This window comes from Urtica dioica, chromosome 3, assembly GCF_054948205.1.
Source record: "Urtica dioica subsp. dioica isolate 48M chromosome 3, U.dioica_male_clone48M_v1_H2, whole genome shotgun sequence".
Lineage (NCBI taxonomy): Eukaryota > Viridiplantae > Streptophyta > Magnoliopsida > Rosales > Urticaceae > Urtica > Urtica dioica.
In genome coordinates this window covers 3,664,934-3,720,705 of record NC_142758.1, presented here as the reverse complement: position 1 = coordinate 3,720,705, position 55,772 = coordinate 3,664,934, and the positions used below count along the sequence as shown (strand labels likewise).

General features: G+C 40.1%; 7 protein-coding genes and 1 pseudogene across 7 annotated transcripts; 4 read left to right on the top strand and 4 right to left on the bottom strand.

Moving 5' to 3' along the window:
- Positions 1 to 4,486: 4,486 nt before the first annotated feature.
- Positions 4,487 to 10,004, bottom strand: LOC149402114 (RING/U-box superfamily protein). The gene is made up of 12 exons (XM_089610103.1): positions 9,604 to 10,004; positions 9,249 to 9,365; positions 8,945 to 9,137; positions 8,447 to 8,610; positions 8,114 to 8,288; positions 7,762 to 7,823; positions 7,204 to 7,285; positions 6,839 to 6,896; positions 6,627 to 6,751; positions 6,018 to 6,098; positions 5,537 to 5,607; positions 4,487 to 4,807 (listed from the first exon to the last, which is right to left on the bottom strand). The coding sequence occupies exons 1-12, from the start codon at positions 9,951 to 9,953 to the stop codon at positions 4,678 to 4,680; spliced, it is 1,608 nt and encodes a 535-aa protein (XP_089466229.1). The 5' UTR covers positions 9,954 to 10,004; the 3' UTR covers positions 4,487 to 4,677.
- Positions 10,005 to 24,956: 14,952 nt separating this feature from the next.
- On the top strand, positions 24,957 to 28,879 carry LOC149402113 (vacuolar protein sorting-associated protein 20 homolog 1-like). Its single transcript, XM_089608290.1, has 6 exons — positions 24,957 to 25,174; positions 26,450 to 26,602; positions 27,241 to 27,393; positions 27,605 to 27,688; positions 28,397 to 28,532; positions 28,620 to 28,879. The coding sequence occupies exons 1-6, from the start codon at positions 25,073 to 25,075 to the stop codon at positions 28,643 to 28,645; spliced, it is 654 nt and encodes a 217-aa protein (XP_089464416.1). The 5' UTR covers positions 24,957 to 25,072; the 3' UTR covers positions 28,646 to 28,879.
- Positions 28,880 to 35,178: 6,299 nt separating this feature from the next.
- LOC149402112 (dirigent protein 18 pseudogene) lies at positions 35,179 to 35,850 on the bottom strand (annotated as a pseudogene).
- Positions 35,851 to 37,023: 1,173 nt separating this feature from the next.
- LOC149402111 (UDP-glycosyltransferase 708C1-like) lies at positions 37,024 to 37,848 on the bottom strand. The gene is made up of 2 exons (XM_089608244.1): positions 37,409 to 37,848; positions 37,024 to 37,192 (listed from the first exon to the last, which is right to left on the bottom strand). Exons 1-2 carry the CDS (start codon positions 37,846 to 37,848, stop codon positions 37,024 to 37,026), a joined length of 609 nt encoding a protein of 202 aa, XP_089464370.1.
- Positions 37,849 to 38,573: 725 nt separating this feature from the next.
- On the bottom strand, positions 38,574 to 41,842 carry TLP8 (tubby like protein 8). Its single transcript, XM_089609401.1, has 9 exons — positions 41,343 to 41,842; positions 41,131 to 41,236; positions 40,303 to 40,479; positions 40,164 to 40,207; positions 39,967 to 40,063; positions 39,557 to 39,649; positions 39,388 to 39,480; positions 39,242 to 39,309; positions 38,574 to 39,130 (listed from the first exon to the last, which is right to left on the bottom strand). The coding sequence occupies exons 1-9, from the start codon at positions 41,702 to 41,704 to the stop codon at positions 39,055 to 39,057; spliced, it is 1,116 nt and encodes a 371-aa protein (XP_089465527.1). The 5' UTR covers positions 41,705 to 41,842; the 3' UTR covers positions 38,574 to 39,054.
- Positions 41,843 to 44,112: 2,270 nt separating this feature from the next.
- LOC149402109 (uncharacterized) lies at positions 44,113 to 46,104 on the top strand. The gene is made up of 3 exons (XM_089608243.1): positions 44,113 to 45,069; positions 45,129 to 45,764; positions 45,862 to 46,104. The coding sequence occupies exons 1-3, from the start codon at positions 44,113 to 44,115 to the stop codon at positions 46,102 to 46,104; spliced, it is 1,836 nt and encodes a 611-aa protein (XP_089464369.1).
- A 523-nt stretch (positions 46,105 to 46,627) lies between these two features.
- LOC149402108 (uncharacterized) lies at positions 46,628 to 48,318 on the top strand. Its single transcript, XM_089608241.1, has 3 exons — positions 46,628 to 47,339; positions 47,395 to 47,732; positions 47,794 to 48,318. The coding sequence occupies exons 1-3, from the start codon at positions 46,628 to 46,630 to the stop codon at positions 48,316 to 48,318; spliced, it is 1,575 nt and encodes a 524-aa protein (XP_089464367.1).
- Positions 48,319 to 48,426: 108 nt separating this feature from the next.
- Positions 48,427 to 49,180, top strand: LOC149402107 (uncharacterized). The gene is made up of 2 exons (XM_089608240.1): positions 48,427 to 48,722; positions 48,811 to 49,180. The coding sequence occupies exons 1-2, from the start codon at positions 48,427 to 48,429 to the stop codon at positions 49,178 to 49,180; spliced, it is 666 nt and encodes a 221-aa protein (XP_089464366.1).
- The last annotated feature ends 6,592 nt before the right edge of the window (positions 49,181 to 55,772 follow it).

The following is a 55,772-nucleotide window of genomic DNA, read 5'->3' as shown; positions in this document are numbered from 1 at the left end:
CTTTATTATCTATGTTATATATATATATATATATATATATAAATTTAAATTAGAAATTTTAATAAACGTAAAATAATTGATTCTTACATTAAAGAAAGAGTAAATGGCGGCAAAAGTCCCTAAAGTTTCAAGAAACAGCTAAGTTGGTCCCTATTTTTTTTTTTTTTACGGCACAAGTCCTTCATGTTTAGTTTTAGTCATGCCGTTGATCCCCAACCCCATTTTAGCATCAATTTTTGACGATGTTAGAACAAAAACGTTAGTCTTAACTGACTGTGGGTTTGAAGTCGCAAAAAAAAAAAAATTAAAAAATTGATCTCGGCCTCGGCGATCTCTCCCATCTTCAGCCTCACCACCAGGACCTTCACTCCCTCGATCTCGGCCTCTTCCACGGCGGACTCGCTGTAGCTCAGCTCCTCGGAGACTCTCTTCTTCGCGGCCTCGCTCTCCGCCACGGCCAGAGCCTGCTCCATCGCCAGCGTCCTCTGCTCCGACGGAGAAAATCCTTCATGGCGCGAGCTCTCCCAGCCTTTATCCCCTTTCCGGCGGGGAAAATCCTTCATGGCGCGAGCTAGCTCCATGGCCGCCTTGCCGTCCATTCCTCGGGAGACCATGAACGACGCCGCGGCGGAGCGTTGCTGAGCGTTCAGGAGTCGGATCTCGTAGAGGAGCTCGGCGCCGCCCTGGTCGAAGGCGGCGATCACGGAGGAGTCGGTGCCGGAGGCGATTAGCGAGTCGCGGACCTGAGCGCCGACGACGAGGCGGTTCTGCTCGACGCCGGAGATTCCGGTGACCTCCTCCAGCGCCGGAGGAGCGAAGCCTTCTTGGATTAGTGTGGGAATCAGCGGCGCGTACTCGAACCAGCGGCCGAGCCGGTTAGGGAGGACTTCGAGTCGGCCGTTGACGTCGAGGTCGCGGAATTTCGGCGGGAGAGGCGACGGCGGTGGCCGGAAGGGCTGGTAGAGCTGCGGCGACGGGCCTGGTGACGCTGGTATGAACGAGTCGGTGTTTTTCTTCTTCTGGTCGAACAGCGAGGCGGAGTTGGCGTCAATTTTTTAATTTTTTTTTTTTTTTTTTTTTTTGCGACTTAAAACCCACAATCAGTTAAGACTAACGTTTTTGTTCTAACATCGTCAAAAATTGACGCTAAAATGGGGTTGGGGATCAACGGCATGACTAAAACTAAACATGAAGGACTTGTGCCGTAAAAAAAAAAGAATAGGGACCAACTTAGCTGTTTCTTGAAACTTTAGGGACTTTTACCGCCATTTACTCTTAAAGAAACAAAACAAAAACATAGGATAAATCAAAACCCACTTCTTCCACTGAACGACATGTTCTTGAGATGTTTCATCAATTAGCAAGTTCTATGGACGCGGCCCTCCATCTCAGGAAAAATGTTGAACTCAACACACGGGCTCGGGCTTGATAACCCTTGATGGCATGCGCCCCCTTGACGAAGAGGTCTCCCAACAAACAGGGTTCTGGTGCCATCCCACGATGAACGGGACGCTCGGATGGAACGCCTTGAGACGAGCCTCCTTCAGGTAACAAAAGAGAAGTAGCCCATGGGCCTCGCCGATGCCATGAGATGATCAAGGCTCATAGAGAAGTAGTCGGTCGGAACGGAACCCCTCAACCACATAACTACTTGGCCTCCTCACGAAACTTTAGCTCCCACTCTGAAGAAAGACGGCGCGACCCCGTCCATCCCCTTTCGCTTATCTAAGCCTCAAAGAGAACATGGAAGACAACAGAGATGCGCGAAGATTCTACCAAACAAGGTGCATCAGCGACTCAAGTCCGGTGGTGTCTCACAACAATGGGAACCTAAGGCAACGACTCAATGCACGTTAGGAAATTCCATGAAATCTCCCCCTTCATGAGGCACCAAACCCCCAAGAGGGGATGGGATCAGCCCCCGGCAACCCGACTCCTAGACTTCGACCAAAAGTCCCAACGAATGAGGACACACAACACGACTAGCCTGTAGCACCTCCCGCTCAGAACGCGGATGTGATGACCTTTTTTTAAAAAGTTGAGGAATGAGGTGCAAAGTTTGAGAGACGCTCAAACCTTGACCCCCAAAGTCCGAGGCATGAAACACATAGCTTTGTTTTTCGCCGCGAACATCATCACACAAGACTCCACCAACATTTTTTGTCTTCTACCCATCCCCACCTATTATGGAAAGACTGAACCACTCTTTTACGTCCAACGATACCACGTGGATGAAGGCAATGAGTTGTACTACAAGAATCATGAGTCAATCATTTTACGTCACACTGAATGGCCCCGCCCTCCAATGGTTCCTTAAGCTGAGACCTGGGCCCATCAAATCTTTTGAAGAATTCCAACATAACTTCCTCACTTGCTTCAGTTGGTCCTTGAAGAGGAAGATGGGGAACAGCCACTCCCGATCAATTAAGCAACGAAGGAGCGAGTCCCTTCATGAATACTTGACCCGATTTACGGACTAATCGAATAAATTCGATAAGTTTGAAGATAGCGATGACATCTTGGCTATCCTTAATGGTCTCCAACTTGGAGATTTCCTTAGCTCCATAATCAATAAGGAACCTAAGACGATGGTCGAACTCACAACTAGGACCGGAAAATATATCACCTTGGAAGAATTCGTTCAAATACGAAGGACAAGCGACTAAGGGAATCGTCGAAGGAAAGACGACAAACACGACGACTAGAAAAAGAAGAAGGCCCGAACCAACGCCATCGGCCATCCTCAGACCGACTAGAAGTGTCTGCTAGTGGAGAAGTTCCGAGACCACTCGAACTTCACCCCACTAGTACCCTTGAAGGGAGACCCACAAAGCAGGGCACAACAAAATATTGCAAGTTCCAAATAACTAATAGGCACATGACCTCTGAATGTTATACGACATTAAAGAGCACGCAATGAGAAACAACCATTGTATCACAAGACTCTGTCATAAACAGATAAATTATCTCGAGGACTTGGTCCCTGTAGATCCTGATCTCGTTAACAATAGATCCTTCACAAATTCATTGTGCTGATCATACTAAGAGATTAAGGTCGATAAAATAATCCCCAACTAACTATCTTTAGGATCCATTCCTCGCATATCTAAATCTCCACCACAAAGAGACCATTCAGTAATCCATATTCACATGTCAACATTAGGGAGCAAGGCTGACGAAGTTAATCTCTAGTAAATTATCTTTAGGAACTAGTCAAGTCTAGATCTCTGCAGTGATAGTATCCTTTAGGAACGCTCTATCCCCAGATCTACCTCAGGGACTAAGAGCTGCAAGGTGAGCAACATTTAAAAAAAAAAAAACCCGAGGAGCAAGGCCTGCATGCCTAGTTTTCGAGAATCTTTAGTGTACTCAATGCCAAATGATTCAGTCGTCAAAGAAAACACATATTAAACATTAATATAAAACCCTGAGTTGATGATTGAGGTCTCACCCTAAGGTAAGGGGATGATTGTTGGCCATTTCAAAAGGGAAACTTGATAAATCAAGTTTAATGTTATCTTACATTTGAAAACCAAGCACCATATTGAACATTTTAGGAAAATCAAGGTTTTGGGTAAGTAAAAACCCAAAATACCCTTGTTAAAAAACCTCGAAACGATTAGAAAAATGAACGCAAAAACTTCGGAATCACTAGAAAAATGACTGCATAACCTTCGAAATGATAAAAAAGATGAAGACAAAAAACTATGAAATCACTAGTGAATCTATTTGCCAAGTTTTTGTCTTGATTTCTATATTATCTTCGAAGGTCCTTCGTTCTTATAGTAATTTCAAAATTTTTGCCTTCATCTTTCTAATCGTTTCGAAGTTTTTAATGTATTTTTGACATTTTACCTATTTAAAATTTCCCTCAAGTGTTCAACATTGAACTTGATTTTCAAATGTGGGGTAATAGATTTCTCAAGTTTATTCCCTTTCAAAATATCCCACAAAGGGTCATGAACCCAAGGCCAATTAAGGGTATAAAGCCTCGACCTTCTCTAGTAAGGCTTGCCAAAAGAGGCCAATTCCAAGAAACTGAGGGAAGGGTTACCCCCGCTGTGAGGTAGTTTTCGAAGAAGATCGAGATCCAGTAAAGCATTGAACCCAACATGCACAAAGCCGTCCCTAAGGACACCCTTCACAATTCACAATGATACTTTGATGCGTATTCAAAGAAATCTTTTATTCTGGGGCTTGCATACAAAGAGAGAATAAAAACCAATGGGGCTTTGCACACAAAGAAAAATAAATACGGGTCACCAAATAGCCTGAAGCAAATGCTTAGTGTACTAGAAATTTCCAGTCAATTACTATCGTCAGTTCTTATTCTTTGTTCTTGCCATTTGTTTTCTTCATCATAACTAGCTCGCTGGCGCAACCTGAAAAAGTCCTCTCAGAGTAATAATAAATAAAGTGTACCCTGAACAAAATTTCTGCGAATATTTTCATTCCGTAAAAATCAGCTGGAAAAATAACACATGGCTCAGAATTAACTATCACAACCCCCTTTTCCTCTACTCTTTTTCTTTTCTTTTTACCTCCAATATGTACAACAGGCACTGGTAATAAGAGAACAAGAAAGTATACTATAGCTACTACACAAGCCACATTAGAATATAATCAAAGAAAATATAGTCCAGTAGGAATATTAAGCACCAGGTAATATAGCTGTATTTATGAGCTGTTGTTCTGTATCTGCTGTGATGAACAAAGTTCATTGCCATTGGTTACGTTTAGTAATTTCCTCAGAGATCGATATTGCAACCGCAAGTTCTCTCCGCTTTCAATAATCTTGAGCAAATACCTGAAAGATTAAATAGAGAAAAATCAGGAATACAAAAAAAAATTAAAAATTAAAAAATCTGGCCCAAGTGTAAAAAGAATCAGTTAAGAATGCCCAAATACTGACTTTCTTATAAGTAGTATTATAAATACAAATATAAAAATAAATCCAGCAAACTTCAAAGCAATCGGAGAAGATTGTATAATAATTTTTTATTTAAAAATAAATTAGAAAACAGCAAACTACTAAACAATATAAGATTTTACTAATACAGTAAAATACTCTCGCCATTTCTAGAAATCCTTGTCATAATTTTTTTTAGGAAAAATGGTATGAAATAGCCAATTCAAACTATGATTTTTGCAAAATAGCCATAGTTTCATTAGGTATAGCAAAATAGCCAATTGAGAGTACTACGAATTTTAATCCTGCCTCGATTAATTTTAATCCAGCTTTCATAAAGCTTACATTTCGTTGGGATTAAATTTAATCCAGCCTAGATTAATCTTACTTTGGCTAGTTTGGTTATAGTTGACAAACTATGGCTATTTTGCAAAAGCTTAAGTTCTATTTGGCTATATAGCCGCTTGACCTTTTTTTTTATTCTTTCTAGCTATTAAAAAAAAAGAAAAAAAAAAACGAGCTTTGTACAGCATATTCACAGCATCGAAAACACGAGAAAAAAAAAAAATATATATATATATATATATATATATATATATATATATATAAAAGTCTTGGTATAAATACCAGCCGTTTAGACATTGCGATGTGATGACAGCTTCCTTGCCCACAAATTTTTCTGGTGTCCTCCGGTTACCCTGCAGAACAGAAGCGTTTACTTCATTCCGAATTAAGTTACAGAATTAATCATCAATAATATCCACGTAGAAAGTATAAATGGGATACATTTTCTCTTAATCGATTCGGGAACCAGTCTCCCTGTGTAAGCTCACTGTGGTATTCTTGGATTTCCTATGGTTTACTTTCATTAAAAAAAACTGGAAATATTTACTGATTGTTACAATATTATCTCTTTACAAAATATTGAATAAAGATAAGAGACGGAAAGATATTGGTTTTTTTTTTGTTCCCTTAAAAAAAACGAGACTGGACAAATAATAACAATTTTGTTGCACGTAGCCTACTTTATATACTAGCTACAATTTTCTATTGCTGTAAAAGCAATTCTTTTTTGTGTTTAAAGAAATGACACAAGCAAGAAATAGACCTTAATTACGACTTTTTCGTTGACCGAGAATGGATACTGTCCACCGCGAAGAAACCCTTCATCACCAGTATCTCCATTTTCCTACAAAAAAATTTAATTGCATATTCAAATAAATGTTGGAAAAAAAAATCTGAAAACTGGAATAAAAAATTGCAAATATTTCATTGTCTTAAACACTTGAACAAAAACATGTTTGGAACTTAAGTGTGCCACACTATACAAACAATCATTAGAACTCTCAACATCCAACATTAATCAGCTTTATTCGTAAGCATCTACTTATCATGCGAAGACAACCAGCCACTAAGTCAAGCAGTTTGAGCCAACAATGCGACATTTATGCTCTTTTGAAGTTTTGACTAACTAAAGAGGTTTTTTCTCTTCACTAGAATTACTAAGAAAAAGACACTTATTTATTTATTTTTTTCAATTTTTTCTTCTTCTTTTGTATGTGTATAAAATATTGGTTCATAAAACATAATTAAATTAAATTACAAATAATGTTCACCTCCCAAAACGACAGGTTTTGCACATAATAAACAAATGGAACACGATTCTTTCCTAATATCCAAATGAAGCGGGTCGATGGAAATGGTACCTAGTACTTACTCTTTGTGGTCTCCTAAATGAATCCAATTGTTCGCCTAATTCTTTCCGCCGCTTTCTGAGCGCAGCGTTATGAAAAAGCCTCTTATCATCCTCATTCTTCACAGCAGCAGCTGCAGCTCTAAGAGCTGTAAAGGACATAACATCAATAGATATACAGGCCTATATATATACACATTATATATATACATTGTATAAATAGAGAGAGAACCTACCAAAATTTGGTACCAATGTCCCAGAATCAATTTCTTGACTGCAGAGGGTACACCTGGACTGAGCAACAAATCAACAATGGCAATTATGACTTATTTCTTGAAGCAAAAAAAAAATATCTGACTTATTTCTTTACAGCAAAAAATATTAAAACAATTGATAGAGTATGACTGGGAAACAAGGAAGGTAATAACCAAAGCCTAACTTAAAAATTTGCAAAGGTCTGCAAGCATGTGTCAGGTAAAGTATACATTATCCAATGTGGTATGACAGACCACTACATTCTGATTGTCGCATCAACAAACAATTAATTTATGGATCTTAAAATCCTAAATGTTATCATCTAGGTTGGAGACAAGTTACATACCATTTCAATGACTCTCCTCAACATAAGGCCTCCAAAAGAATGCCCACACGAAACAAACGTTGCATCTTCGAGAAATGATCCCCTGAATTTCAATAGTAAATTATACTAAACACTGAGTGCCCAAAGATCAAAACAAAAATTCGAGATAGATACAATGAATAATCAAGTTGAAAAGGGAATCCTAGAGAGTTGAAATTCAGTTATAACTATTGTATAGTTCACAACATATATCGCGTTTTTTCATCCCTAAATGGATGTAGAGCGTCTTTTTTATTTCCAATAGAAATTATTACGAAAGCTACAACCTTTATCGCATGGGTGAAATACCACTGAGCTAACTTATTTTCTCAGGTTTGATATTGACTCTGATACAATAAAAATGTCAAACCAAAGAGTTTATTTGGTCCACCATCGCAATATCAGAGAGTACGTAAAATTGTTACATCATTTTCTCTTAAAAAATGCAAGCCAGTATCACCAGTCCCGAGAAAAAAATTGAGTATTGGACTTCAACAAATACAGCAAGTACCCCAGTAAAACAGTCATAAGAACACTCACGATAATGAATCTGAGAGTACGCTTCTCAGAGATGGCTCCATAGTTATAGTATTCCGAGCTACCTGAAAATTCATTGCAATGTAGAGAATCAGACCCAAACATAATGTATTTGCATCTCACAAAAGCGGTATAACAAGTGAAGGCAATGTGGATTTTTGAAGAACAGCATTGACCGATAACCAAATTAGAAACTTAAACCAGATATGTTATATGTACACTTCCTTCAAAAATCATTTAGATATACTTTAAGTAATTTAACATGTTCAGTCGCCACCTTGTATGTGTACATTCGAAAGCATAATTAGTTAGATACAAACATTCCCAGCACATATAAATAAAACAAAGTACATACATAATTATTATCTGAACGACTGCATGGAATGTCTTCTTCCGCGGAAAGGTCGTCCATAAACTGGCTAACTGATATAGGCACATAGCTCTGAGGAATCACATGGCCAGCCGCTGCAATAGGAGAACAATCTAACACAGCACTTCCCTGAGGCATCAGCCTGAACACTAGCGATGTCCTACAATTACAAAGCTTCAAGAAATTATACATATATATACATACATACATATATATATATATATACATACATACATATATATATATATATATATATATATATATATATATATATATATATAATTTTCAGGAGTCGTGAGCTCGACCAGAGTAGTATACCTCCCACTGCCATTAACACTGGATAATTCAGAAGCAGATCTATATGATGGAGCCGGGCGAAGACCAGCGGTGGCATGGCTAAGCGCCTTTCCAGTTATAAGTAAGAGATCACCGGGACTTAGTCCATAGTCTGCAAGGTACCACCGACCATTGGGATCGCAGACCTGAAAAATATTATAAGACATCTATTAGAAGAATAAAAATAACTTGTACACTATTTGGAATCTACGGAACCCATAACTTTTTCTTGGCAACTTCCAATTTTGAATGAAACATTTTCACGTATCTCTCGCATATGTGACTGTGTAAGGGTAAATATGCCATTTTATTTAAAATATGGTACCATCAATAAAACACGGGTTTATGAACACCAGAAAAATGAGACACTTTTGTACACCAATTTGTAAGATGGTGTAACAAAATGAAGCCAGAATCTAGCCAAAAAAATGGTGCGGAAAAATTAGCATAGCTCGATAATACAAAGTGATATAAAGATACCTGTAAACCAGGTGTATCCGAGCACACGAGGGTCAACAAACCCTTCTCCACTTCTCCGTTTGATCCCGGCTTCCCTCCTCCGGTGGGGCCTTTCTGATTTTGCGTGGAACCATTCGTATAAGCCGCCACAAGAACTGACGACGACACCTCGTTAGAAGGCAATGGCAAGTCGTCAAGTAAGTGATTAAAGATGCTGCCAAAAAAAAAAAAGAAAAAAAAACCCGATAACATGAACGAATTGTTTGAAAATGAACACGAGATGCAAAATAATTCAATGTTAAAGATCCTATGCCGCCATACTTACTCGCTCCGAAGACGAAGATGCCGTGCTATTGCACAAAGAGCGTCACGAGCAGCCTTGCCCATGTATCTAAACATTTCAGACATGCACGGCGGAGACGAGTCCCAATCTTCCACAACCCTGCAACAATGGAAAATAATAACCCATAATTATATGCACACGAAACTTGTTTGTGGTTAGTCTAGTAGAAAAACACCATACCCAACCCCAACAAAGACTATTTCCATAACAATAACCACAGCGCACATATCAGTACTGATTCCCTAGTTTCTCACCACCACCAACTAGTCCCTGCCTACCAAAAAAAAAAAAAAAAAAACTGAAATGAACTTGGCGACTAGCATGGAATTTTTAGTACCTCCCAGCTCTGAAGGTGTAAACGGAGCGGCCTGTCTGCGGAGAGCGAGTTCGGAAGAAGAGGCGAGTGGATTCGAGGCCGCATCGCATGACGGCGCCGGCGTCGGGGCCGAGCTCAATCACGGCGGCGTTGTGGCGCATCAGAGACGCCGACAGCGCCTCCACGGCCCTCGAGTACTGCGCCGCGGCGGCTCCTTCGGCCGGCGAGATGTCGGAGAGTCGCACCCGCGCCGGCGCCGTGCCGGCGGGCTCCACGTCGGCCGGTGACCTAGGAGGGGGAGGGGGGTTGATCGGGTGCGACGCGGGTGCAGCGGAGGAGAGTTGTTGGTGTGTCGGAATCATGATCACCATCAATCATTCTGAAAGAGTGGGTTTTATTTTGTTTCTTTTTGGAGGTTTAAGGATTTGGTTTAATGGGTTTTTGTTTAAAGACGTCCGGAGTTGGGGATCCGGGTCGGATTTGGATGACCGTTTTCATTGGAAAATTTCATTTTGTAAATCTAATCAATAGCAAAATTTGATTGTGTATTCTATCTAAAATTGAACTTTTGTCACATTTTTTGACAAAAATATTTCGAATAATTTTTTCACTTCTTCATCAACATCGACGGTAAGAGCTTCAGTGCTGGCGTACACGTTGGTCAGTTCCTAGCTTTTTTCCTAAACATATCGTACATGGCCCTTGATGAGTGTGTTTTATACGTACGAATCCATCCCCTTTCGACTTGAATCTAGTTTACTCTTAAGTGTATTAGACGGTTATTTCGAGGTTTTCATGTGTGTTTCAGGGTTTTGGTGCATAATCAAGTACTAGGACGACATTGGGGTTATTTTGGCGTTCCTGAGAGTCATAATAGAGCAAAACATCACATATTGGAGGAAGTAAACGCTGGCATGCAAAAAGTCAACATCCACTGTGGCGTGGTCAACCAAGCCTGCAGCGGTGAAACTACCGAAACTAAGTGCGCTAAGACACGTTGTTCACTGTGGTGGGGTGAAGTCCAGCGCGCCGCGTTGACCTTGTTTTTTGAAGCGTAAATTACTCGATTTTGAGCAAATTCCGAGCCATTGGATCTCGTTTAAAGGCTTAGATGGCTCCAAAATAAACCATAGACCTATATACTTGAAAATTGTAACCCAAAACACATCTATAGCTTTCCTTTAGTTTTTGCATTTTGGCTACTTTTGAGAGCTTTTAGAGAAGAGAAAAATTGTTCTTCGCCATAATTGACGAACCGATGAGTCTTTTGTACTCTAATTTAATTGTTCTCATTCTTTTTCCTTTATTTTAACTGTAGTTCCTTTGAATCCTTGTTGAATATCGTTTTTAATTAAATATGAATTACGTTTTCCTTTCAATGCTTGTTTTATTGGTTTCTATTATTGTTTTGTGTTTGACGATGATCATGTACTCCATTAGAGACTAAATTTTTAGGGGTCGCGATGAACTGGGATCGACAATGGTTAGGGGGGTTCGTTACGGTTAGATAATTATTGTTTGCTTCATTATTATGGATTGCTGATATGAATTGTTCTTAATGCTTTCTAGTGCTTGATCACCATTTAGAAATGTTATCTAGGGTTGTATGCTTCTTGAGATAGAGTAGAGAATCGTGCAAATATTCATGTCTTCATCGTTGACCTAGGTTAGTAGAAAACTCTAGGCAATTGTGTAATCCTTTGAGCTCTTATTTCCATTGTGTGTAATTTTTTTAGTAGGATCAGAGACCGAGAGGATAAAAATCCGTCAATTGCATAGGTTTTCTCTAGTGACTAGTGGATAATTTTGATAGAGTGAGATAAGCATCCATATGAGCAGATTTTGTTGTTCGAACCTGAAACCTCTGACCTAGTTAGTTTCGGTGAAATGATGACCATTGCGATCCTTTTATTGAAAACTTGGGATTATTTACTTTTTAAGTTTATTAACTTTGTTATTCGTTTGAAACCATCTCTTACTTTGGAATCAATTCGCAACAAGTTAGATTGAATCATTATTTTTTTAGTCCTCGTGGGATCGACACTCGTACTTCCATAAACTACATTACTTGGACGACACGTACGCTTGCGTGTGTAAATTAATCGCACCAACCCTTATATAGACCTCACGATTGATCTCAATCACAAGTTAAGGATAAAAAGATTATATTTAAATACTTTGCATGCGAATAAGGTTTGCATGTCGATCGGACATGATTTGTTAAAAATTTACTAACCTAAAAAAAGACGGCAGGCATGCACAGTACTAGGCGGGCTTCTTTTAGAGCCCGAACCATGCTTAGTTGCATGTGCAAATCCCCAATTTGGTGCATCAGGGTAGCAGATCTGTTGAAGTCGTCCATGAGCACGCAATTTCTCGTATTGAAGTTCACCTGATTGGCGTTTTGGTCGGGTTCCAGGGCCAAGATTGCATTACTTTCACATCGAACTTGCGAGGTGGTGCCCCCCTTTGAGAAGTTGACCTTCTTCTTCTTCTTCTTCTTCTTCTTCTTCTTCTTCTTCTTCTTCTTCTTCTTCTCTACCTCTTTTATCTCCGGAATTTGTCCTCTTTGAAGACGGTTGGGCCTCCTCGGATGAGAAAGCCTCTTAAATGACATGAATTTCTTAAAGCCGAATTGTGGTTTGGGTCTCGGACTCAGCCCCACGCTACTCTGGGTTTCACTCTATGTCCGCCACAATATCATCAATTCCTTAAACCCTCACATCGGAACTAGCCATATTTTTGCTATGGGAAACCATTTTAGAGTCGTAGTGGACAATGGTAACCAAGGCTTTGGGCACCGCAGTCACCTCCTCCACAGACAGAGCGACATCCTTCACCACTGGAATGACCTCCTTCTGCACGAGCCAGCACGCGCCGCGCAGTTTCCTCTGCGTTGCGCTCTCGCTGACAGGTGCGTGCCACTACTGTAATAAAGGCCTTTAGAAGAGACAAAATCGCTTCTAAAGGCCAAAAATTCGCTTCTATATAAACTTTAGAAGCGATAAAAGTCGCTTATAAAGATCCGCTTATAAAGGTCAGTTGCTTCTAAAAACTAGAAGTGACACGTCACCACTAGGGTCGCTTCTAAGTCCAAAAATTTGGCGCCGAAAAATGACTCCCGCGAAATGGCGAGAAGAGTTTAGAAGCGACATTTGAAGCGGATTAGTGGTGGTCGCAGAGAGAGAGGGTAAGGTCGATGGTGGTCACAGAGAGAGAGAGGGTGAGGTCGATGGTGGTCACAAAGAGAGAGGGTGGTGTTGGTGGTGGTGGTGATGGTCAGAGATTGTGGTGTGGTGGACTCTTGGAGTGGTGGTGGTCGGAGAGAGAGGGCGGCATAGTGGTGATGATGGTCGGAGATAGAGGAAGGCGTGGTGGTAGTGGTCGCGCGGAGAGGATGACAATGGTGGTAGAGGCTCGGTGGTGTACGTGGTCGGAGAAGAGAGAGAGAGAGAGAGATGATGAAGTATAAGAAAAACAAATAACGATTTATGACGTCTAACCTAGATTAGAAACGACATTAGAAGATACTAGTCGCTTCTAATTTTTAGTTAACACAAAACGGCATCGTTTTGTAAAAAATTAAAAAAGATGTCAGAGAAAACAACGAGCCAAAAATTTCAGTTATTTAGAAGCGGCATTTAGAAGTCGCTTCTAAATTTAACATTTCTAAAAATTTTGGCAGTGGAAACAAAGAAATTAAATTTTTGAGAGATTATAAGCGATATGTCACTTCTAATGTCGCTTCTAATTGGCGGAAAAAAATTAGAAGCGACAAATGTCACTTCTAATCTCAAAAGTATGACTTTTTCAAGACAAAATGTTTGTATTTCTGTGGAATAGCATTGAAGTGACTAGTCGCTTCTAATTTATAAATGTCATTTCTAAAGCTGTTTTTGTAGTAGTGTGCGCTTGTGTTTGCCATGCCCGCGCGCGAGGCATCTCACGTGTGCCTTGGCTCTGCCAAATCTTTCTTTTAAGGCTTTTTTAAGTCCTCCAACAACTTTTAAGGCTGGCCATTTCAGTCACTTGGGAGGCTCCGAGGATGAACGTAACTACGTTCACGCGAACGAGGACAAAAGTAATCACACCAACTCTCGCACAGAAGTGATGACACTATCAATCTCGACACAGGGAGTCTCGACCACGACATCCCCGACCCTGGGGAAGGCGCTGACGGGTGCCCTGTTTGGCACGAATCGCGAAGCCTCACAACTTTATCTTAAACAAATCGCTCCTGCTCAGGGACATAGATGAAATGAGCTCAAACCGCAGCTCGTGGGCGCAATCCGCAATAGCGAAACAACAATCGAGAACTATCCCCTCGTCGCATTGACGACTTGAGGTAGCATTTCAATGGTCGTTGAAGAAGCTTGGGAAAACAGCTTCCCCATGCAAACGAAGTTGCGCAGACAACAGCCAAACTTGGCCGAAATAACGTTACTTCATCCTGTACAACCTCCATTGACCAGGCCTCTAATGAAAGAGGGCAATGTGCCTCACTCATTCAGGTCGGTCCCGCTGAAACACACGCAATCGTGGCTAGCATGCTTCACGCCTTTAAAAACAAGGTCGGTAGCCTCTTCGCTGTTCAAGCCATGACCCAAGAAGTCCGGGGGATGAAGGAACAGATAGCCTCCCCATTCACGGCTAACATCCTCATGGAGGAGTTCCTGACAGACTTCCGTTTGCTGGATCTCGCGCACTACGAGGGAAAGACATGTCCCATTCACCACATCCAACAATATCGCATGTGGATGGCATAGGCCGGTAATCTTATGCCAGGCTTTCACCCTCACATTAGGCGGACCTGCCTTCAAATGTTTCGAAAACCTGATGCCCAGGTCAATTAACTCGTTCGAGGAAATACAACGATTTTTCCTCACTCGCTTTAGCGGCTCTCGTAAAAGAATGCTAGGGAAAGCTCACTTGCAATCCCTCAAGAAAAGAAAAAAGAGAATCTCTCAATGGATACTTGGTTAGATTCACATAAGAGTCTAACAAAGTAGTTCAATTCGAGAATGGAGACACCACTACGGCTATCCTTGAAGGGCTCCAAATATGGGACTTCCTCAGCTCCCTCGTCAAATGAGAGTCACGAACTATGACCGAGCTCTCGACTCGTGCAGAAAAATACATGTCCCTAGATGACTTCATTCAAAACCGAAAGTTTCACGACGACCGTCGTAGGGAGGAAGACAAGTCGAATACGCATGACTCGTGAAGAAAAAGGGCGAAGCCTGATGACGGATCTTGCCCACCTGCGGGACAAAATCCTTAGGTAACATACAAGCTTCGCAACTATGCGAAATTTACGCCATTGAACACACAGCCTGAAACAATCCTCGCCCTGAGGCGCAAATAATTTCACGACCCCGCGCCATCGAGAGTTAGCACACATCGGGATATGAAAAAGTACTGTGCGTTCCACAAGGACCACAATCACTTGACATCTGAATGCAAACATCCAAGGAGGAAAATCGAAGACCTCATCCGAGCAGGAGAGCTAAAGAAATTTGTGCTCGAAATGATTGACAACGTCAATGCTCCCACAGGCTGATCGGCCGCTGCCGCTCGCCAAAAAAATAATGGCGATCACGTACAACCCCTCCACATTGTCACCTAAACATCTCAAGGGCTTTATTTTACTTCCTTGCTTTCAATAAATCCATGAGTTGAGATAAGATCATTGTGATTCCCCCATGGAAGTTAGGTTGAGATATGCATGGACAAATAAGAATCAATCTTCCATTTTACAGACAAAGGTTGACACGATCCCGTCGGGTTGCTTGACACCTTGCGCTGCTCTGCCCCGCGATGTCGTTTCTTGTCTTAAAGTGACTAAGCGATTGCATATCTTGGCCCGAGTGCCTAAGCGATCCCATTCGGTAGCTTATATGCATTGCGCTACTATGCCTCGCCATGATGCTACTTGTCCTAGAAGGACTAAGTGATTGCGCTTCTTGCCCTAAGTGCCTAAGCAATTCTGTTTGGTATTTTGTACGCCTTACGCTACTCTACCCCACGATGACCCGAGGCAGTGACCCTTCTTGTTCCAGGATGACTAAGCGATTGTGCTTCTTGGCCAAAGTGTCTAAGCGATCCTGTTCGGTAGCTTGTACGCCTTGCGCTACTCTACGCCGCGATGACGTAAGACGCTCCAAGTGGCGCACCTAAGGCGCTCCAAGTGATGCACCAAATAAGCCCCAAGTGGTGCACCTAAGATGCCCAAAGTGGCACACCTAAGACGCCCCAAGTGACGCACCTAAATATGCCTCACGAGACGCACTCAAGTCGCGCCACGACGCACTGAAGTCACTCACAAGGCGCACGAAATTCATCTCTCGAGATGCACTAAAGACGCCTATAATGCAATGAAGGTTGTCCCCCGAGACGCAATCAAGGCAACAACTGTTAAACAAGACAAAATATGATTTACTGAAAAACAAAACAGTGCATCAAAGGTATCCAATGTTGTCAATGGTGCCCACAAGAAGAGTTGTAATCTTTATATTGTACATTTGATGTAATAAATTCTCATGAAGACTCTTGCTTGTAATTGCTTATTCATTAATAAAAAGTTGAAACGTTCATTCATTCCTCCTTGTCTGTTTGAAGCTTTATGATAAAACATTAATCTTTAGTACATAAACAAACTAAACAACTTACGAAGAGACAAATGTAGATTTGCATGAACAAACTCTTCGTAGTTTGCTTAAAACGCTATATTCGCAATATAAGGGTCAAAAGACTATTGACCTCAGTATGATTGTTAGAAGAATCTATGATGTCTGGTTATGAGACATTGAGAGTTGGAGACTCTATAGTTCTTCTAGGTATTTTTCGAATGTACTGAATTGACCAATGCACTTCTAGAGACAAGATAAGAACAAACCATTTAACCTCTTATGTCTCGAAGTCACTACGTATGAATTGCATCGTGCTTACCTTAATCCTGAAATGAGACATGCCATTTCACAGCTTACGTATTCTCATTTGAGAAAGTCAGAGTTCAGACTCACTATGTGATTCCGAACAAGGCCTATTGGTAAAGTACTAAGTTGTGAGAATGTCATGAGTAACTTTGTGAAGTTCTCATAGATATGGAATTCATGTACAAGATTGCTGAAATGCAATGTATATCACCTCATGCTTTGTTCCTTGGAGTGTGAATAAATGAACTGGCCAGTGTCCAAATTGAGTCCTGACTCTTTTGGATGAAACAATGTGACTTGTTAGCTCCTCGTCAATACATTGTTTCTAACTTATTCACAAGCGACAAAAGAGTTGAGGAAATAACAGCTAGAAGGGTAAAAAGGTAATTTTGTAAATCCCGACTACTTGATGATATTCATGAAGGGTAAACCCTGATAATATTCTGTTGATCCACTCATTACAATTAGGTTGAATTCTTGAGTAGAAAATAAATTCATTTGAACCGAGAGATTTTCAGTGTCAACTCTTTAGTGGAGTCAGTTGACATTAAGCTAAACTTGGAAAAGGTTTTGTGAACTTTTGAGTCCAAGTGTTTAGCTCAAGCTTTGTTCATTTGGATCCATGAGGTCACTGTCACGAATCACATCGAGTAGGAATAGTTAAACTGGAAGCTAAGTCAAAACAAGAACGAAAATTGTCAAAAGAGTATTTTTGTCTTTTGAGACATAGGATTAAATGAATGTCAATAATTTTTTTTTTGACATGGTCATTTGATGACAGGCATCACTCGGCCAAATTATATTTATTGGGCCTTGTGGATTTATTTCATTTCATAAGAATTTTATTGAAAATTCTTAATGGGCATTTTTCATGTTGTCATGAACAAATGGAAAAGCTTCTAGAAGGCCTTTCTGGATTGAAATAGGCGCCCAACATACCCAAAGAAAGAGATAATATTTTGTGCATGAATGTATGAAGATACTTGCCAAAAGAAAAAGAGGAAACAAATTTCCCCTAAGAGGAAACCAAGGTGGGCGCCCAAATGGGTCAAGGGAGAAGCAAATAAAAGAGAAAACAAATCCAAGGAGAAGAAAAGGAAATTGGCTCATGAATATGTGATATTCTATAGAAGAGGAAACTACCTTATTGAATGTGAGACCTCTCCTATAAATAGGGGCCTTATTCTTCACATTTCATTCATCCAAAGTTTTAGAGATTGAGAGCTTCTCTCTCTAGACTTGGCCGCCCCTCTCCTTTCTCTCTCTCTATTCAATTTCGTTTTTATTGTTTTGGCACCTAGGTCCTCATTTGACCTAGTGTCTAGCTCTGCGACTTCAAGACTCGTTCTTAAGTCGTAGTGTTTAAAAGTGCCCACACACTAATTCTTTTTCTCTCGAGTGATTTAGTGATAGAAACTTTCGTGGTTGCTCGAGTTGCCGAGGAAGGAAGAGAGACGTGCTGCGAGGGGAGACGAACGTTGCAACCTTTTTCCAAAAGCTTCTCAACGTTCAAGCGTCTAAAAAGGTTAGTAAAATTCTATGCTCATAATAGTTTTATTTATATGTACTTGCTCTTTGTCTAGGTTAGTAAAAACTGTTTTACTTGAAAAAGAAAATTTTTAAAATTCCGCCGCTTAACGAAGCGTTAAACTTTGTCTTAAACCCTAGATCAATTCCAACAAATGGTATCAGAGCTATGGTCAAAGATTTGCATGTACATGTATTTAAAAATATGAGCTTGAAAATCGTTTTCGAAAGTTTACTAATTTTGTGACAAGTTAGAATTGTTTTCTTTGATTTTTTTTTAATTTATTGCTCATGCCTTTAAATTAAAAATCATGTTGATTTTCTATGAGTTTGGGATGTTATTAAAATACATTAGAATCAGTTCTAAAAGTTTTTAATTTTTTATATTGAAAAACGTGTTTTTAAGTTTGAGAAAATTTCGAGTAAATTTTGTGACTATTTTTCTCGTCTTACTAGTTTCTTTTATTTACTTGAATCGTTTTATGCATGTTGTTAATTCTTTTATACCATGTTATTAGCTTGCTAATAAAACACAAATAAAAGCTTTAACAACCTCATAAAACGTTCCGTTACACTCGATTCTTTTTCGCACCTAAAAAGACCGAACTTTAAGAAAAATTATATAGACTAAGCCACTTGAAACGTGAAAATTGCAATCTAACCAACGTTTCATCTAAGTTTCAAACATAGCCACAATTGACGACGTGAATTTTATTAGTCATTTAATAATTTACATGTTTATCCTTTGTTTAAAAGTCGGCTGAATATCTCGCCTATTTATTTTGATTTATTTTCGTTTATTTATTACTCGCATAAATAAAAATTAACGAAAATTTATTGACGATTCACAAGTTACTTATTTTAATCAATATTTAATTTGTTTCTTATATTATATTCGTTAATGATTTTCCATTTAAATATTCAAATTTGAATCCAAACGTGTACTAAGCCTGATGATGTTGTTGACTTTCTTATTAGTAGGACTCAAACGTTGGCTACTATTTTATTTTCACTCATTTAAACCACACAAGGGTATATTCGATATTTTATAGCCGTAAATTTCAGTAAATGGCTAGATTACAAAATTTACCAAACGTGGGCTACATCTTAAATACCACGTTTCAAAAGGGCTACGTTGCTAGTTTGCCCGAACTTTAATTATTTCTTTTTCTTTGAGCTGGAGTAAAACCCGCAGTAAAAATGGCATAACTCTCTGCTCAGAAATCGAAATTTAATGATTCTTGAATCAAATTAAAGGTCTTTCTGTCGTCTTTCCAATGCCACTGGTTTTGGGTCAAAAGGAAATCGGAGCCGCAATTTAGGTGATTTTACTCCGAGGTGCGCGGCTGTGCTGAAACTCCAGTTTTTTTAGAATTCCGGATTTTCAGCCCCACTACCATGAGTTATAGAACTCTAATGAGAAAAATTTCTTGAGCGAAAATGTTTTTCATAAGATTATAAACATGATGTGTAAGATTAAAATGTTTTGTTTTTTGAAAGTTTAATTGAAATTGAATTTTTACCTAACTAGTTTGAAATTTGAAAAATCGTTTTCGTTTTCAAACTTGAAAATATTTTTTCATCCAAATCAAATAAGTTTTCAAAATATTTTCAAAACTATATCTATATCGCATATGTTCAAAATCTATATGCTCTTGAAAATTTGAGTGGGAGGTCTCCTTGTAGACAAGCCGAAAAATAAAAAGATGTGTAATCTCAAACTTTCAAGTGTTCGGGTGAGTTGAAGTTCACACTTCCTTCATGCACTTTCCCATAATAGAAAATAGGAAAAGATCTGAGTATGTCCCTTGTGCCTTTATGCACTAACACTACTCTGAACATGAAAATATAGGATTCTTTTCTAGTTGTCCGCTCTATCGCTCTATAACTAGGAAAACTGTTTCCGAACTTATAAGAGTCGATGTACCAACTCTAAAAACTAAGTAGGAGGGTTATACTTGTTGTTTGTAACCCACGATCCCCAACACTAATGAAAGAAGCAATTAACGTGGGACTAAGAGCCGCTCTTGCGACCCTCTCTTAAATGGGAGTACTCCAAGGCGTTTTTGCTTCGATCATTGCTCAATGAGCTACGTCCGAGAGTGAGACGATGATGACAAGGCCTCCCCTTGGGGGATTGTTTTTCAAAGTTGACCTTTTGGACTAAGTGGTTGGTTGCACACTTAGGCTCAATCCCTAGTAATCCTCCCTAGTTAGCCGTTTCCAATCCAACCCTGGACTCGAGCACTGGATTGCTGTTAAGCATGTTCTTAAGTATCTTCGAAGAACTAGGAACTTGATGCTTACATACTCAGGTACTGACCTGACTATGACGGGATATACCGACTCTGATTTTCAAGCAGATAAGGATTCCAGGAAATCCACTTCGTTCATCCTTAATGGTGGAGCTGTTGTGTGGAGGAGTATTAAGCAATCTTGCATTGTTGACTCCACAATGGAAGCATAATATGTGGCTGCTTGTGAAACATCCAAAGAGGCTGTATGGCTTAGAAAATTCCTTTAGTATTTGGAAGTTGTTCCAAACGTCGACGAGCCCATGACCCTTTATTGTGATAATAGTGGGGCTGTCGCTAAGTCAAAGGAACCTCGAAGCCATAAGCGCTCTAAACATATTGAGAGGAAATACCATTTGATTCGAGAGATCGTGTAGCGCGGAGACATGGAAGTGAAGAAGATCTCAATGGTGGACAACCTGGCAGATCCATTCACCAAGGCCCTAGCGAATAAGGTCTTCGACCAACATCGAGATGGATTAGGCATGAAGGACTACACACATCTTCTTTGAGTCAAGTGGGAGTTTGTTGTCAATGGTGCCCACAAGAAGAGTTGTAGTCTTTATTTTGTACATTTGATGTAATAAAGTCTCACGAAGAATCTTTCTTGTAATTGCTTATTCATTAATAAAAAGTTGAAACGTTCATTCATTCTTCCTTGTCTGTTTGAAGCTTTATGATAAAACATTAGTCTTTAGTCCATAAACAAACTTAACAACTTACGAAGAGACAAATGTAGATTTGCATGAACAAACTCTTCGTAGTTTGCTTAAAACGATATATTCGCAATCTAAGGGTCAAAGGACTATTGACCTCAGTACGATTGTTAGGAGAATATATGATGTCTGATTATGGGGCATTGAGAGTTGGAGACTCTATAATTCTTCTAGGTATCTTCCGAAGGTACTGAATTGACCAGTGCACTTCTAGAGACAAAATAAGAACAAACCATTTAACCTCTTATGTCTCGAAGTCACTACGTATGAATTGCATCGTGCTTACCTTAATCTTGAAATGAGACATGCCATTTCACAGCTTACGTATTCTCATTTGAGAAAGTCAGAGTTCGGACTCACTATGTGATTCTGAACATGACCTATTGGTGAAGTACTAAGTTGTGAAGATGACATGAATAACTTTGTGAAGTTCTCATAGATATCGAATTCATGTATAAGATTGCTGGAATGCAATGTATATCACCTCATGCTTTGTTCCTTGGAATGTGAATGAATGAACTAGCCAGTGTCCAAATTGAGTCTTGACTCTTTTGGATGAAACAATGTGACTTGTTAGCTCCTCGTTAATACATTGTTTCTAACTTATTCACAAGCGACAAAAGAGTTGAGGAAATAACAGCTAGAAGGGTAAAATGGTAATTTTGTAAATCCCGACTAGCTGATGATATTCATGAAGGGTAAACATAGATAATATTCAGTGGATCCGCTCATTACAATTAGGTTGAATTCTTGAGTAGAAAATAAATTCATTTGAACCGAGAGATTCTCAGTGTCAACTCTTTAGTGGAGTCAGTTAGCATTAAGCTAAACTTGGAAAAGGTTTGTGAACTTTTGAGTCCAAGTATTTTAGCTCAAGCTTTGTTCATTTGGATCCATGAGGTCACTGTCACAAATCATATCGAGTAGGAATAGTTAAACTAGAAGCTAAGTCAAAACAAGAACGAGACAAGTTTTACGAAAATTGTCTAAAGGGTAATTTTATCCTTTTGGACATAGAATGAAATGAATGTCAATGAATTTTTTGACATGGTCATATGATGACTTAAATCACTCGGCCATGATGTTTTCATTGAGCCTTGTGAATTAATTTCATTTCATAGAATTTTACTTGAAAATTCTTAATGAGCCTTTCTTATGTTGTCATGAACAAGTAAAGAAAAATCTAGAAAGGCTTTCTAGAAGCCTTTTGGCCGTCCAACCCAAGGGAATGGGAGATAAAATTTCGTGCAGCCCTAGTGTGAAAGAGAGTTTATTTTGTGCATTAATGTATGAAGATACTTGCCAAAAGAAAAAGAGGAAACAAATTTCCTCTATGAGGAAAGAGGGAATCGGCCAAGGCAAGGAGAAGGCAAGCAAAAGAGGAAACAATTTTGCTTCTAGAAGACCTCTCTTGGCCGCCCAAATAAGAAAGGGAAATAATGCAATTTTGCTCATGAATATGTGATATTCTATAGAAGAGGAAACTACCTTATTGAAGGTAAAGCCTCTCCTATAAATAGGGGCCTTATTCTTCTCATTTCATTCATTCCAAGTTTTTGAGATTTGAGAGCTTTTCTCTCTAGCTTGGCCGCCCCTCCTCCTTCTCTCTCTAAGTTCTTCTCGTTTTTGTTTTGGTACCTAGGTCCTCATTTGACCTAGCGTTTTTAGCTCTTCGACTTTAAGACTTGTTCTTGAGTCGTCGTGTTTAAAAGTGCCCACTCACTAATTCATTTTCTCTCGAGTGATTCTTGTGATAGAAACTGTCGTGGTTACTCGTATTGCCGAGAAAAGAAGAGAGATGTGCTGCGAGGGGAGACGAATGTTGCAACTTTCCAATAGCTTCTCAACGTTCAAACTTCTAAAAAGGTTAGTAAAATTATAATGCTCATAATAGTTTTTATTTACGTGTACTTGATCTTTGTCTAGGTTAGTAAAATCGTTTTACTTGTCAAAAGAAATTTTTTTAAATTCCACCGCTTACCCGAAGCGTTAAACTTTTTCTTAAACCCTAGATCAATTCCAACAATTACCACTCTACTCTCTACATCTCTCATCTATTTTTTTACTATATATTTATCTACATCTCTCATCTACCATTTTTACTATATGTTTCTCTACATCTCTCATCTACCATTTTTACTACATATTCTCTATCTCACAACCACAAAAAGAGAAGCAGTATCCTTCCTTTCTCTCTAGGAGAATCATTCTTAACCCTTTTTTTGTATATCTACATACGTCTTCATATACATATGTTCAATGTCATATTATATGTCCTCTCATGGTGACTAAAGAGCTTGTAGAAATCAATTCTCTAGCTCTTTGTCTATTTGAGAGGCACATTCCATAATTGTCTAACTCTCTTGACTTAGGAAAGAAGGAGCCAAACCACCCCCTAAAGGAGGCTATTCGGAGGTTCGTCACCAAGAGAACGGTCTTTTCCAAAGCTCCTTGGAAATCACGACCCTTATCGGGCTTGTCCCCATAGTCGTAGTTTTCCTTGCGACCGAGGAACTGACCTCCACCATGTTGACCGTTCCAGAAGAATCTTTGGATTTGATGCTTTTATCTGGTCTCGACCCCATAGCGACATCTCCTTTGAGACCAAAGGAAAGGCAATCACCCCTTTTCACGACGTACATACTTGGACTCCTTGGTGGTACATGAGTCGCAAATGTGATGCAAAAAATGCATCAACATATAGTGTGGGAGAAATGTGACCCTTGAGGTTTCTTATATATAACTAATTTAAGCCCACTTCCCAAGAATGATTTACCTGAAATGGATGGTAAAAAAATCCTCGAACCCCTTGTAAAATCTCAAACTTCGATGCGAGAAAGTCAAACATAATCGTGACGTGGTGTCTTGAGGCACACAACACGTGAGACCCATGCAAAAATAATAAAACAAATAAAATATTATACTCGGTACACCATAACAAACTTGATTTATTATACTCGATCTCACCTTATATGATTTCTATTGGTCCTTAAGCCTATTTCGAGCCCAAAACGATCTAGCCCAACTCGGCCATCCTTATCCAAAACGACGAAGTCATTGCCGTTTGATAATAATAAAATATTAAATAAGCCGACCAAATAATCTTTTTTGGGCCTGGCCCATATCTTTGGACAAACTCCCAATCATCTCATTCGAAGTATCAAGCAGTGTCATGTCATGTGAGATCACGTCGTCTTCATTCTCCGTTCAGTCACCTTGGGAGACGTATCACGATGAGACGAATTGTCGACAAGTGTTTAAGAAAGCGAACTTCAACGGCCTATTAATTCATTTCCTCTTAGAAGAAATGCACACACTTTCATGTACTCTCCCGATTAGAATTCATAGTTCAACTTCTTATTTTTAAAAATTGTTGAGTTCGACTATTGTAATCCAAATCCCCACTTAATAATATCTTTATTATTTTCGAATTATTTGTATATCTCTATTTCATTTCAATTTATTTATTTAATCTCGACTTTATCTTATACTTATACGAATTTTTTTGAAATTCACATATTAAATTATAAACGATATTCAACTCATCAGTTATTTGTGATTTAGTTATTTGCCGATTTTGGCATCAAACATGTACCACATTTGCTAAACTACTTTTGAAATGGGTATATCATAAATTTCTGTAAAAGAATTAAAAATTTTAATTATCAATCTTTTATTAATAATAGTCTAATTATTAATATCTCACCAAGTTAATGACATTTATTTTATAAATAAAATCAGGGCTATTTTATACAATTTACATTATATTAAAAAAAAAAAAGCATTGGTCAGCCAATACGATTATACGATACGGTAATTGATGGCGAAATAACTGAAATAGAATAGAGATTAGAGAGCAGTCAACTTTAAAGTACATCTTATATATCGGTCTGCAAAACAGATTTTTTTTTTTTGATGGAAGTCTGCAAAACAGATTCAGACTAGCTATATCTTCTGTTCAATTGATTTGTAAATAGGAGAGAAAGTTCCCAAGAAAGAGAAGAGGGCTAACGTAAAGATGGGCAATTTGTTCGTGAAGAAGCCAAAGATCACCGATGTTGATCGAGCTATTCTCACTCTCAAAACCCAGAGACGCAAACTTGCTCAATATCAACAACAGGTAATGGTTTTCGAATCTTAATTTTTTTTTTTAATAAATTTGGGTTTTTGAAAGCGGATCGTTTTAATCCTGTTCGTTTATTAATTATTATTTCCCATTCGCTTGATGCAACAACGAGAAGAAGCTGCGATGGCGATTCTTATTTCCCTTATAAACCAAACCACACGACTATTAATTTTGAATCCGCTTGAATTGACGCAAATTCGGATATCTTCTCTTTGATTTTCTTCGGTAATATATTCTGTGTAAGCTGGTGCTTTCCTTGGTGATGATTAAGATGGCAATAAAATTCCACAGAAAAGAAAGAAGATATGAATTGAGAACTAGCAGTGTTGCGTTTTCCTGTGTTTACCCCATATATTTTTCCATTAGGAATTTAAAATGATAGATTAAAAGGATTCTCTGTTTGAGCCCACACAGTGTCAAACTAGTGCCAAGTGAAGTATTTATTTCCCGACTTTCAAGATTGAATTTGGTTTAATTATCTGGAATAGTTGCTTGGAGTAATTTTTTTCTTTCTTTAAATTAATTGAAAAGAAGTATGGTAGCAATCATGCTTAACGAAAAGAGTGTTTTAAGGGATTTTTAAGTTAATGGTGCCTTATTCGGCTTTACTCATGTTTAAAGTTTGAACCCTGAAGCTTGTTAATTTTTTGTTTTGTTTTATTTTTATATTTTTTTTAATATATATGGTGACATTTTATTGGGTCAATTCTCTCTTTTGAGAGTGTTTCTCATTTTCTCTTCAATAGATTCTTGGGTTAGACCGAAGTGTTCTCCTCGGACAAAAACGACTGGACTTAGTATTGCTTAGTATAATACATTATCATGACCTTATCTTTTTTAATCTGAAGGGATGCAAATTTTTTCTTCTTCTGCAATGTGTTCTCAAATAAGTTTTTAACACTTCCCACAAAAATCTTAAATTTGAATTAGCACAAAACTAGTCCTTAAACAATTTTCTATTCATCACTTGAATCGACATATAGCCTTGTCATTTTATTGTTTTTGCTGCTTGCTACGTCTTTAATGTTTGCTGGGTTTCTGATTTTAATTATATATACAAAAAATAAATAATGTAGTGAATATATGCTGAGTGTCAAGATGTGAATGTCCAATTTTTGGTTTCGGCCTTCTTATAGGGATCACAGCTTTCCCTTTAGCTGTTGAAACGCCTGTTGAAATTTGGAAATTCAAATTTCTATCGAGTCTTATGATAGCAAAGTCTTCTCTAATTTTGTGGACTTTAAAATTTTGATGTGAAATTTGTTCTAGCTCGATGCCGTCATTGAAGCAGAAATGCAAGCTGCAAGAGACTTGATTCGTGAAAAGAAAAAAGACAGAGCGCTTTTAGCATTGAAAAAGAAAAAAACACAAGAAGAGTTGTTGAAGAAAGTCGATGCCTGGGTCATCAACGTCGAGCAACAGGTGATCGATTCTTTTTCAAGAAATCTATGCATTGCCTTTATTCCCTTCATTCTCCTTTATATTTCACGGATAAGAATATTCATTGCTCGATATCATATGGAAAATTCACTGGCTTTTTTTTACGCAAATAGTCCCTCAAATATTGTGTGTTTGGCGTTCTGGTCCGTAAATTATGAGCAAAATAGTTTCATTGAACTATTCCTTTTATAGCATTTTAGTTGTTTTCATAAATAAATTTTAAAAAAACCCAGCAAATTAAAGCATATTTGAAAAGCTATACATGTTTATAATTTCAATACGGTTTATAAAAGCACAAATGTTTTGTAACAATCCAAAATTGTTTGTTTAGATACTTGGATTAAAGCTGAATTAGTGTTTTCTATGAAATTAACAACTCATTTAAGTTGACAACTATGTTTTATGTTCCTTAGGAGATAGATTTCAGTTAAAACAATGAGTAGTTTGGAAAAGGACTTGAATGCTAAATTATTATTAGTTTAAGGACTATTATTCTTGGAAATCAGTTTTAAGGACGAAAATGCCACTTGCGTAGTCATTCAGCCACTATTTTCCCTGAAAATCCAAATTCATTTGGTTTACCCCTGAATTGGTGGCTAATCAAGTACGTGATTGGTTAGTTGCAAGATATTGAACTGGCAAGCAAGCAAAAGGCTGTTTTTGAGAGTTTGAAGACTGGTAATGAGGCGCTTAAAGCTTTGCAAAGTGAAGTCAACCTCGAGGATGTTCAGAAACTGATGGATGACACCGCCGAAGCTAAGGCTTATCAAGAAGTGAGTTTGACCTTATTTATTATTCATCAATTTTATTTATTTTTCCAATGTCGTTGAACATCTTTAAAAACTTTCAATAAGGAATAAATCTGATATCACCACTAGCAATCCTTTTTGTGATTTGCAAGTAGATTTGAGGGGTTCATGTTTTGGTTTCTTTGTTTCTTCGGGGATCTGATTGCTTATTAATTGACATTTGTAATCCCGGTAGGAAATAAATGCAATCTTGGGCGAGCAATTATCAGCAGAGGACGAAGAGGAGATATTAGCTGAATTTGACAACTTAGAAACAGAGGTTTGTCTATTCTACTTTTGTACCGATTCGGTTAGCAAAATTTGTCCATTGTTTTACCTTGTGATTTTCTCGTATTTCATTGCCGTAGCAGTGTAATTAAGTTGTTCTAATGTACCTAACATCCAATATTTTTCACTAAACTAAATACGGTTAAAGTGCCTATTTTCAATTGTGCCATTGATGTTCTGACTTATAAACTTTCACAAAACATGAGGTAGACCCACATTAAATCTGCTTCTCTTACCTTCTTTCTACATATATTTCAGTGTATTCAACAAACCAAAATTGTTTTTAATTCAGTTGTTGACCCGATAAATTTAGAATGAAGGGCATGCTGGTTGGATTTAACTATGACATCTTTACTCTTACCTCTTTTTTTTTTGTTTCTATCCCTTCTTTCTTCCTTGAACAAGCTGCAGCAAGATCAAGTATAAACAATATTGAATCTTATTGCGTGTACTTTTGAACAAGCTGCAACAAGATCAAGTATAAACAATATTGAATCTTATTGCGTGTACTTTGTTCTTCATTCCCCTCTAAAAGGAAAAACAAATTAATACAATAGGCACTGCTTTGTTCTGAATACAAACATTTTAATGCATTTTGTGTGATAACATGTATTGCCTATGTCAAGCTGATACTGAACCAAGCCGACATGTGGTAGCTCTGTTATGCAAGTTTTGTTGATTCGTTTTATGTTATTTTCAGATCTCTGTTCAAGACATGCCTGAAGTTCCTGCACCTTTGCCATCGGCTGATGATAATACACTGGACCTTCCCGATGTGCCCACTAAAGTGCCACTTGCTGCAGAAATTCCCTCTGAAGCTCCCTCAAACAGAAAAGGTCTCTCTCTCTCTCTCTCTCTCTCTCTCTCTCTCTCTCTCTCTCTCTCAATTCCTAAAGTTGATTCCGATTTCTTTGTTAATGCAGTGTTGGAAGAACCATTGGCAGCATAATTTAGACCAACTTGACAATCTCACTCGAATGATCCAAGTCCGGGCCGTAAGAGAATTCTTTGATTGTGACTTGTCTCTTCGCAGCCGCGGCTAGGATTTCGAGTTCTTCTGTTTGGCTCCTCGTGTACATCCTTTTGTTGGTATTTAAATCCGTGTTCTCATATAGTGTTGGATTGTATAGATGTATTTCTGAATCAAACATCATTTCTTATCTTCAAATTTTTATTTTCTTCATTCTTCTTCTTCTTCTTCTCTTTCATTCCGTATCCTAAAACAAGTTTCCTAAACAATGGAGAATAAATTGTCTCTCCCTACATCATTTTAGGTGAGTGCGGGTAATAGCTAGATGATGATGAAATTGTTGAGATTTGTACCATGTAAAGCAGATTTTACTGCAATCTTGAGTAAGGAAGGTAAAAATAATTATGCCCATCAACACATTATTTTATTACCTGATTTTTAGATAATACAGTCTATGAAATCATGAACGTATCTAGAATTACATTTGTAGTGAATATCTCACAAGCAATTACATTCAAATGAAAAAAACATGTGTATCTTCTGAGTTCTAGTCAAATGCTGCATCCAAACCTTGAGTTTTTAATAATATTATATATTTCCTCGAGTTTCATGTTTATAATTACTCAAGTATCCCTTGATTTTAAAATGTGAATAAAACCAGCTCATGAGTGTCGACTTAAGAAAGCATTTTATGTTCTTCGACAGACTCCTAGAGCCTGGTATGACCAGCAAAGCTCTTCTTCAGTATGGCTTCAAGAAAAATAGGTATCGATTTTCTTGCTTATGTACACATGCTACATCCTAGTCACTATGAAATTATTCAACCCTCATATCTAAGGCCATTGTTGATCTTGATAGGTCATTCACACTGGAAATCTAGGATTAAGTGAACTTCTCTCTAGACTTTTGAAGTCTCTCCATATGGATTAGATCTCTTTTTCACAGAGCAAGAGCTCATCTAGGAGCTTCTCAACAAAGTCAACATGTTCACAACAAACACTTGTCCAACTCCAATATGTGCAGCTTTACCAAGATGATTTTGATCAAATAAACCATCAACCTGCACAAGTACATTCGGATCTCTTCAACACCTTAAGTTGACTAGACCATAAATAATGTTTGGCTGCGCTCGTTCTAAGAGCTCGGCATCTCACCCGACTCTCAACTGTGAGCGTCTAATCTAGTGTTTCATAGGGGAACAAAGCACATCGAGATTGACGAACATTTGGTAAGAGAAAAGATTGCATCAAAGTCAAACTTTCTTAGAATCAAATACATACAAACCAAAGTCCAAGTTTCTGATGTGTTCACAAAACCATGATTGATTCCTCATTTTGTTTGCTTGTATTTCAAGCTTAATTAACTTGGCTCGACTGGTAATTGAGTTTTCCTGGATTGTACCCAGACGCATTTCTTGAAGGCAACAAATTCAATTCGGAAAAAAATAACAACAAAAAAATTTGTCTTTAAATATGATATTGAATTACATAAATTCTCGACTCAAGTTTAGATGCCCATAGTGGAAAGGTAATGGAAACTCTTAGAAATATTTTACAAGAGCCCACAAAGGGTAAATGTTTCTATAAGCTCCATAATGAAGCATGTAGTTCTTCATGATAGTTCCCATGCAATAAGCAATTGTTGAAACTGTATACTATAAATTTGAATGCGCCCTTAAGCCCATTCAAATCCAATGAATATTTTTTGAGTTACTTATCACTACTGACGTTTCCGTAAAAGATTCTTTTACAAAACCGAAAATTGTTTTCGTCAAACTGCTGGAACATGAATTTGGGTTTAAGAACAATTTAAGAACATATCTAGCATTGCAGAATTTCAAAAAATCTATATTTTATCTAACACATTCATAGAAACCATAAGAGGAAAAACAATGCAAGTATAAGAGAATTCTCTTCATGTCCTCTGGAGCAAAGCTTCAAGAACTCCTCAGGTACACCAAACAACCACGAGTAGGATTCAACAATATAAACTCAAAAAGCGTAGAATATCAAGTGTGGGCTTAAGTGAACATAAGGTTATGAATCAAAATTTCGAAACCACTAAAACAAAAATACTATGTCTGGCTTTCAAGAACATGAGAGAGGGGAAAGCACGACCATCACTCAAAAGAAATGAATTCAAATGAATTAATTAACTCCTCTCTCTCTCTCTCTCTCTCTCTCTCTCTCTCTCTCTCTCTCTCTCTCTCTCTCGTTGCCTTTACGTAGTTAAAATTTAAACTAGTTTGAATCTTGCAAGTTGTTAAGTGATCATCACCTTAAGGAACTCTATTAGACCACCTTGGCTGAGTTCAAACCCTTCTTAGACTCATAATACACGACCAAAACTCCTCAAATTAAGTCATGACTTAATATTGAGTTGACACATAATTAAATCTCTTCAAAATTTCAGATTAATGAAGAAATTACAAGTGTCATTTTGTAACAACCTATTAGTCACTTTCTTTTAAGTAATTTGGCCTTATAAAATTATGGGTTTTGTAGCTAACTAGCCACATACCAACTTAAATTTTGATAAATAGCCAAGTTTAAATTAATTTTGCAAAGTAACCATTTAACAGTATACAAAAATCCAAAATATAGCAGAATTAACTTTGCCACCTCAAATTCAGTGGCTATATTTGAAATGTTGGTTATATAGCAATGTTAATGTTTCGAGTGGCCTAGTCCATTATATTTTTATAAAATTAATTTGCAAAACCATATAAGTGAAATAAATTCATGACACATTCATTGTTTGACACATCATCAATCTCCTACAAAAGTTTCAAACTAATGAAGAAATTACACTTGTCATTATGAGATAACTATTTGCCTTAATCTATCAAGTGACATACGACCACTATGGATAAATCCATTGGGCTTGTCATCTTAACTCGTGAGTCTGTGGGACGAAAATTTGGACCAAAATTCATTTCGAGTTGAGAAGTAACTTAAGTTCAAAGCTGATTTATTTTTTAACTTAGTTCGAAAACACGAACAAAGCATATCATGTGATATATATTGCATTACAAAAATCTTGCACACAAATTCCATATATGTGAGTCTCACGGGTCCAACAAGACAAAGTTATATCACTAACTGTTCAGGTATTGATCCACCAATTAGGACCTCACTCATTGACAAGCTAAGTGAATTGAAGTATCACAAGAACAATTATGTCTTACTTCCGGGTTGAGATAATTACAAATGTAGCCTTGAAAATTCATTGGTCTAATTCAATATCTACATTTAAGATATTTAGGAGATAGCTAGCCATAGGGTCACAACTATCTATATCTAAAGATCATACATCAATAGCTTGCCTAACAATCAATACTTAATTTCGATTGTCTTTTTGATCCTTAGATTTTGAAAAGTCAGTTTTAAACTTACTTAGAAGAGGTGCAAGTCTGTACTTGAATCTTCTTACGTTGTGAGTAGTTTTTAGGATGTAGACTAATAAATATATAAGCACATGCTATTGAGAACATACTAACTTTGACTTTATCAATATATAAATTAGCATTACACATACTAATTATAAATGACATAGTGTAATGTGTGTCCACCACATCTTCTTGTGGGCGTAAATCTCAACACCCACAATTGTGAGCTTGTAATCAAATATAAATATATATTTATTACAACTGGATTCTAATTCATTTTATCAGAGTCAACTCGGGGATTATGACATATTAACTCAAAGTTGAGATAAACACGAATTAGATAAAATACAAAGTTTCCCCTTTTTCTTTTGTTTCGTCAAGTCTTAGTGATTTTCCACTCAAATCCCAAAACTCCACTCTAGAAGTTATATAAATTATATTTACTGAATCGTTATTGATGTGGATATTCCGAATCAACAATCACAAATATTAGGTTAATTATATTTTATTTTATATTATGAAATAGGCTAAATTCTTGTCATGAGATATTGAAATTGTGATCGAAGAATAGAGAAAATATATTGAAATTGAAAGAACTAATATGAACGAAAATAGAGAGAATTATATTGAATAATCGAGAATGTAATACAAGTATTGAGTAGAATTGCCACCCCATTCTTCAGGCCTCGATACATGCATATATACTCATTTTTATCAACGTTATCATAATTAATGCATATTCATAAATTATTTGTTATTAATGACGACATTCTTTAATCAATGTGTCAATTACAAATATATGCTTCAAATTCAACTCATACCAATTGGGTCGTTATCGAGGTGCATTTATTGGTCCCAGCTCGATTTGAGCATCATTCTATCTTCGCCGAGCTGATGATGTGTCCCTGATTTTCTATGTATCCTCAAAGTGGGCTTTCAAAATTGGGCCCGAGTCATTGATGACGAAGCCATGTACCAACCATGGTTTAAAATGCCGGCGAATTTTCTGGAATTTTCGGGAGAAAATCGTTTCCGGTGAGCTAACGGCCGGCGATAGAGTAAAATGTTGTTTCCTTCATATTTGTCGTTTGAATATCGTGGAAACGACATACCGTTTTGGACGAAAACGACCGTCAATTTTCGGTCAAAACGTAGCATACAAGCTGTAGAATGCTCGGGATTTTCGACGAAAGTCGGAGAAAAAGAAAAAAAAACGAAAATCCAAAAGTTTAAATCTTCATTTTTCGGGGTAAAATGATTCCTTTTTTCATATAATTTCCTTCATGAATGTTGTTTGTAATGTGACGATTCTATTAAATATATATATATATATATATATATATATATATTTAGATTTTTTGGAGGACTTCCGAAGAAACTCCATTTTTTTCCGGCGAACCACCATTTTTTCCGGCGAGTGAGGAATTTGGATTGATATAATTCGTAGTGTATCAGTGAAGAAGAGACCAAAACCCGTTTAGAGAGAGAAGGATAGAGAAAAGGATTACAAGTCTATAAGTAAAAGTTTAGATGAAGAGAGAGAGAGAGAGAGAGAGAGAGAGAGAGAGAGAGAGAGAGAGAGAGAGAGAGAGAGAGAGAGAGTAACAAGAATAGTAAATTTACTTTTCCCCAAGTGTCAAAAATTATGCATTAAAGACATTTGTGGTGGTGTGACATGTGAGAGACAAATGGATTTAATAAATTCCATTAATATTCTTGAAAAAAGGAGTGAATTCTGTAGCGAAAAAAATTAAAACAAAGTCATAATTTCCTTAATTTATGATATGTTATTAATTTTGAGACTGTAAAGCTAGCATGGGCTGAGGGACATGGACATCCATGGAGCATGATCATCCCATACTAGCATGTCATGCATATTTTGCTCCGCAAAATAAAATCAAAATGTGAAATAACATAAACATCACTTTAATTTAGTGACATTATATAAATATAAAAATAAAATCATCCGTTATAATTCTTTAGTGAAATAACATATTTTGCTGTCGTTTTAAATTTTACACATTTATAAAATATTATATATATATATATATATAATATACACAATTTTCTATTAAAAAAGATTATATACATAATGTATTTTCTTTTATGTATGTTTAAAAATTGAAAAATATATATGTATTACGTACAATGTATATATATTACATGTATATATTTTAAATATATTTTGCCGCATTTTTTTCGTTCGGTTTTCCGTCGGCACGTCGATTTTCCATCGAAAACGGCATTTCGCTTGCCCTTTTCCACAATTTTTCCGTTCGTTTTTCCATCGATATGACGATTTTCCGTAAATCAGGAGGCTCGAAACGGCAACGAAAATGGAATTTTAAACCTTGGTACCAACAATCGTGAAAGAGTGTCTATTAATATAGACAGTATGTGAGCACATACTCTCCATGTTCATTATTGGGCTTAGTGCCCAAATGTATTGATATATTTACTTTAACTTTAATAAGTATTTTTAAATACAACTGCATTACATGTTGAAGTAAATCAATAAAAAGAAACATTCATTCTTCTTTTAAAGTTTGTGTTATGATTACTAGTTTTTCTATATAAATAACTTACTACACAAACAAGAAGATTCAAATTCAGATTTGCATAACAACTTTTTTTAATAGGTTATTTAAATGCAATATTCACAATCTTAGGAAAAAAAAATGGTCATTTAGTTCTAATAGATGATAGTTGGGAGAACCCATGATGTTTGATTATGAGTGATAGAGAGTTGGGAAACCTATAGTTGTCTGTCGTGGAAATGGGCATGTGAATTTTCACTGCGGAAAAAAAAAATTATCGTGAAAAATCCATTGTGTTCTATTTCTATTATGACATTTCTATAAACTAATAGTAAGAAAATAATCTAAAATAAAAACTAAAGGAATATTTAAAATCATTAATTTGAGACCATAGCTAGTTAAAGATTAAACAAACCGTAGATGGTATGATCTTGAATCTTGATGGATTTGTTAAGCTATTGTCTAATTATATCAGTTGACAACCTATATCAGAAAACTATAATTTTAGCTTATAGACCTCAAAACTATATTATATTATAATGATAAAAACTAAGTTATGCGTAAAACAAATTTCTCGAACTTATCCAAATAATAATAATACCTCGTTTTAGAATAAAATTGTTATAAGCTATCTGAAATGAACTCTAATTCTGAGCAAAGTCTCGGAGCGTTGACCAGGAAGAGGAACAAGAGACCTAATCCCAGCAAATCCACCGACATTCCTGAACTTCCCAGTCCCTCCGACGACAGCCAAACGCGACGTCGTTTTTTCGCGGTTTCCGATGACGAAGACACCGAAAAGGTTGACGCTGTCTCCGTATTCCCCTCCCTCCATCACCACCGTGAATGCCATTGTGGCGGCCCCAGAGCCCGCCACGTACACTCCTCGTGCCCGGCCCACCACCTGCGACCCCACCTCTGGCCGGGCCGTCAATGCATCGTCGATCACCGTCACAGTCCCGAACCCCAAGCCCAGCCCGTCGGAGCCACGGTGGGACCGGAAGAACGACGTCGTCCCCGCCAACCCTGAGCCGGCCGTCGTGCTGGCAGGCTTAGAGAATGCCATCTGGCCGGTGTAGACCATGCCTAGGAGGCCGGTGACCGGCTTCGCAGTGGTCCCGAGGACGTCGTGCATGTACAGCTCTAGGTTGGGTTCGTCATCGTGAGCATGCGATGATGATGATGATTTTGTAAGCAGCACTAGTAGGAAGATTAATTGCTTTTGTGACGATAATGGTAATAGGTTGATCAGATTCATCATTTTCAGGTTTTTGCTAGCTAGACAGTTTAGGGTTTTAAGGTATATGAATATATAGGATTATTGGGGTATGAATATTGGGGAGAGAAAAAAAAAATGAGATATGGAGTTGTTGGGGATTTGACCGGTGGAGAGGGTGTTGAAAAATTAAGGACACAATTGATTAATTTATGTTTTAATTTTATTTATATATATATTTTGTATTTGTAACCTCAAGTTTCATGCAGTTGTAATATTGTAGTAATGGTGTCGTGATTATGACAAGGATGCTATATAGCACTTTGACTCTTAATACATAGACACTGAGATATATGACATAAGAAATAAAGGGCGGGTCATGTATTTAGCCAAATTAAGCCTAAATTAAGCCGCACCTTTAAAATTATAATCCAACTATGAGTTTAATTGAGTAAATAGCTCAAACTCAAATCTAACAATAAAATATACAAATTATACCCTTCTACAACAGCCGACGCTGCTTTTTTGTTGTTCTCGGTCCCGAAATAGTCTCGCAAGACCTGCACTTTCATCAACCTTTACAACAATCCCAACTGCGAAATCTGCGACTCCAGAGCTCCAACATCGTCTCTCTCAGTCTTCGAAGACTTGAACGACACGAGATTGACTTCGACGCCGCCAGATTTGGCTCCGTCTTCTTTTCGTTGCGTTCTTGCAAGAGAGCTAGGGTTTCGCAACCCAAACTGCCAACGAAATCGCCTGCCTCCGATGATAATAGAAATGGTAAGTTAATTGGATTAACTGTTTTCGTCGCCGCCGTGGATGGAGGAGACTACTCCGATCACCTTCATCGATGTGAGAGGGGTCGCGGGGGAGTGTTCCGACGCAGAGAGAAGGTCAAGAAGCTCTACAACATCTTCAAATTTGTGAAGCTCACAACGACGATGGACGAATAGATCCTCGCGATTTTAGGATTTTGTAGTTCTTGTACAGCTTAACACTCCGGCTTTCGGGGACGGAGGGCAAGATCGTTGTGTAGTAGACATCTCTATGTTGTAGATACTCTAAGACCCCTCCGATTGCCTTGTCAGAGGTTCCCGAGAGCGACAACATTCTCAACATCGCGACCGATCTTCCGAGCTGTTTCCTTGAGCTTCTCATCCCCCACAGCTTCTCCTGTCTTGCCCCCGATCTCATTGTCGGACACCGGCGCCTCTTATCCCAATCCCTTGGGCCAGACCCTGAGTCCCGTCCTCTTCACCGCCTCTGCGTTCAAACTCTGGTCGTTGTGAATCATCCAGGCCACCATCAGAACTCTCTTCTGTGCCGCCTCTGCCACTGAGTTCCACCCGTAGAGGCTTAGGAACGCCCTCAATGCGCGGCATCTGCTTGCCTCACCCACCCTCTAACACAAAATCTTTCTCAGACGACAACTTACAGCCAATAAGATTTTTGGTCTCTTCTTCTTCCTCGTCTTTGTCGACCTTTGAGGTCTTGAGAACCCACTAAAACCCCACGCCGACTATCCACCAAGAAGATTTTTAGTCTCTTCTTATTCCTCGTCTTTGTCGACCTTCCAGGTCTTGAGAACCCACTAAAACCTCATACCCATTCTCCCCAGCCTCTTCCAGAGCTCTCTAATCTGCTCCTTGGACATGGCGGTTCTGCTTCCGAAGCTCACGTACACCATCGAACCCACCGGTTGATCGTCCAGCCACGCCATGTAGCTTTCCTTCTCCAGACGAGGACACCCGTCGATAGGTCCTATTGGGATGACATTATAGAGAGAGTTGGAAACCCTACCTCCATTGACGACATTAATAGCTTTAAATTCAAAGCAGTGGAATGAGTTCACTATGATCCCCCAGGATGATCCTCCTTTGGAAAGCAAGAAATTCACCTTCTCGGATATTAACTTCGTGCACATGCGGCTCGGCTCCTTGAGTGGCGGAGGGAGGCTAGAGCAGAGGACTAGGCCCTGACCTGATACGTCGACGAAGTCCGGCCCGGACCAAAACCGAATGGGAGCTGTTCTAGACATTGTACCAGGGGATTTTGAGCTCGGCGACCACCAAGGTCGTGGAAGACATCACAACTAGGTAGGCGAACACAGCAAAGATCGAGCAAGATGATGTCAGCATGAGAAGGTGGTGGCGGCAGGTTGAGTGGCCTCGAAGTGGAAGAAGAAAATGAGTGGAGTGTGTGGTCATCCACATCACACGCGCGCAATACGAGTCACTTGACACGTCATCAGTTCTGTTAGGAGCAACAAAATTGGTTCAAGCCTTCAACTACTCAACTACATATAAATGACATAGCAACTCGTCCAACATTTGGTATCAATTTCATTGTGTTCATTTGTGAGTTGTAAATAGAGAAAAGAATTGAGACTTTCAAGAGAGAGTTTTTAGAGAGAGAAGAACAAGCATTGATCGGATTGTGATCAAGCTTTAGAAAATATTCTTTGGATCTCAATTTTGTATATTCGCGTGTAATTGAAGTGATTGTGGAACCAATAGGGTTTTCGTGCCCTGACTGGATTAGGATCATTTTGATCCGAACCAATATAAAATTTCTCGTGTCTTTATCCTTTTTTAGTTAATGGCACTAAAATCAATCTAGATTGCTTACGTAGGAAGTTATTTATGTGTTATGTTTGATTTGTTAATTTTCGCGTTGATTTCGTTATTCCGTGTTGGTATAAGCATTAGTTCTCATCTTAGCTCATAACTCACAAGCATTACTTCGCATCAACGAGTCCTGAAATTTCACATCGACGAATCCATGATCAAATTCCAACGATGGCAAATTTCAAATCTGACATCAAGAAGTTCGATGACAAGAATGACTTCATTCTATGTAAGATCAAGATGGAGGCGCATCTCAAAATCTAGGGCTTGGTGAAGCTCTAAAAGGCGAATCAAAGATGTCGGAATCTCTGACATCAGATCGAAAGCAAGAAATTCTGAAAAAGGCGAAGAATGCAATCATCTTGAGTCTTAGCGATAAGATCCTAAGCAAGGTGATCATAGAGGAATCAGTGGCGAAAATGTGGCTTAACCTCGAGTCGATGTACATGACGAAGTCTCTACCTACGCTGATCTATTTAAAGCAAAAGTTCTACAGCTTCAATATGAACGATCAGAAGTCACACAAACCAGTCCATCAAAAGCAAAGCTAATTACATAGAACGGTTTTAAAAAAAAATGAGTAGCTTGTGTTCAGAGGTTGAACTACAAGACTAAGGTTACACGGTGCAACATAGCTTTGTATCAATGGAAGCCAGACATATACAAAATGCTTGGTAGCCTGTCAAAGGATATCTGCAGTGGAAGACAAGAAACACAAATCATAATTTGGACTTCTTTTGTTCTCATTGTTTCTTATGGTCCGACAAAAACACACAATATGAAGCAGGTTGAACGAGACGGTACCTGTAATCCATCACATATTTTGACTTTCCGATTCTTCCAAGCTGTAGAATTGTTTGCTTTCCACTCTCCTAATCAAATTGATAGAAAGACAGAGAGTGAGCATTTAAAACCAAGTGAGCTTTGTCATGTAAAGCAACCACGCGTACCTCCATAGTCAACTGGAAATTCTTCACTGAGCTTTGTATCCGAAGGCCGACTCTTCCCTTGTCTCTAAAGTCTAACTCGTATTGCCCCGAAAACTGAAATAAAGATTAATGGTTAACAAACACGAAATGCGCTTTTAAGGCTAAACACAGGTCACTTTGTTCTTCTTACGCTGTTGTACTGTGGAACCCTTGAGCACAGCCTGTGAACTTTGACCTTTTTTCCTTCCCAGTCTTTTGGCATCCCCTTTATGTGTTGTTGCACCTTTTTCCAACATGAACACAACATAGATAAATTTAGCAGAAAAACCTAAATGTAGATGAATAGTGTGAAATCAAAGTTGCAAGAAACATAAAGAAATAAAAATAAATAAATAAAAAAAGGTGTTACAGCTTATAACATAGCTGTTAGATTTTGCGAAACAAGCCAAAGAGCCACATTTGTTAGACAACAAGTCAATTGCTACATAAAAAGCCTTATCCCATTTAAATTTGAGAAAATAAGAAACTTTGGTTATTTTGCTGATAAAAGTTTGTCAAGCGTAATTATTTTGTGATATTTCTCAATATAAATAAACCAACCTTGGTAGTACTCTTCAGTTGAATTGACTGGTGTTTCGCTACAAATGCGGTCATACTTCTATAATTTCCAGTCCAAGTGGTGATCGTTGGTACAAATCTACAAACACATTGAGAAAAGAACAAACAAGTAGCTATGAATTAAATAAATACAAGCGGACATAAAGAGTAAACTTAGAGAGAGGCGTATAAAGACTTACGCTACCGCGGCGACAAGCGATTTAGACTCTTTGTGGGCCAGACCCTGAATCCGAAACGTGATGCAAAATGAAGTTGAGAAAAAAGGTTTGTAATTTAATTTTATGGAGCTTTGATTCGGAAGAGAATGATTCTCGAAACCTGATCCCAAATCTGATATTTCGAGCCCATCAAGTTGGCAGAAATAGTCCCGAGAAAGCTATCGTCGGAGCAACGCAACAGTCCCTGCGTAGTCTGAGCAATTGTAAACTCGGATTTTCCATTGCGACGCCTATGCTTTGCAACGGCTAGTTTCCTGTCCTGCCGGCCACTACCTTCCTACAACATGAAAACATTTCGAAAAAGTAATTAAATAACTGTTGATGGTGACATCGAATTGGGGCTACTCAAATCTCAGTTAATCATTAGATGAAATTCGGACGGTATCATCAAGCAGACGAAATGATTGAGAAATTACACTTCATGTGCTTTCAAACAACAAAATGAATAAACGTTGACATCTAACAGAGTGAGAAAATTCGAAGATCTTGACAAACAAAAGAACTGCTGATATTGAACAGTATTTACACAGTTATATCAGTGTTTAAAGATCACTGAACATTGACAAGTTTGGGTCTTTGTCATGATACCTATTGGATATAAGTAGTCAAGCCGCTTTTAAATTCTAACACAACCAATACCACTTTCCTTTGTTTGAAAGTGTGAGGATATATAGGGAAAACAAATTTCACTATACTTCAAATATAACTAATAATACATAAGACGACTAGACTAAACAAAGCTCAATCCACATATTTCGTTGCAAATTGGTCCCCAAAGCTATAAAGAACACCGTCGAAAGATGAGTGAGACCAAAGGACACATTAAATTTAGTTAATTACAAGAATAGATATCAGAAAGAAATGTCTAATTATGACTACTATACTTAACAGACAAAGATTTTGTGAGAGAGAGAGAAAGAGAGCTTACATTGGTATACAGAGAGTAGAAAGAGCCTAATTCCGAGGAAGCTTCCTTAACAATTACACAAGTACACCTTCCGATATCCAAAGGCAACGGTCTAAACAGCAAAGACCTGAAGAAAAAAAAAAAAAAAAAAAAAAAAAAAAAAAACACCATTAATTACCGAGTCAAAAACTAAAACCAAACAATTCATCACCAAATTCGAAATTGAGACTCACTTGTTGGGAAGCGTGGACCAAGACGAAGCCGGAGCGGCCTCGGAGTCGGAGTAGTCCCAGATCTTGAGAGAGCTCGAGTGATCGGACTCGCTAGGCTCCCAAGCTCTGGACCCGCCGAAGAAGCTCTTCTCGGGCTCGTTCATCTGCATGCACAGCTGGAGCGACGAGGGTTTGAAGATCGCCTTCCCGCCAGGAATCAGATTCTCTTTTTCGTTGCAGGGCTTCTTCTTTGAGCTCTCTTTGGCGTTGCAACATCCTTCGCTGTTGCTACGGTTGTGCCGGAGCTCGTTGAAGGGGATTCTGTGGAGCGAGTTGTGCGAGGATTGGCGAGGAATTGAAGATTTCTTGCACCCTGTTATCATGGTGGAGAGAGTTTAGAGACCAGAGATTAAGAGAGTTTGAAATTTATTGTAGTTTTCAAGTTATAGGAATTGGGAAGAAGAAAAAGAAATGTATGTTTGAATTTGAATCAAGCATTGGAAAATGTGAGTTTTTGACGTTTTGTTGGTGTTGTGGGTCGATGGTATTTCGGTAATAAACTCATCAACTGTGTTTCGATTCGCATTTCTGGTTAAGCTAGTACTATATGATGGATGAGACCGAGACCGAGACCACGATAAAGTACTCTCCTTTGTCTTTTTTTCTTTTTTTGCTAGCATCCTATGTCTTTTTTTCATTTACAAGTGTTGTGGCTCGAGTGGAATGGTTTATAAAGAAAGCGGGAGAAATATTTGAAAATATGAAGTACCGTTGGACACGATATAGGTCATTCATATAAGAGCATCATTCTCAATAAGGAAAAAAAATATTCATAAAAAATAAAAATAAAAATGTTTGGTAAATGTTGTGATATGGTCCAAGTTGATAAGAGAAATGTTTCAAATAAGATACATAAACCCCATCAACTCCCTTACACTCTTACGTGCTTAATTGGTAGGACCCCATAAAATCAACTCAATTATGTCCAAAATTTGTGTACACTCACTCATCATGTACACACTATATCTACCCTACGTGACACAAGGTAAACCCCATATCACAATTTTCTTCATGATGATTGCTTAGAAAAAATATATAAAAATAATAATAAAGGAGTCTCAAAGCAAATGGGAATGAAGTCTTAGAGCCTCTAAATACTACACAATCAGAACCAAAAAAGGGGGAGGAACGACGGAAGAGAAAAGGAAAAAAAAAAAAAAGAGAGAGAGAGAGAGAGGTACAAATTTGAAAGCAAAAAAAAAAAAAAAAGAATTATAAGCCTAATGCAAATTCAAGATTCACATTTATAAGAAATTAGAGGTAAAAGTGAGGTCGGAGCGATGGAAATAAATTTTTCGCGCCCCATCTAGCTCGATTAACAGAGGTAAATATGAGGTTAGAGCGACGGATATAAGTTCTCTGCGCCCCCTCTAGCTCGTTTCCTCTATATATATTTTTTACAGGCAAAATAAAAAGAATCGAATTGTGATAACACTAAGAACGGAGACGAAGAGACGAATTCCAAGGCAAACCACACCGCCCTCCTCGAATTCCCGAAGGCATCTTCGCAGTCGTGGCGCTCAAGATATTCAAACTCGTTACGATGCCCCGAAGCCGTAGGAGATTCGACGCTCGTAACCTAAAAACGAGACACGTCACAAGCTCGACACCTCGACGCGTGTCCCGTGAATGTTATCCGAGAAATCGCATGAACATTTTGGCGCTAGAGGAAGGGGATCTCGAGAACAACCACGACATTCCCGCCAGCAATTCTTTTCTTCTCAGCAGGAAAGTTAATGTCCGTCTAGGAATCCTAAACTCAAGAGGCGACACAAGGAAATCTCTCGCGAGATGTCCAACCTCGCCGCCGCTTCCGGAAATAATCCCCCACAACGGGAAGAAAGCGTAGCACTTCATACACGGTCCCGAACTCAAGCTAGAAATGGTCAAACCCAAGACATATCGCCGCCAAGCGTCATCCCGGCAACAAGAATCACACCTTCGCCACACCCGAGTACCACCGATGTGAGAATTCCCGCCCCCAATGTCGTCTTCATCGAACAGGATGACCGCATGAGGCACCTCGAAGATAGTCTTTATTTACTGGAAAGTGAGTTCGCAAGAGGTCGAGATGAAAGGGTCATGACTTTACATGCCCAAACAAGAGATGGACACCCGGAAAACGCTAACTCCGGGGGTCAAAGACGGGAACAAAGGAAAAATGCTAACCTCGAAGGCAGACAAGACGACGACCCTGACCCAAGTATCCGAGACATCGGCTGCCACCACCAGACGGAACAGAGAACCGCCCGGGAGCCAGCCCGACGTACACCGCAGAACTTAGGCATCGACAGACAACACATAAATATCCCACAGGCCGCCCGCTCCGTCGCAGAGGTCGGAGCCGAATCACAAAGGTCTTCTTTCGATCGATTGGAACATGGAGAATAGGTAGCAGATAGCGGGGGACGTCATGAGGTTTTCTCCACCACGGCGTACAAGGTCGCCATGATGTCTAGAGCCTAACGTGGATCTACGATGCCACCTCAATGCTCGATGGGAGATCCCGAGACGCCAAGCTGCCCCCGAAACACGCGGAGCACAAGAGGTCGCCCCACCAATTACGGCGACGCCATCTGCAGCACATATCACTCTAATCGATCAAGTATCGAACGAGAGAGAACGTACTACCAGATTTGCGCCTGCCACTACACATGCTGGAAGTGATGAAGTAACTAACATGTTCAACATGTTGAGAGAGGAAATCCGAGAGTTGCATGCAGCACAGACCATGACCCCGATCGTGAGAAACATGATTGAAGGCGTAGCCTCGCCATTTGCTGCTAATGTACTTGCCGAAGACGTCGTAGGAAATTTTCGCCCACCTAACATGGCACTTTACGATGGAAGCACCGATCCGCTCTACCATATCCACCAATATCAAATAAACATGAAGATGGCAGGACAGACACCCTCAACAATGTGTCAAGCATTCTGTCTCACGCTCACTGGAACCGCATTCGAGTGGTTTCAAAGGCTTAAACGGGGATCGATCCAATCCTTCGAAGACCTCCAAGAAAAATTTCTCACACGTTTCGTCGCATCACGCATTCGAAGGAAAGAAAAGTCGTATCTCTTAACCATCAAGCAAGGAAACCACGAAACCCTTCAACACTACTTGAATAGGTTTATCGAAGAATCGAACAAAGACGATTACGATGACAACGATTCTATTTTCGCATTCATCGACGGGCTAAGGACTGGAAACTTCCTTATATCGCTAGTAAAACAACGACCGACGACCATGTCGGAACTTATCACTCGCGCTACTCAACACATCTATGTTGACGAATATCTCGATAGTCGAAAGGTTGGTGAAAGGGGGAGCCGCCAGAGAGAAGACGACGAATTCGACAGCGACTCGTGTAGGAAAAAGAACTGTGCTACAATAGTCGCAGTCTCAAATGCTCGCCCTACGTCAAACACACGAACCCTGCTTGTCGAAAAGTTCCAAAGAAACGCAAACTTTACTCCACTTACCACCACACCAGACAGAATCTTTTTGTTACACAAGAACATGTTCAGAAACCTGCAGCCCATGTATAAGGACCTATTCATGCGAGACAAAAGGAAGTATTGCGAATTCTATAAAGATCATGGTCATCTCACCGCCGACTGCATACAACTCAAGAGGCAAATTGAAGACCTCATTCAAGACGGGAAATTAAAAGACTTCGTTCTAATGATGGTCGCTAATCCAGGCGCCACTGAAAGAAGACATGCAGCTTAAACAAAACAACATGATAGCGGAAAAAGGCCCACCACCGACAACGACAATCGCGGTGCCCAAGGGATCACGGAAAATGCCCGCTTAACATTGTGACGACCATATTTGGGGGACCCGAAACAGGGGACACCGCAAATGAGCAGAAGAGTTATGCACGGGCAGCAACCGGAGAAGCCCATGCCTATCACATCAACCTTACCGAAAGTAAATGGCCGACCACTCCGTATGAGACAATCCACTTCACTGAAGAAGAAGCTCTTAGAGTAATGCACCTACACAATGATATGATTGTCATGAAAGCGCAAGTGGCTAACAACATGGTAAAGAGGATCCTCATTGACAATGAAAGCTCGGCCGACATCCTGTTCAAAACAGCTCTTGAATGGATGAACCTCAGTGAGATCCACTTGACCCCAGTCAAAACTCCACTATTCGGGTTCGCCGGGGAGCGAGTCTATACGGAGGGATCCATCACTCTCCCAGTTACTCTTGGAACGGATGGAGAAGCTCAAACCATGCGACTGGTTGACTTCCTGATTGTGGATCGTTCTTCCACCCACAACATCATCATCGGTCGACCAACACTCAACAAACTTTGCGCGATCACCTTGACATACCATCTTCTCATGAAGTTTTTGACACCGTCGGGAATCGGGGTAATGAAAGGAAATCAGGCTGATTCAAGAATGTGCTACGTCCAGGGATCACGCAACAGAAAATTCGGTATCACTGAGGAATGTGATGAAATGATAGAGACTATATACCAGATCAAAAAAAGATCTTCCAAACGAGATCCACAAGGCCCAGACGTTTGAAGACCTTGACCCAAGGGAAGAAGCTGACACTAAGAAGGTGGAAGCATCAAGTGACCTCTCCTTTGTAATACTCAACGACGACAAGCCCGAACAAGTTGTCAAGATCGGAGCACACCTATCTACCGAATTAAGAGATCAGCTGGGGGCATTCCTTAGAGAGCACAAAGATGTATTAGCATAGACATACACAGACATGCCTAGAATCGACCCAGAGATCATTGCACACCGTCTCAATGTGCTTCATGGATAAGCGGGAAAAATCCAAAAACGAAGATCTTTCAACCCCGAAAGATACCTCGTGATCAACGAGGAAGTAGAAAAACTAATCGATGCCAAATTCATCCACGAAGCCAAGTTCCCCAAATGGGTCTCAAATGTGGTCATGGTGAAGAAATCCAATGGGAAGTGGCGAATATGCATTGACTATACCGACCTCAACAAGGCGTGCCCAAAAGACTGTTTTCCCCTGCCAAAAATCGACCAGTTGGTCGATTCTACTGCTGGGCACGAACTCATGAGTTTCATGGATGCATATTCCGGATACAACCAAATAAGAATGCATAAACCTGACGAACTCAAGACCACATTCACCACCGACTGATGACTTTTTTGCTATAAGGTGATGCCATTTGGGTTAAAAAAATGTTGGAGCCACATATCAACGCCTAGTAAACCAAATGTTCACAAAACAAATCGGGAAAACTATGGAAGTCTATGTCGACGACATGCTCGTCAAGAGTCTTAAGGTACCAGACCATGTCAACGATCTAAAGGAAACATTTGCACTCCTCCAAAGATACAAGATGAAGCTGAATCCAAACAAATGTGTGTTTGGGGTTGAATCTGGAAAATTCTTGGGATTCATAGTCAATCAGCGAGGAATAGAGGCTAATCCTGATAAGATCCAGGCCCTATTGGATATGAGATCCCCCACGAAGGAAAAAGAAGTCCAAAGCCTCATTGGACCTATAGCCGCACTGATTCGTTTTGTTTCCAAGGCAACAGACCGTTGCCTACCTTTTTTCCAGGCCATCAAAGGAGGAAATAACTTCGTCTGGAGCAACGAATGCGAGGCAGCGTTTCAAGACCTGAAGACTTATTTTTCCACGCCGCCACTCCTAGCAAAGCCAAGGGACGGCGAGATCCTGTTCCTATATCTCTCGGTGTCTGCTAGAGCAGTAAGCGGGGTCCTCGTCCGAGAAGAAGAAAGAATGCAATGGCCTATATACTACATAAGCAAGGCTCTCCTAGATGCAGAAACTCGATATCCAGAGATAGAGAAGTTAGCCCTTGCTTTGACAGTGGCGGCAAGAAAACTTCGACCGTATTTTCAAGCGCACCAGATCATGGTAAGGACAAAATACCCAATCAAGAAAGCCTTGCAGAAAAGGAACTCAAGAATTAGAGGAATACGGGGTAGAGTTCCGGCCAAAGGTTGCAATCAATGGACAAGTTGTTGCCGACTTTATAGTTGAATTCATGTATGACGTGAGCCTCCACCAATGCGAAAGAGACGCTGAAAATCCAGAGGCATCAAAGAAAATGAAAACTACCCCAGACGGGCCCATGTGGTGCCTCCACGTGGACGGAGCATCTAACATCCGCGGATCCGGAGCCGGAATCGTATTTGTCAACCCAGAAGGAGAAAAATTGAAATACGCAATCCATTTCCAATTCAAAGCCTCAAACAACGAGGCCGAATATGAGGCCTTATTGGCTGGGCTTGAGATAGCTCGAAAGCTCGGGGTAGTTAACCTTAAAATTTACTGCGATTCTCTGCTTATCGTCAACCAGATCAAAGGCGAGCGAGTACCAAGCAAAAGAGGAAAACATGGTCGCGTATCTCAAAGAAGCTAGACTCTGATTAAAGAATGTCTCATGGTACGAGATCACCCGAGTCCCCCGTGACTCAAATGCTGAAGCAGATGCTCTGGCTCGGATAGCATCTGGAGCTGACAACGAAAATCTCGGGAAAATACATGTAGAAACCTTGATGCACCCATCAATCAAGAAGGAGGAAGTGAACACGATTGAAGGCAATCTAAAGTCAAACTGGATGACACACGTTGTAGACTATCTTCGCAATGATATCCTTTCAGCCGATCGAGCAGAAGCTAAGATAATTAAATACCAAGCACAAAGGTACGTTCTACAAGGAACCACACTATACAAAAGTGAATTTTCACAGCCACTCCTTCGGTGCTTAGACGAGGACAAGGCCAATTACGTCTTAAGGGAAATACACGAAGGAATTTGCGGAAACCATTCCGCAGGACAATCTCTGAAGCTAAAAACCCTAAAACAAGGTTACTTCTGGCCCACACTTAAGAAAGATGCATTCGATCTTGCTAGAAAATATGACAAATGTCAGCGGTTCTCGCACATCCCAAGATGACCCCCGACACCGTTGTGCCCCATCCTCGCTGCTCGACCGTTTGCCAAGTGGGGTGCGGACATAATCGGAAAACTACCCATGGCATCAGGACAACGAGTCTACGCAATTATGGCAATAGATTACTTTACCAAATGGGTAGAAGCAGAGCCTTTGGCAAAAATCACAGAAGCCAACACAACCAACTTCATGTGGCGATCGATCATCTGTCGTCACGGTATCCCTGCCTCCATAATCACCGACAACGGCTGTCAATTTGATAACAAAAAGGTCAGGGAGATATGCGAACAACTAAAGATCAACAAGACATTCTCATCACCACGCCACCCACAGGCGAATGGCCAAGTTGAAGCGGTAAACAAGACTATCAAAGAGACATTAAAAAAGAAGCTAGAGGAAAAAAAAAGGTGCATGGGCCGACGAGCTTCCCCTCATCCTTTGAGCCTATCGAACAACAGCTCGAACTGCGACAGGTGAAACCCCATTCTCACTCAGCTACAGAGTTGAAGCTGTCATCTCAGTCGAGATTGGGATTCCAACTTTTCGAATGGGACCCTTTGATGAGGAAAACAACAATGAGGCGCTCAGAATGGAGTTGGACGTAATTGAAGAAATGAGGGTCAAAGCGTTCACCCGTATGGCCGCCCAAAAGAGAATCATTGAGAAGCACTACAACTCAAACGTCAAGGCCCGATGTTTTATTGAAGGAAGCCTTGTCTTAAGGAAGGTATTCCAGAACACACAGGTGTACGGAGCTGGAGTACTTGGGCCAAACAGGGAGGGGCCATATCGAGTCCGGCAAGTGATACGCGATGGAACATATCGCCTAGAAGAAATGAACGGAACAGAGATTAAACACCCATAGAATGCAGAGCACCTCCGCCAATATTTCTAATAGACAATGACGCCGAAGTATCCATCTTTCTCAAGATGCCAAGCACCGCCACCAAAACTTTTGATTTATCTCATTGTATTTACTTTCCAGAAGTGGCGTAGAGCCCAAGAATGTATTAAAATGAAATCGAATATCGTGACTATTTTTTAAAAACGGATTTTTGAATTTACATAGTCTCATTAAATTATATAAAATTAAGTGGAGCTCGGGGAGTCGAGTTCTTGTCATAAAAAAAATAATAAGAGAGCTCGCGGAGTCGATATCTCTCTCATAAAAAAATAGAGCTCGGGGAGCCTAGTTCTTCTCATAAAAAAAAGAGCTCGCGGAGTTGATAGCTCTCTAAAAAAAAGTAGAGCTCGGGGAGCCGAGTTCTTCTAAAAAAAAAGAGAGCTCGCGGGGTCGATATCTCTCATAAAAAAATAAGTGGAGCTCGGTGAGTCGAGTTCTTGTCATTAAAAAAATAATAAGAGAGCTCGCGGAGTCGATATCTCTCTCGTAAAAAAATAGTAGAGCTATGGTAGTTGAGTTCTTCTCATAAAAAAAAAACTCGCGGAGTCGATATCTCTCTCATAAAAAAATAAGTAGAGCTCAGGGAGCCGAGTTCTTCTCGTAAAAAAACTCGCGGAGTCGATATCTCTCTCGCAAAAAAATAAATAGAGCTCGGAGAGTCGAGCTCTTCTCATAAAAAAAAGATCGAGTGGCGTCAAAATCTTGCACGCATATTGAAACCATACGCGGAGACAAATATGCAAACAACCAACATAAAAAGTAGACATAAAGATAAAAAGGTCACAAAATGATCCGGAAGTTTCATAATACATACAACCTGTCGACGCAAAATGGGAAAACGTTCATTTGTCGAAAAATGAACCCAGAATTGGGGCCCGCGAAAGGATGGCGAGTCAAGAAAAACGTACGGCAGGCCATGCCGTAAAAAAAAATATCGACAAATGACTGTTTGCCCAGAAGCACAAAATACAAGTTCGGGAAGATTTTAACCACCATACAAACAAAAACGATGATAAACTCAAGCTTCTGTAAATGAGTCACCATCCTCGTCACTACAGTCATCTAACGCCGACAGTCGCTCCGCATCCGCCGGAGGGACTTCCTCATCAGGGAAGTGGGAAACTGAAGCGCGAAGCGCCCTCTCGATAACCAAGTGATCCCGCTCTGTCCGAAGAGTGTCTCGCTCCCTTCGAGTGGCCTCCAACGCGGGCCGCAAACGACTGAGCTCGATCCTTTGATCACGAAGCTTCGACGAAGATGTCTCGGCCTCCGCCCTAAACTTGTTGATCAAGGCGATACTTGAGTGTCTTGCGGTCCTCTCCCGGGCATCGCCGTCTTCTCTTGTAGCCTTCACACGGGCATCACCGTCCTCCCTAGCAGCATGGACAGCCGCTGTTGTCGCCCTCGACCCCCTCAACAAGTCACCGAAGTTGCGCTGAGTAGCAAACACCGAGATGCAACACTGAAAATATATGTATATATATTAGGCAAAAAATAATAATACACGTGAAAGGAGAGCTATGTGCATGAAACTGACCCGACAAAGATCCCGAGCAAGTGCATCAATGAGAGAGTCTCCGGGCATCCAATCCACTTTAGCTATCTCTGGCGGGGAAATCAGCCTAATTTGCTCCATAACCCTGGAAGCTATTGGGTGTAACTACCGAGTCGAAGGCGCCGTCAAAATAGAGGACGATCGGCGATGAACCACCTTCCGCCTTTTCGAGGAAGAACCGCTACGGGGCTTGGCTGCAAGCAGAACGTCGTCCCTCCTCCTCTTCAAACCCACGTCCTTCTCCTCCATCTCAGGCCCAACACCCCCTGTGACATAAAGTTTCGACGTACCCGGTTCGGGACGGCTTCCCCCGATCGGAGCTTCGGGCTCACGATCGCCCCCGACCATGAGAATCATTGTACCTGCAAGAGACAAACAATACGCACACACGGACTAAAAAAATAGTGAAATTAAAGAGTTGAACTGAAAGGAAATAGCAATACAAAAGTAGTTGTACTTTTATCTTATTCTCTCCCTCTCAACGTGTTAAAAATTGTTGAACACTGAAGGAGAACCGAAAACAACTGTTTTTTTCTCTACTTTGTATTTCTTCCCTTTTCTGAGAGGGACTTTCTTATATTAGCATAACGTAATGGGTATTTTCCCATAACAGCATGAGGTTAAAAAGCTAAAAAAGAAAAAATGACAGTGCTAATACCATCGTGTTTCACCACAGGGTACGTAGGAAAAAGCGGAGCCGACACCGTATCGGAGAACTCAACGGGAGGGTCTGGAGACACCACCGAAGACTTCGACCGCTTCGTAGAGGAAGACTCGGAGATCACGGCGACGCTTTTTAAAGCTCTAGAGGCGAGAGAAGTGTCGGTAGGGACCGTTGGAGCTGTCCGGCCCCTTGCCCCAGTGAACGCCACATTTGACCCGCTCCAAGATCCCGACCAGTCGGTCGCCCCACCAACGAATGTAGTAACCACCGCATTCCAAGGGCCCGTCAATCCAGTGTCATTCTGAACAAATGACGGCATATTTTCGGACACCATTAAACCTCCTACGCCTCCAAGCGGCTCGCGTCCGAACCCGAAACGTACAGGAAAATTGACCGCCAAAGCCGTCGTCCCACTCAACGACACACCATTCAACGAGTTTTTAACAGCCAGAGGGTCGCAAGGAGCGGAAGAACAACCCATCTCGCCTGGAAATTTTTCAATGCCTCCACCTTGCAAATCGCCGGAGAACCATTCTCTACCGGTTCCGGCCACTCTGTGACTCCCCTCGCTCAGGCTAGGAACGCTCGGACCAACAAAGTCTGACCCGCGTGATACGGCTCCGGCAACAACGACCTCACCTCGAGCCTGCGAGTCATGATCAGGAACGGCACCGAAGGTTGAATCCCCGATCAGAGGAGAGACCGACGACTCGTCCCTGCTCATGTCGAAGCCTTCCAACAGGAACTCGCGAAAGTCGATGTCGCCACTCAGAGAGAGGGAGAAATTGTCAATATTCTCTTCAAGCAAAACAAAGATTTCATGGGTGAAGAATTTTTTAGATGACGATGGTAAAGCTTCAAGGGAACTATGTTGACCAACGTCATCAGGATGAACGGAAACGCTGGCCTTTGGATGGTTGGAAGCCATTGATGGAGATGGAAATTTTATTCTTACTTTTCTCTGGTTTTTTGCTTCCACGAAACCAAGAAGATAAGATAAGAAGGTGATATAAAAAGCAAAATAAGAGAAGAAAGTGATATAAAAAGCAAACAAAAACCAAGCAGAGATATAAAAAGCAAACATAAAAGAAGAGTGAAGTGAATTGATGTGACACTAGATAAAAATACAATATTGGCTTGGGGGTGTTGTGAACGTCAGAGGAGCAAAGACAATATTGTGACACTAAATATACACTAGATAAAAATACACTAGTGAAGTGAAGTGATGTGACACTAAACATTTCTCACTCAACAAAGACAATTTTGTAATGTGTAGAGTCTCATGAACGGAAATATCCATACCTAAGACTTGGGGGGTGTTGTGATATAGTCCAAGTTGATAAGATAAATGTTCCAAATAAGATACATAAACCCCACCAACCACTAGGACAAAAAACGTCATCCGGTGCGACGATTGTCGCACCAAATACCTCATATGTCGCACCTAATAGTTTATTCGGTGCGACACCTAAAAGTCCGTCGTTAATACCATTAGGTGCGACATGTCGCACCTAATAGTCATACCTTTAGGTGCGACACGTTCAGCTGCGACAATGTCGCACCTACTGCCCAAACTATTTTCCTGCCAAATTTATAAAAATTGGCGGGTTATTCATATCGGGTGCGACATTGTCGCACCTAATAATATTCCCGCCATTATATTCGGTGCAACAATGTAATGGCCAACAAAACAAATTCCGAGATCAAAACATCAACGAGGGGAACCCATACCTCATTGGGGGGGTCGGTGCAGGCGGCGGGCGGGGGACTGATGCAGGCGGCGGGGCGGGGGAGGCTGGTCACGGCCGGCGCGGGGCGCGGGGCTGGTCCAAGCGGCGGGCGGGGGAGGCTGGTCACGGCCGGCGGGGCACGGGGCGGGGGGCTGGCTGAGAGAGAGAGAGCGATAGAGTGAGATTGAGAGACGGTGAGACGGAGAGAAAGAGAGGGGGACGTACCGGAGCGGGCAGGGGGCTGGTCCAGGCAGCGGGGCGGGGGAGGCTGGTCACGGCCGGCGGGGCGCGGGGCGGGGGGCCTGGTCCAGGCAGCGGGCGGGGGAGGCTGGTCACGGCCGGCGGGGCGCGGGGCGGGGGGCTGGCTGAGAGAGAGAGAGAGCGACAAAGTGAGATTGAGAGGCGGTGAGAGAGAGAGAGAGAGAGAGAGAGAGAGAAGGGGACGTACCTGAGCGGCCAGGGGGCTGGTCCAGGCAGCGGGGCGGGGGAGGCTGGTCACGGCCGGCGGAGCGCGGGGCGGGGGGCAGGTCCAGGCAACGGGCTGGGGAGGCTGGTCACAGCCGGCGGGGCGCGGGGCGGGGGGCTGGCTGAGAGAGAGAGAGAGAGAGAGAGAGAGAGAGAGAGAGAGAGAGAGAGCGACAGAGTGAAATTGAGAGACGGTGAGATGAAGAGAGAGAGAGAGGGACTTATCGGAGGGCGTTTGGTCGAAGATAGAGCGTCGGATTGAGAGAGACGAGGCGTGGGGGCTCGGGTTGAGAGAGACGAGTCGAGGTCGAGTTGCAGAGAGGCTCGGATTGAGAGAGGAGTGAATGCGTGAAAGAGAAGAAGAGGCTTGGGCTTAAAACCCCTAGTACTATTGGGTGCGACATTGTCGTACCTAATAACCATATTGGGTGCGACATTGTCGCACCCAATATGAAATCAAAATTTCGGGGGGATTCGGCGAAAACTTTAAATTTAAAAACCATTGGGTGCGAGATTTGTCGCACCTAAAGATATTAGGTGCGACAGTTGTCGCACCTAAAGGTTTTAGGTGCGACAATTTCATATTCGGTGCGACACTGTCGCACCGAATAACACTAAACATTAGCGAAATTTTTAGTCATCCGGATGAGTATCCGGTGCGACATGTTGCACCTAATATGGGCTTAGGTGCGACTATTAGGTGCGACATGTCGCACCTAATAGCCTTCCGCACCAAATATGTTAATTTGTAGTAGTGAACTCCCTTACACTCTCACGTGCTTAATTGATTGGACCCCATAAAATCAACTCAATTCTGCCCAAAATTTTTGTACACTCATTCATCATGTACACACCATATCTATCCTACGTGACACAAGGTAAACCTCATATCACAATTTTTTTCATGATGATTGCTTAGAAAAAATATATAAAAATAATAATAAAGGAGCCTCAAAGCAAATGGGAATGAAGTCTTAGAGCCTATAAATACTACACCATCAGAACCAAAAAAAGGGGGGAGGCATGACAGAAGAGAAAAGGAAGAAAAAATAAGAGAGGTACAAATTTGAAAGAAAAAAAAAGAGAATTATAAGCCTATGCAAATTCAAGATTCACATTTATAAGAAATTAGAGGTAAAATGGAGGTCGGAGCGACGGAAATAAATTTTCCGCGCCCCCTCTAGCTCGATTAACAGAGGTAAATATGAGGTTGGTACGGATATAAGTTCTATGCGTCCCATCTAGCTCGTTTCCTCTATATATATTTTTTTACATGCAAAACAAAAAAAATCGAATTGTGATGACACTAAGAATGGAGACGAAGAGACGAATTCCAAGGCAAACCACACCGCCCTCCTCGAATTCCCGAAGACATCTTCGCAGTCGTGACGCTCAAGATATTCAAACTCGTTACGATGCTCCCAAAGCCATAGGAGATTCGACGCTCGTAACCTAAAAAGGAGACACATCACAAGCTCGACACCTCGACGCGTGTCCCGTGAATGTTATCCGAGAAATTGCATTAACAGTAAAAATGATAGAGTGATGGTTACGAGGGTTATTTTACATGGAAAAATAATGGAAAGAAAATAAATGATGAAGTGGTTTTTTAATTGTATTTTTGTACAAATTAGATAATGATATGTGGATAGATAAGTTAGAAAGCATATATGTTATAAAAAAAATCTTATTTGTTTTCATTTTCTCCCGAATTAGAAAAATCATAAATAGTGGGCCTAATAGATTCTCATGGCATGTTTGGTTTGAGGTAACGAGAGAGTGGAATTATGATTCTTTAAATTGGGTTAAAATTAAAATAAGAATGCGTATTCTAATGTAATCATAATTCACCTATTTTAGATGAATAAACACTCAATTGGGGTACCAATAGAATGACAAATTCATTCCAGTTTCATATTTACACTACCTAAATTATTTTCATTAAATACACACATATACATTCACGAGCAAAAAGTTCAAGACAACTAACCCTAGCCCCAACAAAATCATTCCTCTGGGTATGTTCACAACCACCAAAATCCTTTCCAATCTCCGTCACGGCCACCGTCCAACGCCTTCTCCAACGCCGCCATCCACCAATGTAGTTGTCGGAGCTGCTTCGCCATTCACCAGGTGATT

Coding starts and splice junctions, on each gene's coding strand:
- LOC149402114 (XM_089610103.1), bottom strand. CDS start 9,953: ATGGTGATCATGATTCCGACACACCAACAACTCTCCTCCGCTGCACCC. Junction 9,138..9,248: donor CATCTTCGTCTTCGGAGCGA/GTAAGTATGGCG, acceptor TTTTTTTGGCAG/CATCTTTAATCACTTACTTG. Junction 7,286..7,761: donor GTACTCTCAGATTCATTATC/GTGAGTGTTCTT, acceptor ATTGAAATTCAG/GGGATCATTTCTCGAAGATG.
- LOC149402113 (XM_089608290.1), top strand. CDS start 25,073: ATGGGCAATTTGTTCGTGAAGAAGCCAAAGATCACCGATGTTGATCGA. Junction 25,175..26,449: donor TTGCTCAATATCAACAACAG/GTAATGGTTTTC, acceptor AATTTGTTCTAG/CTCGATGCCGTCATTGAAGC. Junction 27,689..28,396: donor TTGACAACTTAGAAACAGAG/GTTTGTCTATTC, acceptor TGTTATTTTCAG/ATCTCTGTTCAAGACATGCC.
- LOC149402109 (XM_089608243.1), top strand. CDS start 44,113: ATGACCCCGATCGTGAGAAACATGATTGAAGGCGTAGCCTCGCCATTT. Junction 45,070..45,128: donor AAGACTTCGTTCTAATGATG/GTCGCTAATCCA, acceptor ACAACATGATAG/CGGAAAAAGGCCCACCACCG. Junction 45,765..45,861: donor TGACACCGTCGGGAATCGGG/GTAATGAAAGGA, acceptor ATGAAATGATAG/AGACTATATACCAGATCAAA.
- LOC149402111 (XM_089608244.1), bottom strand. CDS start 37,848: ATGTCTAGAACAGCTCCCATTCGGTTTTGGTCCGGGCCGGACTTCGTC. Junction 37,193..37,408: donor CTGGGGAGAATGGGTATGAG/GTTTTAGTGGGT, acceptor TGAGGCAAGCAG/ATGCCGCGCATTGAGGGCGT.
- LOC149402107 (XM_089608240.1), top strand. CDS start 48,427: ATGGCAATAGATTACTTTACCAAATGGGTAGAAGCAGAGCCTTTGGCA. Junction 48,723..48,810: donor AAGCTAGAGGAAAAAAAAAG/GTGCATGGGCCG, acceptor ATTCTCACTCAG/CTACAGAGTTGAAGCTGTCA.
- LOC149402108 (XM_089608241.1), top strand. CDS start 46,628: ATGGAAGTCTATGTCGACGACATGCTCGTCAAGAGTCTTAAGGTACCA. Junction 47,340..47,394: donor AAGAATTAGAGGAATACGGG/GTAGAGTTCCGG, acceptor CCGACTTTATAG/TTGAATTCATGTATGACGTG. Junction 47,733..47,793: donor ACCAGATCAAAGGCGAGCGA/GTACCAAGCAAA, acceptor CTCTGATTAAAG/AATGTCTCATGGTACGAGAT.
- TLP8 (XM_089609401.1), bottom strand. CDS start 41,704: ATGATAACAGGGTGCAAGAAATCTTCAATTCCTCGCCAATCCTCGCAC. Junction 41,237..41,342: donor TGGTCCACGCTTCCCAACAA/GTGAGTCTCAAT, acceptor TTTTTTCTTCAG/GTCTTTGCTGTTTAGACCGT. Junction 39,650..39,966: donor AACTGAAGAGTACTACCAAG/GTTGGTTTATTT, acceptor TGTTGGAAAAAG/GTGCAACAACACATAAAGGG.